This window comes from Oryctolagus cuniculus, chromosome 4 (genome assembly GCF_964237555.1).
Source record: "Oryctolagus cuniculus chromosome 4, mOryCun1.1, whole genome shotgun sequence".
Classification (NCBI taxonomy): Eukaryota; Metazoa; Chordata; class Mammalia; order Lagomorpha; family Leporidae; genus Oryctolagus; species Oryctolagus cuniculus.
Genome location: NC_091435.1, coordinates 74401122 through 74473210, shown reverse-complemented (window position 1 = coordinate 74473210; position 72089 = coordinate 74401122).

Sequence of the window (72089 nt, the reverse complement as noted above, 5' to 3'; positions counted from 1 at the left end):
AGGGTTAGGGTTAGGGTTAGGGTTAGGGTTAGGGTTAGGGTTAGGTTATTTGTGCATTTGTAATCAGTTTCCTGGAGCAGAAAGACTAAGTTGGTATTACTATCTTACCATTTGTTTTGGAAATGTAAAACTTCAAAATGAAAAGGAGTAAGTGATAGTCTATATTCTGCTCTAGTCATTGTACTTTTGTACATACAAATGGAAGGTGCCATATCAATAGTGAATCTTAATGTAAAATATGTATTTTTGGTATAATGATGAGCCACTATAGATTTATCAATTATAATAAATGCACCACTCCTGTGGAAAATGCTGCTGATGGGTGAGGTATGCATTTGTGGGCTAGGGGAGTATAATGAGTATCTCTGGACATCCCACTCACTTTTGCTATAAACATGAAACTGCTCTAAATACAGTCTTCCAAAAAGTTTTTTAAAAATTTCAAATTCAATTTTTCCTGATGAAATGAAGTTAAACTGGATAGGACAGACCAAAGAAGAAAGAAAGGGACACAGTAGTTAAGGAAGGCTAGTGGAAGCCTGCCTCTGACCTTCTAGATGCAACAGGAGCCAGATGGACCTGGAAAGGGAACTGAGGAAAGTTGAAGGAGGCTATGCTTTGAGGTAGGGAAAGAGCTGTGTGGAAATATCCGCTAGTAAGATATAAGATGTTACATGTTCTGTTTTGAAATCTAATCTGGAAATGTAAGAAGGCATTTGGTAATGAATCTGATTGTAGAAGGTAACTCTTATTGTAGGACCCCAAAAGCGGTGTCCTTTTGTGACGACCCCAGAAACACAGACTCCAGACCAGACGATGCAAAAGGCAGGAGGCAATTTTATTTCATTTGCGCAAATGGGCCCTCTACTTGCTGCCGCAAGCAGCGGAGGCAGAGAGGAGCCCCGAACAATCATTTTACACAGTTTTTAAAGGGCAAAACCACAAAATTAACATACTATAGGGTGGCGTAAGTTTATTGGGCAACTACAAGGGGAGGAGGTCGTCGAGGAGGAGGAGAAACAGGGGGCTACGTGCCCTACGTGTCTAAGCTTGGATATGGGGAGGGGGTCCTTGAAGAGCAGAAAGGGGTGGCTACGTGCCCTACGTGCCTCGCGGTTTCTTTGTTAAGCTTGAACAAGCACAGGGGAGGGGGCTTAGGTGTGTACCAGGATGTTATGTCACCCTTATCTCTGATTAGTAGCCCTTATCTCTGGGTAGTAGCTATCTGCCTTCTCTGTGAACTTAGTTTACTCCCCATTTCCCAGGACTGTTTTATTAAGGCCATTCTTATGGCGGCTCTTGGCTCTCGGCCGTTCCTTTCATTATGAAAAATTCCCAAGGCCAGAATTGGGAAATATCCTCTCTAATGTGAGTCCCTACTCAGTCCATCCCCACACCAATGGAGCTTCATCCCCAAATGCTGCACAACAATAATGCACTTTAGCTACCCATAGCATGGGGACCCCACTTTCCAAAAACGGAACAGTAGGAGATGGCCTGGGTATTAAAGCATTGCCCCATACTTGCCAGGCTAAAATCATGTTAACCCAGGCAATAGACATAATAGGCATGTATTAGATTAAATCATAAAAATTAAAAATATTTGACTCTATTTCTAACAAAAGAAATTTCATGTGGTTCACTCAGTGCTACCAATTATAATCTGAAAGATCATAAAAGAAACCCAGATAAGAAAATGTTCCTAAATTTTATTATAGCTTCCTTCACTTAAAGGTATTTTAAATAAAAAATTATTTTCAATGTGTGTGTGTCTATGTGTGTGTGTGTGTCTATGTGTGTGTGTGTGTGTGTGTGTGTTTATTTTAGGCATTCTATTGGTTTGAATGAATAGCATTCTAGTTTGTACAGAGTAAACCTATTCAATTATCTAATTAGTGAAAAAATCTAATAAATTCAATCAAATATATGTATTGAGTATTTTCTCTGTACTGGGCACAATAGTAAGAAGATAGAGATAGAAGAAATAAGTAAATCAAAATTCTTAAAGAGTCTTAACTAAATTATGGAATGAGACAAAATAAATAAATGATTAAAATGAATTCCAGATAAAATATAAAAGTATAAAGTGCACTTCCCTGAATTAGAGTAATGGTGATTTTCCATGTATGATAAAAGCTGATCTGGATTTTGAAGGCTGTGTATGAGTTAGCCAGGTAAAGAAGGGAAATAAAGGGCTTTCTAGTCAGACGAGTAATTGCACAAAAGCTGGAGGCACAGGGTTGGGGTAAGTGTAGTGATATGATGGTGAGTCTACTAGAGACAGAAAATTTAGAAAGGTTTCACCTATAAGTCATGTTAACTAATTGTGTTCTGATAAAAATTTAATTATCATTGATTTTTTGAAGAGGTTACATCAATTCTTCAATATTTCTTCATTTTTTTCATTTAATTTCTTTGTGTTTTAGATTTAAGAAGGTAGATGGTAAACTTATTTTTTTAAAGTTATGTCTTGAATGAGTTACCTAACCTTATTTGCATAGCTATGTACATTTTAAAATAGAGCACAATATCAAAACAAGCAATAATATCCCTGCCATGTTATGCAGAGGTATGATCACACACTTTAAACCCCAGTTTTATTGTGCATATATGAACACTGGTTTTTGATTGCTCAGGTTTTTTTTCCTCCAAACACATAACAATTTCATTCTTCATCTTAAAGTTCTAGCATTCAACTATATTTGAATTATCCATAAAATATCACAAGTTTTCTCTTTATGAAATTTTCCTGGTACTTCATAACTTGAAAATGACTAAAGCAATTTGTATGCTAAAAGGGAAGGAGGAACCTTTTTTGTTCTCAGACAAGGGTGAGGTACTTTGAGAATCAAAGCATAATTTCTTGAAAGACATGGGTGACCAGGTCAAAACAGAAGGTGATACTGAATGTTGTCTTGAAATGCCAGTAATAGCATCGCTTCCTACGTGCCTTTCTGATGACACGGTCTGAAGGCTGTGAAGGGCGAGCACCCCAGGGTCTCTCTGCAGACCCTCTTTAAAAACCATAAAGATCCCGTGTTTTCTGTCTACTTTTTTCTACTTTAGAGTAAGAGAAACACACAAGACTGAAAAGAAGGTTAAAACCTAAGGCAGACAACAAGGAGGTGGCTGAAAGGGCTGTTCTCCTGCAGTGTAATGAAAGCTTGTTGGTTCTGAGGTGGAAGTTATACTTTGTTGGAGACTTCTGGACCCTGAGAAGTTTGCAATCAAAGGAATGTCAGAGTCTGATGTGAGGGAGAGCAAGTGCAGTGTCTCTGTTTCATTGCTTGGATGTGATTCAGAGACTGCATACAGCATATGTATTGAAATGGGAATCCCTGGGAAGTCCCCCAAAAGGAGACGTCCAGTTGTGTTCTGCCAAAGCAGAACAAATCCAAAGGGACCCAGAGTCCCTACTACAAAGGCAGTGTGACTGAGCCTCATGGCCTTTTCCTGCCACTTCTATTTTCCCTACCCACAGGATCCTTTTTTAGCACACTGGCAAGCTATGTCAGTGTACACAGTTTGTTTTACTGCATTGTTAGGAAACTTCAAAGTCTAAACTATTCACGAAGTACGTTTGGTTAAAGATATATTGCCTGCCCACTGATACTACATGAATCAGACTCTTCTAGAAAAGGAGCATGGATTTTAATAGGGGTTTCCTCAGATATAAATATTGGTATATATTTTGAAGAGCAAATACACACTAGTTTGCCATGTAAAGTAATGTGGTGCCGGCGCCGCAGCTCACTAAGCTAATCCTCCACCTTGCAGCGCCGGCACACCAGGTTCTAGTCCCGGTCGGGGCGCCGGATTCTGTCCTGGTTGCCCCTCTTCCAGGCCAGCTCTCTGCTGTGGCCAGGGAGTGCAGTGGAGGATGGCCCAAGTACTTGGGCCCTGCACCCCATGGGAGACCAGAAGAAGCACCTGGCTCCTGCCATCGGATCAGCGCGGTGCACCAGCCACAGCGCACCGGCCGCGGCGGCCATTGGAGGGTGAACCAACGGCAAAGGAAGACCTTTCTCTCTGTCTCTCTCTCTCACTGTCCACTCTGCCTGTCAAAAATAAAAAAATAAAAATAAAAATAAAAATAAATGTGGTAAGAAGGGACTGATCTCAACATCATATACTTTACACCAAAATGCTGATGGACTTGAAGTTAAGAAGATAATATGCATAATACGGTGAAAGCTAAAAATGAAGACAGAGGACAACGTGGAAAGGAAGAATCAGGATTTACACAATCATTGGGTCAAGGCATGGCATAGCTAACTTGGAAAATTACTGCAGATTCAGCACAAATACAAAACCTAGGGAAATGGAACAGTTCCTGAGTGAGATGGCTTATATCTTGTAAGCTTGATGATTTACTGCTAGTAAGCCCATTGCAGTGTAATCCAGTAGTTCCTGAGAGTCTAGTAAGAGCAATTATTCAGTAAATGATAGTCCCATGCCATTCTTGAGGGTTGAGGAAAATCTTAGGACTGATGGGGGGATGCAGGAATGTTATATTAATTAAACAGACTAACAAAAAGGCAAGGGAATGCTTATGGAGTGGCTTTTTTTTGAGGGTGGAACTCCTCTATCCAGTCAGTTTTTGCTTACTCTTTGAATTGAGAAACCTGAGGAAGAAACCTGATATTTATCAGAGATGAGGCAACGGTGCCAAGCAGAACTGATGTGTGACTCCTTGTCCATCAGGACCCTCTGTGCAAGGATAAGAATCTTCAAGGATACCAAAGGGACATCTCAGAACACACCTTCACCTGGATTCTCCTATCAGTAACATTTTGCAGTACTTCCTTTGTAAAGATATTTTGAGTAGAAGAAAATTGAGATGTTCTTGGATGTTTGAATGTATTTTGAAATGGTTCCTGAAAATCTAAAAGAGCTCTTCTCCTTCCCATTTCTTAATTTCCATACTTTAACCCCAGGCCCAAATAAGGGAAGTCTTATTTTTCTTTGCTGGACTGGTGTAGCTCTTTCCTTTCTGGTTGTCCAGAAGAAACTACACTCTACAGAATTCCCAGGATTCCAACTTATCCAAGGTAGGTGCCTGAGCTTACATCTCCCTCTTCAGGCCATGGCCGTTTGTTAATCGTTACTGACATTTCTGCTCCTTGAGTCCTGCTTCCATACCTTCTACCTCATTAAAGCCTATCTCTTTCCCTAACAGCTCCATATGTTTGCTCAGTTTCCACTCTCAGCCCCCACATCCGCTCTCAACAGGCAGCCCCTCCCATCTGGAAGCAAACCTCCCCTAGTTACACTAGTATTAAAAAATATTCTCATTCAATCCATACTTCTGACCTGGTACAGTGTCACTCTCTCTCCCATTGGAAGCTGAAAATTTGCATTTTATCACATCCACCCCAGCCCATATGGGGTCACCCTTCAATCTTCCTGTATTTTTAGAGAAAGGGAGGACTTTTGCTGGAAGCACTAGTATGATATTTGTGGCTTCACAGCTGAAAGTTTGGCTTTCTAGTGACAGGCTGCAGCAGGCTGAGTGGGACACAGTTATCATGAAGGAAAGAAAGTAGTGCTCATGATTCTGGAAGCCTATAGCCTCTTCTTTACTCCTGTGTGTTGAAATGTCAGGTCAAGAGTGACGTACTGATGAGAGCAGAGAATGCATGGAGAAAAGAGGGGTCCAGACGCAGTTTGGGAAAGAACCATCTAAACTCCATTGGCATCATCACCAATTAAAATTCAAGGGAGATTAACAGTGGTCTCAGAATACTAATAACTTCCTTTGCCAGGGCATACTTATGAGGTTTCTTTTCACATTTCATTGTAGATATTTAAATGATGGGCTGAGAATATGAAATAATATGATATGCTTCCTTGCATTATTGTCTACTCTTCTACTCTTGAATTACTGTTTACATTTACATGCTGCTCTAGTGATCAGTTTACTTTAGTCTGTAAGATGGAGAAATTGGATTCGATTATATCAAGTTCTAATTCATTCTGTTTCTGTGTCTGCATGAGTATTGTGAAATGATTGGTGGATAGAATTAAGAGCACATTCATGGGTAGAAGAAACTGTCAATATAGGTCTAGAAGAGTTTCTTATTTCTGCCTGGAATTATTCAAGTCTAATAATGGGAAAAAATTAGTACTTAACACCCAAAAGGATCATCAATGTTTACGTCTTCCAAGGGAAATTGGATGACATTTATCTTTATACACTATTCCTTTCTTTTCATGGAGATTGAGTGGATACAAAAGCAGGAAGTCCCCAAAGCTTCTGTAGTGTGTTCTCCATGGAGGGGCCTGGAAGGGCCGATTGCTTGGCATAGTCTCCTAATAAATTTTCAGTTGTGGGAGAGCGGGCTCTGAGTGGGGCAGGATGGATAGCCTAATTATTCTGCACAGTAAAACAAAGATGAGCATCCTGGTAGAGAGGCTCGGGAAAGACACCTTGGGAAATAGTGAATTAAGGATATTTTAGAGGACAGAGCAGTGAATTGATGCAAGAACCTATCATCTTCAGGAAAGTATCTTCCATGCAAATGCCTTAAGGAGGTTTAAGTAGAAAGAAAAGATCAGCCAGAGAAGGTGAGATCAGAGGTCATTGGAAGATAGAGTTTAACTCAAAAAGACTACTTGCAAAAGTGTTAACATAAGCCCTGGAAATTTAGGATAGTGAAATAAAGACACTCAAATAACTTGTTTACCTAATTGTCTGTAGCTTCTAAGGAAAATTATCACCCATGGGACATACTTTTCACATACCTTCTGTTCATGTTCCTGAAAGTTGTAGGAAATCCCACATATGTGAACATATTTTCTCTTTAAATGTAGCAAAAATCAACCCTAAGTGCTTTACATACCAATTTATAAACTATGAAAACTAATTAGATATACCCCATATAATATAGTACACTACACAGGAGGCCATTTAAGTGTCATAAGTTTTATCTATAACATAGACTTAATCCCATTTTGCCTCAGTACTTTTTTTTACAGCTATTGATGTTGGCATCATTATAAATGTTCTAATCTGTCAGTGCACCTCAATTGTTTTTCAATCCCTTGGAAGCCTGGGAGCTGTTTAGGGCACTTATCAACATGAAATGAGAACATTGACCTACCAGATTTTATAGCTTTTGAAAAAAAGTTACTTTTATTGAAAACACATACCCAGTTTACTACAATGCCTGATACACAGTAATTGTGCAATACATGTTGGTTATTGCTAATCAGTCATGTGTTGCATAATTACATTTATGTCAATAGTGGGGCACATATACAATGGGGGAGGGTTCCCTAAGGGTATTGCACAGTGACATTGTAATTGTTACAATATCCTAGTACAACACATTACTCCTGTGTTTGTATTGGTGCTGGTTTAAACAAACCTACTGCATGATATAAAAGCAACACATACACTTATGTCCTATACATAATACTTGATTATGATAGTAAGTGACCATTAGTGGTTTATGCTTTCACTATACTACACATTCTATCATGTGTTAGAGTTTTTTCCTACTGCTTAGTAAAAACAATTTACTGTAGAGCAGTCTGCCAGCTGCAACCCCATAGATCTATGTTTACTGCATGTCTTGATTGCATCAAGAGCTATGTCAAATAGTGAACTTTTACCATCTAGGTTTGCATAAGTACACTTTATGTTATATTCACAATGATCAAATTACCTAACAATACAGTTTTCAGAATGCATCCCCATTAAGTGATACATGGCTGCATTATTATTTTTGCATTTAATGAAGATTGAATATGATCCTTTTTACAACTATCTCATTAAAACCCAACAGAAGTACTTTATGGTGAATAATACGATCTATGTCTCAAGAAAATAAATCTGAGGTGCAAATAAAATATTTCTTATTTACCTTTATTTTAATAAATGGCAAATATCAAAATCACTACTCAAACACATATTACATGTTCTTTATATGATATCTATTTTTCTAAATTCAGTCTCTTCAACAACAGGGGTGAGATAATTATAGATGGAATAAAAAGACAAACACTTCAGATATTTAGTAGACACATTATTTTTAATTCTCATAGGAAAAATGATCATGGCCATAGTAAAACATATCAGGTTTTTATCAGTTATTTTAAACTATCTTGATATATTGCAAAGTAAGAGTATACCTTAATTTTCTAAAATATGTTGTCTAATAACAATATATCCCTAGGAAAAAACACAAAGGAAATATCTATGTGGTTGAAATTTAGAAAACAAAACAATGAGTCACATTTATGGGACCTCCCAAAGTTCTCTCTTCAGGAGCACACTGATGGCCTAACCACATGAGAAATCCATTCACACACTCACACAGAATATCTTACATTAGAGTATCACTGAAAATGTTGTCTACAAAATTCTTATTGTGAAAGAAATATTTTCAAAGCATGTAAAATTGCCTATGTGATTTTGCATTAATCTTTCTCCTCACCAGCTACTTCTCACCAGATCATTCCCAGTTCACTATTTCCCTTTTTAAAAGGCTGTCTGGGGACCACTGTGGAGTAATGGGTTAAGCTGTCTACTGCAGTGCCGGCATTCCATATGCTGATTTGAGAGCCAGCTGCTCTACTTCAATTCCAGCTCCCTCCAGATGCATTTGGGAAAGCAGAGGAAAATGGTCAGAGTCTTTGGGCCCCTGTACTCATGTGGGAAGCCCAGAAGAAGCTCCTGGCTCCTAACTTTCGTCTGGCCCAACCTTGGCTATTGCAGCCATTTGGGGAGTGAACCAGTGGATGGAGGACCTCTCCCTCTGTAACTCTGCCTTTCAAATGAATAAAATAAATCTTTAAAAACAGAAAAGGAGGCTGCCTGAATCTATGATGTACCCTTCCTTCATTGCAGCAAAAGCTCTCCACTAAGGGTCTGCTTAGCCCTTGCCTCACTAATAACTCCAGGCACCAGCACATGCCTATTGTCTACATACCTGATGGCTTAATCTCTTCCAAATGCTGAATTGCATTTAGGCCATCTCTCTCCAACACAGATTCAGCATGCCCCAGCAGTGTGAGTAGATAACTCACACCCCACCTCATCCCCCCCTTACTTACTTTCCTGTCTGCTGTAGGTGAACTTCTAAAACAGTTTCCAGAGGTTCACACAGCCTGGTTTTCTGGCCTCTTTTTCAAGCTGGGCTGGACCCAACTTAATTCTAATGGACAGAATCTGATTAAGGAGATAGTATGTCAGGTCACATGAGATTGTGCCTTCCATCTTGCTCAACTTTCTGGCCTTCGACTCCTCCACTTGCATGCTCTGATAAAGCAAGCTGCCACTTGACAAGTGGCTGGGAACAGTCTTCTGCCAAAGTCTCACAAGGAACCAAGGTCTTCACACCAATACCCAGAGTGAATGGAAACCTGGCCAATAACGGTACAAATGATCTTGGAGTGGATTTCTCCCAGGTGTGACATGGATATTAGAAGCTCAGCCTATGGTTTGATGGAGGCCCTGGCCTACAACAAGACTCACCTGAGCTCAGCTGAGCCACAATTCCATATCTACAGAAGCTGCGAGAGGATGAATGATTTGTGTCAAGCTATTAAGTATGGGGCATAATATTTTGCGGCAATATATTACTAATACATTGTCTTATTCAATTAGATTTCAAAAAGATTCCACAGTCTGGACATTCTCTGTACACATGGCTATGTTTTTACTAATATGAAATAAATTTGCCATCAAGTATGTATCATTGAATGTTAACTTTTCACAAGTTATTCCCCACTTCTTTTTCCAACCCATGCGGTTATTTCTAGCATAACTCCTGAGAGCTTTTCTTCCTCCATTGATTTATGAATAAGTTCTTCCATCTACAGTGAAGTTTTTGACCCTTATTTTCTCTTCTGTTCATACCTCCCCTTCTGTTCAGCTGTCTGCTACTGAGCCCTGTGTTGCATATGAACCTGGACAAGAAATTCTCTACTCTGACTTCGGTAAGACGTAATTTTAACTGCACCACTCTGGGAACTGCTGCTCTCTCTAGAAACTGACAAAGAAATTCTGTAGTTCTCAAGGTGTTAATGACACATAGGAAAGTTTTTGTAGGCTGAAACAACTCGGACTCTTGGGCTAGAGGAAAAAGAAAGCTTGTTTCCTTAGTTCTTTAAACTTTTTTTTTTTATTATATGAGCATGTAAAGTGGTAAATGTTCTTCTAAGTGCTTCTTTAGTTGCAATTTATGATAAATTTATTACACAATTCTTTTTTTCGATTTTTATTTATTTATTTGAGAAAGAGAGAGAGAGAGGGAGAGGCAAAGAGGTCTTCCAACTGCTGGTTCACTCCCCAAATGACTGTAACAGCCAGAGCTGAGCCTATCTGAAGCCAGGATTTTCTTCTGAGTATCCCCTGTGGGTGCAGGGGCCCAAGCACTTAGGTCATCTTCTACTGCTTTCCCAGGCCATAGCAGAGAGCTGGATTGGAAGAGGAGCAGCTGATACTCAAACCAGCGCCCACATGGGATGCCTGCACTACAGGCAGATGCTCAGCCCCTGTGCCACTATGCTGACTCCAATTTATTATGCATTTCACTGTCTTTCACGAATATTTTCTAATATTCGTTATGAGTTCTCATTGACCCTTGACCTATTTAGAAGTGTGTTGTTTAATTTGATTTTAGGGAAACACATTTTTGTTAGTGGATTTTGATTTAATAGTATTTTTTGTTTCAGAAAATGACTGTATGATTTCTATTCCGTTAAGCATATTGAGTATTCAAACCATACTATGAAGTAATAGTAATTAAAACAGTATGGCTGGCACCACGGCTCAATAGGCTAATCCTCCACCTGCAGGGCCGGCACACCGGGTTCTAGTCCCAGTTGGGGCGCCAGATGCTGTCCCAGTTGCTCCTCTTCCAGGCCAGCTCTCTGCTGTGGCCTGGGAGTGCAGTGGAGGATGGCCCAAGTCCTTGGGCCCTGCACTTGCATGGGAGACCAGGGGAAGCATCTGGCTCCTGGCTTCGGATCAGCATGGTGCACTGGCTGCAGCACACCGGCCGCAGTGGCCATTAGGGTGTGAACCAATGGAAAAGGAAGACCTTTCTTTCTGTCTCTCTCTCACTGTCCACTCTGCCTGTCAAAAAAAAAAAAAAAAAAAAAAAAAAAAACCACTATACTAGTGTCATAAAATAGACATATTGATAAATGGAATAGAGAACCCAGAAATAAACCAACATATGTACAGTAAATTTATTGTCAAAAAATTTACCAAAAATACACAATGGAAAAGGACAGTATCTTCAATAAGGGGTGTTGCAAAGACTGGATACCTATATGCACAAAAAATGGAACTGAAACCAGATCAGTCACTTCATATACAAAAGTCAACTCAAAGTAGACCAAAATATTTAAGTATAAGCCCCCAAATTATAAAATTACTTAAAGAAAACATAAGGAGAAAACTGCAAAATATTGATCTCAGCAGTTATTTTTTTATTGACACAAATGTGCAGTCAATGAAAGTAAAAATTCAGATTACAGCAAATAAAAGTGCTTCTACATAATAAAGAAATTAATGAACAGAATGAAGAGAAAACCTTCAGGCTTGTAGAAAATATTTGTAACTCACACATCAGGCAAGGGATTAGTGTCCAAAATATATAAGAAACTTAGATAGTACTTCATGAAGAAAACAAAACAAAAAACTTGATTAAAAAATGAGCAAGGGGCCTGAGTGTGTAGTTCTCAAAATATGACATAAGAAAGGCCAACATATAAAGGATACAATTGCTCAGTATCACTAATCAGGAGTGAGAGTGATTAGCACAAAAATCAAAATCACAGTGAGATATCAGCTCATACCTGTCAGAATGGCTATTATAAACAATAAAATTTGGTGAGCATGTGACTTTGCATACTGTTGGTGGGAGTGTAAATGAGTATGGCAATTATAGAAAACTATATAGAGGATCCCAAGAAAACTAAAGTGTAACTACTGTATGATCCAGCAATCCTACTTCTGGGTATTTGCCCAAAGGATTTTTTTGAAGAAAACTTTATTTACTTGTTTTTTGAAAGACAAAGATAGATAGATGATTGATAGAAAGACAGACAGACAGGTAGATAGGAAGAGATTTCATGTGCCTATTCACACCATGCAAGCACATGGTTGTAGATCCTTGGCAAGGTTGAATTCAGGAGTCTAGAATTCCATTAAGTCTCCCAGATGGAGTGGGGAACCAACAATTTGAACCATCACCTGCTGCTTCTGAGAGTGCACATTAATTGGAAGGCAGAGTTCAAAGTAAATCAAAGAGGAGCACAAGAATTCTGGTAGGGGATGCAGGTGTCTCCAAGTGTCACCTTAACCACTATGCCGAACATCGACCCCTGCCCATAAGATTTGAAATCAGAAAGTTGAAGAAATATCTAAACTTCCCCATTCATTGCAATACTATTCACATTAGCCAAGTTATGTAACCAACCCAAATATTCATCAATAGATTAATGCAAAAAGAATAGCATGGTAATATATGCACAGTGGAATACTATTCAGCCTTTGAAAATGAAGAAATCCATTCTCTTGCAACATAGATGGACTTGGAGAACATTAGGTTAAGTGAAATAATTCAGGCACAAAAGATCAATACCACATATTCTCACCTACATGTGGAACGCAAAACAATCAAACTTACAGAAATAGAGAGTAATATGATGGCTACCAAAGGCTGGGAATGGGTGAAATGAGAAGATAAAAGTCTAAGGGTACACATGTGGAGTTGTCGTTTTTTGTTGTCTTCTTTTAAAAATGCTGATATTTGTTTTGGTAGGACATTGACATTAATTGAAAGATAGCTTGATTTTTTAAGGCTTGTTTTTAAACTTTGACCTTGTTTATTTGTTTACTTCTAGATATTCTTTATTATATGGCATATTTACCCCTGGTACTAAGCCACAGACACTCTAGGTATCCACCGAATGCCCCATTGAGGACTCTCACATCTGACTGATTGGAACTGAAGCCTGAGTGATCTTACATAATTGTTTAGAATATAACTCTTTAGTACTTTTTAAAAACTTTTTAAAGAAAAAAACTTAATTTGATTCACAATCCCAGGAGTTCAAAGAGCAAACAGCATAACACAAAGGTATCACTTGGCTGTATCATATCATGGCAGGACCATATCTGTATCCCCACATTTTTAAGATATTATTTTAGTTTTTATTAAAATAAAGAGAATATATTTCATAGGTAAAATTCTAGGAAGCTAACCATACATCTCTATCTCTCAGTCATCTCCCACAATCTCCCTCCTTCCTTCCTTTCTTTTCTTGCCTTTTTTTTTTTAATTTATCCATTTATTCAAAAGGTAGAGTTACAGAAAAAGGAAGATCTTCCATCGCTGGTTCACTCCCTCAAATGTCCACAATAGCCGTGACTGTGGCCAGCCAAAGCCAAGAGCCAGGAGCCTCCTCCAGGTCTCCCACATGAATGGCAGGAGCCCAAACACTTGGGCTGTCTTCCACTGCTTTCCAAAGTGATCAGTAGAGGGCTAGATGGGTGGTGGAGTGGTCAGGACTTGAACGGGCTAACATGGGATGTGGGCATCATAGGCAGCAGCTTAAACCACTATGCCACACCAGCCCCTCTTTATTTTCTTCAATTTTTGCATAATTTAAATCCACTCTATAATTGCAGGCTTAATGTGTAATACTGAACAAGAAAAATGTAGAAAGACGAGAGTTCCAAAGGAGTATAAACAAACCTAAAAAAAAAGTCATATCAAAAGATGTCCTTTTCATTCATACAAGTCTTTTGTATTTTTACTTTAAGATTTATTTATTTATTTGAAAGTCAAAGTTACACAGAGAGAGGAGAGGCAGAGAGAGAGAGAGAGAGAGAGGTCTTTCATCCGATGGTTCACTCCACAATTGGCCGCAACGACCAGAGCTGTGCCAATCCAAAGCCAGGAGCCAGGAAGTTCTTCCAGGTCTCCCACATGGGTACAGGGGCCCAAGGACTTGGTTCATCTTCTACTGCTTTCCCAGGCCATAGCAGAGCTGGATGGGAAGTGGAGCAGCTGGATCTCAAACTGGTGCCCATATGGGATGCCGGCGCTCCAGGCCAGGCCATTAACCCACCGTGCTATGGCGCCGGTCCCAAGTCTTTTGTATTCTGTATTAACCACCACATCTCAGAGAAAACATGATATTTATCTTTTTGAGATTGGTTTTAGTTCACTAAGCTTAATGATTTCCAGTTGCATCCATTTTGTGCAAAAAGCAGGATTTCCTTCCTTTTTATGGATAAGTAGTATTACATAGTGTCTATATGCCACATTTTCCTTATCAAGTCATCAGTTGATGGACATCTTGATTGATTCCATATCTTATACATGTTGAATTCACCTGCAATAAACGTGGGGGTACAAATAACTCTTTCATATACTGTTTTCATTTCATTGGGTAAATTCCCCCATGTGGGATGGCTGGGTCACAAGAGAAATATTTTCATGTCTCTGAGGAACCTCCACACTGCCTTCCATAATTGTTTTACTGCTTTACATTCCCACAAACAATGGATTAAGGTACATTTTCCCCACCTCATCACCAGCATTTATTTATTTATTTATTTATTTATTTATTTATTTGAAAGGCAGAGTGGACAGTGAGAGAGAGAGAGACAGAGAGACAGGTCTTCCTTTGCCGTTGGTTCACCCTCCAATGGCCGCCGCTGCCGGTGCACTGCGCTGATCCGATGGCAGGAGCCAGATGCTTCTCCTGGTCTCCCATGGGGTGCAGGGCCCAAGCACTTGGGCCATCCTCCACTGCACTCCCTGGCCACAGCAGAGAGCTGGCCTGGAAGAGGGGCAACCGAGACAGAATCCGGCGCCCCGACCGGGACTAGAACCCGGTGTGCCAGTGTCGAAAGATGGAGGATTAGCCTAGTGAGCCACGGCGCCGGCCCTTTTTTTTTTTTTTTTTAATTTTGGGATGATAGCCATTCTGAGTGTGGTGAGGTAAAACTTTTTTGTGATTTTTATTTGCATTTCTTTGATAGCTAATAATCTTAAACTTTTTTCATGTGTTTGTTGGCTATTGTATTTCATCTTTTGAAAACTGCCTGTTCATGTCCTTTGTCTTTGTCCTTTCTTAGCTAGGTTATTTGTTTTGTCGTGGCTGAGTTTCTTGAGCTCTTCATAGATCCTGGATACTAATCCTTTACTAGTTGCATAGTTTGCAAATATTTTCTCCCATTCCATTGGTCGTCTCTTCACTTAAATGAGTGTTTCCTTTGCAGTATGGAAGCTACTTAGCTTAAAGTAATCCCATTTATTAAAGTTTGCTTTTATTGCCTGTGCTTCCTTGTTCTTATTGAAAGAGACTTTGCCTATGCCAATGCCAATATCTTACAGATTTTCCTGATGTTTTCCTCTAGCAATTTGATGGTATCAGGTCATACACTTTGATCCTTTATCCATTGTGAGTTGATTTTTTTATAACGTGAAAGGTATGGGTCTTTAACATTTCTGCATGCATAGATCCAATTTTTCCCAACACCATTTCTTGAAAAGGCTGTCCTTTCTACAGGGATTGATTTTAGCTAATTTATCAATGAGTAGTCAGTTATAGCTATGGGATTAATTTCTGGGATTTGTATTTTGTTCCACTGGCCTACATGTCTATTTTTGTGCCAGTAACAGGTTTTTTTAATTATAAGTGCACTGTAGGTATCTTGAAGTCTCTGGTATTGTGATGCCTCTGGATTTTTGTTCTTTCAGATTGCTTTAGCTGTTCAGGGTCTCTTGTGTTTCCATATGAATTTTAACATTTTTTTCTATATCTGAGAAGAATGTCATTGGTATTTTTACAGGGATCACATTGAATCTGTAAATTACATTGAGTAGTATGGACATTTTAATGATATTAATTCTTCCAATACATGAACTGGGAAGATTTTTCCTTTTGTGTGTGTGTTTTCTTCTATTTCTTTGTTTATGTTTTATAATTTTCATCATAGAAATATTTAACATCCTTGTTTAAATTTATTCCAAATTATTTAAAATTTTTATAGCTATTGTGAATACTACTGAACTTGCAAGTTCTTTCTCAGTCATAGCATTGTCTATGTCTGCAAAGGCTATTTATTTTTGTGTGTTTTTATATCCTGCTTCTTTACCAAATTCTCTTATAAGTTCCAAGAGTCTCTTTGTGGAGTCTTTAAGGTATTCATATGATCTGCAAATGAGATGAATGATATATTCATATCATCTGCAAATGGGAATAATTTAACTATTTCCTTTCTATTTTATATCCATTTGAATTCTTTTTCTTGCCTAGTGTTTCTGGCTAAAACATCTAGAACCATATTAAATAGCAATGGTAAAAGCAGGCATCCTTGTTTGGTTCCAGATCTTAATGGAAATGCTTTCTCCATTAAATATGATGCTGACTATGGGTTTGTCATATGTTACCTTGATTTTGTTAAGGAATATTCCTTCTACATCCAATTTACTTAAGGTTTTTATCGTGAAAGAATGTTGTATTTTATCAAATGCTTTCTCTGCATCTATTCAGATAACCATATGGTTTTTGTTCTTTAGTTTGTTAATGGGATGTATCACATTTATTGATTCACAAAATGTTGATCCATCCCTGCACACCAATGATGAATCCCACTTGGTCTGGGTGAATGATCTTTCTCATGATATGTTGGATTTGATTACCAAGTATTTTGTTGAGGATTATGCATATTTATTCATGAAAGTTCTATAGTTCTCTTCCTTTGTTGTATCTTTTTCTGATTTGGAATTGAGATGATGCTGGAATCACAGAATGATTTGATGAGGATTCACTCACTTTCAACTATTTTGAATAGTTGGAGAAGTATTGAAATTAGTTCTTTTTTAAATATCTGGTAGAATCCAGTAGTAAAGCCATCTGGTCCTGTGCTTTTCTTTGTTAGGAAAATCGTTATTTCTGATTCTATCTCTGTATTGGTTATTGGTCTGTTTAGGTTTTCTATGTCCTCATGGCTCAATTTAGGTAGATTGTATGTGTTCAGAAATCTATCCACTTCTTCTAGATTTTCCAAGCATATATCTGTAGTTTGTGATTATTCTTTTCATTTCTGAGTTATCTGTTTTTGCATCTCATTTTTAATCTCTGATTTTATTGACTTGAATGTTCTCCTTTTTTTTTGTTAGTTGGGCCAATGGTTTATCAATTTTGTTGTTGTTGTTTTTCAAAAAAAAGCTCTTGATTTCCTTGATCTTTTGTATTGTTTTTTGTTTGTTTCAATTTTGTTTATTTTTTCTCTAGTTTTAATTTTCTCTAATTTTGGATTTGTTTTCTTCTTGTTTCTCTAGGTCCTTTAGATGCATTGTTAGATCATTTTTTGATGCCTTTCCTATTTCTTGTTATAAACTTTCCTTTTAAGCCAACTTTAGCTGTATCTCATGTTTTATATGTTGTATTGTCATCCTCATTCATTTCCAGGGATTTTTCTATTTCTCCTCTAATATCCTCTATGGCCCAATGTTCATTCAGTAGCATATTGTTTGGTTTCCATGTGTTTGAATATTTTCTAGAGTTTCTTAAGTTGCTAATTTCCAGTTTAATTCCATTGTGGTCAAAAAAGACTATGTGGTATGATTTCAAATTTTTTTAATTTATTGAAATTTGCTATATGGCCTACTATATGGTCTAACTGAGAGAAAGTGCCATGCATTGATAAAAAGAATGTATTCTGCAGCTGTGGAATGAAATATTCTGTGGAAATCAATCAGGTTCATTTGGTCCACAGTGTAGATTAACTCTGTTCTTTCTTTGTTGATTTTTTTGGTCTGGTTGGTCTGTCCACTGATGAAATTGGGGTTTTGAAGTCCTCCATTTTTATTGTATTAGAGCTTTAGATTCTTTTAGAACTATTTACATTTGCTTTAAATAGTCAGGCACCCTGGCATTTTGTGCACATATATTTATCATAGTCATAACTTCCTATTGACTTGTTTCCCTATTCTTCTTTGTGTCTTTTAACAGTTTTTATGTTAAAGTATGTTTTGTCTGAAATTAGAATAACTACTCCTGCTCTTTTTTGTTTCCCATTCCATTTTAATCTGTGTGTATCTTTGTTGGTGAGATGTGTTTCTTTTAGGGGGCAAAAAGATGGGATTTTTTTTAATTCCATTCAGCCAAACCATACCTTTGATTGGAGAATTTTTATCATTTACATTCAAGGTTATTACTGATAAGTAGCAAAGTAGTTCTCCCATTTTCCCAAAAATATCCCAATTGCATGTTCTGGATTTCCTTTTACTAGGATATTTCCTTTTACTAGGATATTTTCTTTTACTGGGATATTTTCTGCCTTCACATTTTCCATGATGTTGACTATCTTTCTCTGTTTTTGTATCATTTGTATGTCTGGAAAAGTGATGACACATTCATTCAATCTCTGTTTTTTAGATAATTTTTATTTCACCTTCATTTATAAATGAGAGCTCTACTGGGTACAGTATTCTGGATTGACAAGGATTTTTTTTTAACATGTGTTTCCATTCTCCCCTAGTCTGGAGGTGTCTGATGAGAAATCAGCTGCCAGTCTCATTGGAGATCCTTTGGAGGTAATCTAGCAGTTCTCTCATGCAAATTTTAGGATCTTTTCTTTATGTTTTAATGCTCAAAGTTTGACTATATTGTGTTGTGGTTAAGTTCATTTCTGATCATGTCAATTAGGAGTTATATGTGTTTCTTGTACTTGGATGTCCCTTTCTGTCTAGAAATAAGGGAAAGAGGGGCTAGCATTGTGGCATAGTGGATAAGGCCACCACATATGGTGCCAGCATACTATACGGTCACCAAATATTCCACTTCTGATCCAGCTCCCTGCTAATGTGCCTGGGAAAGTAGCAGAAGATGGCCCAATTTTTGGGTTCCAGCCACCTATGTGGAAGATGCATAAGAAGCTCCTGGCTGCTGACTTTGGACTGGCCCAGCTTTGGCTGCTGTGACCATTTAGAGAGTGAACCAGCATATGGAAGATGTCTTGTTCTCACTCTTGCTCTCTTTCTCTATGTCGCACTGACTTTCAAATAAATAAAGAAATCTTTTTTAAAAAAAATAGGGAAATATTCTGCTATTATTTCATTGAATAGGTCTTCTAATCCATTTCCTCTTTCCAAATATTCAAGAACTCCTATGACATGTATGTTTGGTCATTTGATAGTATCCTATAAATCTTGAACACTATCCCCCTCCCCCTTTTTTTTGGCCAACTGATATATTTCCAAAGATCTTCTTATATTTCAGATATCCTTTCTTCTGCCTCACCATGTCTGTTAAAGCTTTCTACTGTATGTTTATTTGACATATTGAATTCTTCATTTCTAATATTTCAGTTGGATTTCCTAACAGAATTGTTCATCCATGTTGTGTATGGATTTCTTGAACTCATATATTTGCTTCTCTGTGCTTTTGAGTTATATCATGATCATTCTTTTGAATTCCTTTTCTGGCATTTCATCAATCTTTTAGTCTTTACATTCTAATATTGAAGTGGTGCTGTGTTCCTTTGGGGGAGTCATACAGTCTTCCTTGTTCATTTTTCTTTATTTTTATGTTTCTTGGGTTTTTGTGGAAACACTTGTTGATTTCCTCCTCTGAAGGCTTTTGTCTTTGAAATATGCCTCTATGGCTTAGTGGAGTGCCTGCTCCATCAGTCAATAACCAGAGGCATACATTTGGTGGAGTCAAGGATCTTTGGCCTCTGCTCAAAGGCAGGGCAAGAATCCAGGGTGACAAACAAGTTGGGTATGGTTTATCTTGTCTATTGTCAGCAGTGGGGAGGGAATGACCATGTTGGCTGGCATGATCACAGTATCAGCCTCTCTCTGCCAAGGTGAACCAACTACCCAGGGTGAGCCCAGAGTGCCCAGGTACCAAAACCTTGTAGGCACGTGAACTACACAAAGGACCTGTGTGTTCCTAAGTGTGAGCATGGAGCGCTGATACTCTGAAGCCAGATGTAGTGATTGCCCGAAGACCCAGACATACCCTATCTTACAGTCATAGAATTCCCATAGTCACATGGTGCAGGTCTCCCACAATCACTGGGAATAGAGAATCCACTCTCAGCTCTCCAATCCTCCCCCATCAGAAACAACCAGGGTCATCCCAGAACCAGCTGCCTAAACAATAGAGATTTATTGGTACTCTGCCTTGGCAAGTCAATACTGAGCACCTTGATAGAATAAGGAGAGGAGAGCACTCCATGGGCTTAAGTAGATACCCTTCCCCCTCCATCCCTTCAGGCCAGTCTCAAAGTTAGTAGGGACCACAGATTCATCCCTCTGATAAAATCTCCAGTCACATGTGAGCCAAAGTAGCCTCTACTTGCCTTATTCAGATAGAGTTTCCTCCCTGCTAGTTGCTGGGTACCTTGCTCCAAAAAGATGCCATCCCTTCTAGCCACTGGCTGCAGGAGGCACTGGTGGTATCTTGCTCACTTCTCTGTGATTGCATTGTTACCACTGCTCCATGGCATCACTCTTCTTGTAGAATTTTCACTGCAAAGTTCTCTGCCACTGTCCCCTGGGAACGCAGTTTCTCCCCTTTTCTTCCGTTGTTTACCTATAGTCAGAATCAGCATGTCTCCCTATTCAGCCATTTTAGCCATTTTGGATCTTGTCTCTCTAACTAATGCTTATTCTTTTTTTTCAGGAATTGTGCTATGCTCAGTCTTAGGAAGATCCACCTAAGACATGACCAAAATATATGATGTTATACAATGCTATATAAAGAAAATAAAAAAAAACCTGACTAAAATACATGGGCATGGGTCCTGAATATACACAGTAAGACATACAATGGCTAATAACTATATCCAGCTAAAACCTGAAGTAACTTTTGTGTAGCATCTGAATTTCTTTCTCTGCATAACTCCTTTTTTTTTTTTCTTGGTGTTCTACTCTACAATGTTCAGGCAGCCCCAGCCTCTCTTAACTCTGATTTCTGTTACCTCAATAAAGCACAATCAGTGTGTACTTCTTGGGTGTCCCTTTCCTGATCTGCAGTCTGAAAAGTGTCTCTAGACATAAATTTGGGCTATTTTATGTCATTCTTCAGAGAAAAAGTTTACTGCGTTTCAGAGGTTGAAATTTGGTTTTTCTTATTTCTCAAGTCCTGAAAATAGTTGTTTCATATTTTGTGAAGTTTCATAGTTCCTTACAGCAGTATGACAACTTTCCTTCTATCACTTTCATTTCCAAACAGTTTTCTTGTGTCCTATAGAACATAAATTGCTTGTTCAGTTTTCACTTTTCCCTATAATAAGACATGAATGCGTTGAGATTTAGCTGGAATACAACTCCAGGTTACCTATATTGTAGTCAGAATCACTTTTCCCAGGGAAACAATTATTTTATTATTAGTCCAATCATTCCTTCTGGTCTTTTCTTCCTTAAGAATAATTCTATCAAGAGACTTCTTGAATCCTCATGCAAATTCAATCCAGTGCCACTGGACTTCCTGACAATCCCAAACATGACTGTATATTAGCTCTTAGAGGTTCTAACCTTGCCCGCAATGTTTTATGAACTTGTGAGATTCCCTTACTCTTGATTGTACTGCATGCATAATAAAACTGACTCATTCTTCTTCCCTTTGCATTATATGGTTGTTGGCACTTCCCATTACACGTGAGTAAACATGACAAATGATGTAGAGGCTCAATTGCCAAAAATTAGCTGACAGAATACTTGGTTAAAACAGGTACATTCCTCATTTGGCTCGTTTTTGTGTACATCTGATTTTAGTTGATTTTATCAGGGGATATTGGTCATGAAGCATGGTCTACATTCTTGGTGTTAGCTTCCCTATGGAATAGCATTTTTCCTGGTGTACTATAGTCACTCAGAGCTTTCAAATGTCTGTCATTTTATCCTTCTACTTAAGTTCATCACATGTTGATTATTCTCAACCAATCATGCAAACATTCACATATTATGCCTAGTATCTCCTGATTGAGCACTAATAGTAGCCCTGCATGCAGCCTTTGTAAAATGAAATGGCCCCTGTATGGCTGCAGTGACCCAAACTCAACTGCACACATGATAATGGAGATACCAAGGTGAAACCTTGACCAAAAGGAGAGAATTGTTACAGATTTTAGGAGGCCATTGTTTTAGACTGAGCTTCTCTCCCAGACCAAACCAAAATCCATGCTAAAATTCCTGTCATCAATTGAAAACAAACTGTTTAATTAAACTTTAAGAAACCAGGAGAAATAGCCAAGCCCTCCAACAGGTCAGTTTTAGATGACATGATAAGAAGTTCCTTCTGCTATAACTTCACAATGAAAATAATTTTGAAATGATCAATCTGATTTTTATTCCTGTTTCTACTTTCTGTAGCCATTCCCACCCAGAAAGCTAACTCACTCTGCTGTGTTCATCAGAGGACCTATTCTATTTTGCAGAATGAGAATTGCTAATAAAAAAGCCAGTTAGATCTTTAAACTAAATTTGTTGAAACTTTATGTTTTGACAGCAGCTAGAAAAGCACTTTTTGTTTTCTCTTGAAATTTTCCCACAAGGATTTGCCTACAGTGTTCATGTTTACTTCTAGTCTGTATTTTATGGAAAATGTTCTGCCTAAAGCAATGATTTCTAAACATTAGCAGGCTGAAGAATCACATGGGCAGTCATTAAAGATTCATATGCAGGTAGTCTTTATTTTCCTAATATCAAATAAAATCTAGCACCAAATCCCTCTATTTCCAAAAGCTAATAAGGAATTCATTTCTGTTACTAATTCAGAGAGTCTTCCTTTTTCTAAGTATAATATGGTTCTAGGGATTTTACTCAAAGCACATTTGAGGGCATAAAAAGCTGTCTACATGTTTTTATTCTGTGTTTTTGCACATTCCCTAAAAGGAGGTAACCTTTTTGCTTTTTACCAGACTTGTGTGGAGGAGAGTGCTCTTTGTCCCACATGAAGCTTTGGTCCATGGTGCACTCTGTGGGGATGCACCACACATTCATTCTTCTCCTAATATTTTCCATTCCTTAAGCTCTGTCAAGGGGTAGGACAAGCACTCGGGGAATTTTTAAAGATACTTTCCTCTCCTGATTAGGGAACTCTCTTCTGCTTCTGTTCTCTCCTCTTTTATTTCCCCCCAAGCACTGGTCTCCTTTTCAAGCACATATGTTATTTCTCAGTTTTCTCAGAAATAAGTGTTGAGGTGGCAAACCCAATCTCTCTGCTCTTGCACCATCGCTGAGCTACAAGGACGTGGCCATCTGCCTACCTGATCGTAACAGATAAGAGGACATGACAAGAAGAGACTTAGTCACACCCATGCACAAGTGAATATTTCAACCATTCACCCTGTCAGATTGAATTTTTTCTTTTTGCATCTGAATGGTCTTGCATGTGGTTGCTGTGCTGTTTTCTAAATACATTTTAGCAATGTAGAAGAGCTAATGTGTATTATTTTGAAATCTATATTATGTTAACTTTTACCAGACAGACATTTACAGCTTCCTGCACTTCTTGGAGAAACTGAATTCCATTTGCTCAATGGGGATAGAGCCTGCAGGAGAAAGAGACGAGGTAATTTTGTAGGAAATTGAAATGTATCCCTCTGATGATTTGGGGAGAAAAATGAAAAGAGCTCCTAATGTAGCAAGATTTTTTGATTTCAGCAAATATGAATTGAGTATCTACTCGGTGCAGTCATAGCACACTGTTTTAAGTATTGTAGATGGATTCAAAGATGGTCTCTACTCTTCAGAAGCTTGCCTTCTGACAGACTTGGTGCCACATTATGTGAGCCTCCTACTCTCCAACTTTTCACTTTCCTCTCTCCCTCCTTCCCTCCCTCCCTCTCTCCCTCTTCCTCCTTCCTTCCCACACACACACACAAGCACACCACCCCTTTCTTTCTTCATGTACCCTTCCTGGCATTTCTCCTTCATTTTTCCTGTCTGCTTAATTTTCACTCTGCTGTGAGTTTTTCTCATCTTAATGAGAAACTTCTTTTCCTCAAATTGTAACTTGGCTCATAGCTAGTCTGGTGACCAGCTAGTCCTTCTCCTGCTACCTTTCACTTAAATTCTAATTCTTAAATGCTCCCATCATTTGTCATGTATAACTCCCACTGAAGTGCATAAGTTCATATGTTTTTTACAGTGGTGCCCTGTAGCAGGTGGGTAGCCATTATTATTTATGTGTTATGGTTACATTCATTAAGGTACAAAAAAGACACTATGGATGGCCTTAGTTTAGTAGGGAAAAGTGAAGATGACAACCTGCAAGCCCTCAATGAACAATTCCTTTGCAGTCACTATATTGCCTTTCAAGTCTCTTTCCGTGCTTGTAGTGAAGCCCTTCACCATATACAAGGTCGTGTGCTTCAGGAACACCTAGATTATTTTAGTGACTCATCATCTTGGGCCACGATCTATGTTTTACTCATCTCTCTTCTGTCAGGGTGGCACATTCTGAGGACGTAATAGCTCCTCCATAAACAGCTGATGATAAAATCCAAAAGTAATTTACTCAGAAAATACAGTGCCCTGGGGTTGGGCAGGCAAAGAGAGCAAAGAAGTGCATCTGCAGAATGAAGCAGAAGGTTCTCCTGGCAATCTGGTCAGTTGAGTATGCACAGCTTGTACATTTCTCCCTGATGAAATGATGTGGACATTGCAAATGTCAAGGCACTATTGTATCTCTTCCTTTGCTACATTGATTGCATTTTAGGTTTCGGACTCCATGGAATGAAGATGGAGGAACTTGACCTCTAATACGGAGGTTAACAAACCTGGAGAATCCTCATCAAAGTACTCTGGGAAGATTAGCACTGCTTCTTTCTGCTGCTCCTCCGTTTCTCCATTTTACTTATGTTGCATATAGAGTATGCTACAGAGAAGCTTAACTTAAAGAGGAGGCTGTGGCTCATTATGCAAGCCACATGGCCATAGATTTCATGCCTTTAAAACACTTCTTTGTGTGCCTAGACTACTTTTTTTTTTACTTCAGAGGAATTCATGTATTAAAACCTCCATATGCAGCAGCCTCATGAAAATTAACACCTGCCTTCTCCTTGCTGCAAACAAGACCAGTCGAAGATTACCATTTATAATAAAGAGTGAAATTCTTTGAGTTTCATCGCCACCAATGGAAATGTTATTATGTCACATTTATGTCTGAAACAAGGAGAGTAGATGGATTTCATGATTTGATTAACATTTAACAAATATAAAGTTATCAAAAAAGAAAAATATAGTGCATGGAACTGTCTCTTACCTAAACAGGTGATTTTCATTATTCAAAAATAATTCTTAAAAACTGTTCCTGTTTTGTGTAGAAGGTTTCTGACTGATTGTTTTATTTATGATTAACAAGGCACTTGGAACATCATCTCTCCTCTCTGCCATTCCACATAATATCACTTCCCATATAATCCTATTCCACACTTACCCACTCCGCAAGCCATTGCCATCTCTACTGATTCTGAAGATGGCACCTTGTAGAAGAAAGAACAAGGACTCAAAGTCCCAGTGTGACCACAATTGTGACATACTCTGAGCCCCAGTTTCTACATCAGTAACATAAAGATAATAAAATTGTTGACTTTTATTTGACAGAGTTGTAACCAATGAGATAAGGCAAGGAATGCATTTATAAATCAGAAAAGACTATATGATTCTACTTACCACTTTTATTATCCTTCCTTTGCTCTGTAGAGTCTGCCTGTACTTAATGTAGTACTCTGTTTGTACTCTATTATTGTGTCTACTTGCAAATTGCTTTCTAAGCCTCCCCAAGCCCTTTTCATGACTTATAAACTCTTCAAGGACAGGATTATACCTTCTGTTTCTTTTTCTACCCAGTGCCTCCTGTACACACACAAGTGCACTTAGGAAATGATATTACCTAGAATGTAAAGTGCCCTGAAAAACAAGAGAAGGGAATGATTTTGGATCATCCACAGACTATGCCACCAACAATCTCAATAAATTCCTCCAGTCCTAGCGACAGCAGGAACAGGGCAATGTGTACTATAATGTATACTACAGCAGCCTTGAGATAAAACCACAAATAAAATGACCATTAGTGTTAGCAGTGCACATTCAGGGGTAAAATGCAAAAGAGGTGAAAAGTTGTTTTTCTTTTTCTTTTCTTTTCTCTTTTTTTTTTTTTTTTTTAGTGCTTTCTGGGTAAAAGCACTGCTCCCTTATGAAGTGATCTAGTAAGTGGGGAGCTGCAGCCCCAACAGTGGTCCCCACCTCTCTGCTCTGTGAGGTTTACATATGGGCAATTCACATTGCCATTGGCTCTTTTCTATTGATATTGGCTGCCTCCATTAACACCTTAGGTCCCAGTGCAGATACAATCCCTTTAGTATAGACAGCAAATGTTGAGAGGACAATAAACCAAAAGAAAAACAATAGCAAGACATGTCAAACCAGTACATTTTGTAAAGCGTAGGTTCTTTCTAGTCCATGAGAGCTGTCAACTTGCTGCCAAGCTCGAAGCTTCATCCACTTCTAACAGATAACTTGACTTCTTCCACCGTGAGCTGCTACAGCTTCACAAGCATCTTTCCCTGCTTTCTTACTTCCAGAATGGTTGATTCCATGTGGAGGTAGCCATCTTACACCCTCTTGTTCTATGCTACTTGCTTATGAACGTTGGTATAAAGACTAACCGAGAAACTTGACTAACCTAACTAAACTTCTAACTACCGTCTTCCTCTGGCCTGACTGACAACCTCATTACCTTCTGCCTCTCTATCCCCCTCCCAGGACACTTTCATTAATTTTGTAACTTCATAAGAGAAATCATTTCTGGCCATTGCCATAGCCAGTGCTTGAGATCCCACACATTTTACAAATAAGAAATGCTCCATTGCATAAGGGCATCTCACTTCATAATAAAAATTATATCCACACAGCATGAATTATGCACAGGCAGAAATAAGGGCTCCCATCTTCACACTGTAGGAAACTGATTCTTACCTTTTGAAGATTTCCACATTAATTTTCAGGAAAACCTGCAGATTTAAGGATTTGGGTTTCTAGGTTTTCAATTTCAATCCTTGTAGCCTACAATAAGGTAATTATTAGTTATTACTTCGTTATTGCTGTGGCTGGGACCTGCTTATGCTACTATTGGGAGCATGTTAAAAGAAAAGTCATTTACTTTCCTTCTTGGAGTCTCTAGGCATTTCAATGTATCAAAAATTATTACCTGACTCAAACTGATGTATCCAAAAACTGAAAGAAAACTGAAACAAGGAAGGTTTTTGAAAAAGCTTAGAATAGTTTTCCCCAATGATAACAATTTTCAACATTATCATAATCATAATCCACACATATTCACATCTTGCTTAGATTTCCCTAGTTTTACCTGTGTGTGTGTGTGTGTGTGTGTGTGTGTGTGTGTGTTAGGTATTGTATGGTTATTTTTCTATTAGGGCTTATGTACCTATCTCCACAATGAAGATATTCAATAGATCCTACATCACAAGACCCCTTTGTGTTGCCCCTTTTATACCTGCCACTGCCCCTCACTCTAGCTCCTATCCCTAAGCATTGCCTATCTATCCTTCATTTCTAAAAATTTTCCACTTTAAATGTCATAAAATGGAAGAAATATACACCGTGTGTATAGCCCAAGGTTTCTTTAAACATTCACCTCCCGGAGACTCTCTGGACTGGTTCCAAGTTTTGACTCTAACAAATAAAACTGCTACACACATTTGTTTGTGGTTTTTTTTTTTTTTTTTTTTTTTTTTTTTTTGGAGGGAGTGGTGAAAACAAAGTTTTCATTTTTCTGGGATAGATGCCTAAGATTGCAATTGCTGAATCACATGATGGTTTCATGTTTAGTCTCATGAGAAACTGCTGATTTTATTTTCAGAATGGCTATCCTATTTTAACATCTAATCAGTAATACAGAATGGTCATTTCTCTGAATAATCCAGGCCAGCTTTTGGAGTTGTGACTGCTTTTTTAAAAATATTTATTTATTTATTTATTTGAAAGGCAGAGTTATAGAGAGGCAGAAGTGGAGAGAGAGAGAGAAAAGTCTTCAATCTGCTGGTTCACTCCCCAGTGGCTGCAATAACTGGAGCTGGGCCAGTCTGAAGCCAGGAGCCAGAGTCTTCTGGATCCCCACGCAGGTGCAGGGGCACAAGGACTGGGGCCATCTTCCTCTGCTTTCCCAGGCCCTAGTAGAGAGCTGGATCAGAAGTGGAGCAGCTGGGACTCGAATCGGCACCCATATGGGTTGCCAGCAATGCAGGCGGCAGCTTTACCTACTATGCCACAGCACCAGCTCTGTGACTGCATTTTAATTTAGCCATTGTGTAGGAGTGTAGTAATATCTCACTGGCTTTAATTCATGTTAGTGTGATGGGGAACCCAGCCACTGATCTTGAATACCTTTGCATGTGCTCATGAGCCATGCATCTAGTGTGTATCCTTCACAGTAAAGACATGTTCCATTTTGCAATTGAATTGTTTCTTTTACTATGAGTATTAACAGTTAATTATATATTTGAGATTTTATTATTTGTCAGATGCATAGTTTCTATTTTCTGTTCCAAGAGTAACTGTTTTTTCTTGATTTTAGTTTGCTTTCCATTCTCTTCACATGGACTTTCAAAGAGCAAAGGTATTTTTTATGATGAGGTCTAATTTATAAAGGTTTTCCTTTTATAGACTCTGCTTTGGTGTCAGGCATAACAATCTCTCATTAGTCCAAAAATACAGAATGTTTCTACATTTTTTCCAAAAATGGCTTGTTGTTTTTATGTTTAAAATCTAGTCTCTGATTTATTTGAGTTAGCTCTGTATAAGAAAGCTGTGAGATGTAGGTGGAGATTCACTTTTTACCTTTGGATGTTCCAGTGCCCCAGCATGTTTTGTTGAAAAGGTTATTCTTCCTGATTTTTTTTCACCTTTTCAAAGTATTGTTTGATCCTATCTGTGTGGGTTCACTTCCGGGTTCACTAGGTGCTCACTGGTTCTCACATGTCTTTTCCTCCGCCAGTAGCATACTATCATGATTACCATAGATTATCGTAACCATGTAGCAAGACTTAACATTGGGTAGATTAATTTTCCCTTTACTCTTCTCTGTCAGGCTTGTTTTAGTTATTCTATTATCTGTTACTGAAGTACTTATAAACTTCCTTATGCCTACAAAAACGTCTTGCTGGATTTTCGTAGAGACTGCTTTAAACTTACAAATCAATTAGAGGGGAGTTGGTTGATATTTTCACTATGCTCACTATTCCTGTCCGTGACCTTAATTAGGGATTTTTCACTTCTTTCATCAGCATTTCATAATTTTTAACATATAAACCCTATGCATATTTCATTAACTATGCCAAGGTATTTTATTTTCTTTGGAGCACTTATAGTTTATATTTTTTTTAATTGCAGTTTCTGTGTTTTATAGTCAGTACACAGAAATTTGGCTGATTTTCTGTGTTGAACTTACATCCTATATTATCAATTAATTCACTCACTAATTTTAGAAGTTTTTGTAAACTCTGGAATTTCTAAGGTAGAAAATCTTGGCACATACAAATAGGGATGTGTGTGTACATAGCTTTCCAACCTGCATATCTAGATAGGAATTCCAGTACTATGTTGATTAAGACTGGTGCGAATGGACATTGTTACCCAAGTAATATTTCTTAAAAACATAATGAAAAAAAATGAGACACATTTAAGTGAATAGGATTTGTCTTGCCCAGTTTTTTGGAAGAAACTGGACTGTTTATCGTGGACAAGAATGATAGATATTAAAGATTTTCTTTTAATATTTGAGAGTTCATTTTTGGGCAAAAAAGTATAATAGCTTATGTTGCCCCATGATACTGAGCAAAATTTAGAAAACCTGCCAAAAGGAAGATTTTTGACTTGGAAAAAGAAAGAGCGCTACAGTAAGATCTGTCTCTGGCATTGGGTGAAGGATATGTCACAGAGGGGTGGTTTTCTTTTCTGAAGATTTCAAACAGAAGGAAAATTGCCTTCTATGAAGAGAGACTATGTAGAAAATTCTCCTCTTTGAGTCCTGGGTGGCCTCCCAGGACCTTTTCCATTTTCCATTCTGATATACTAGGAGTCTATGATTGTCTCTCTTTAAGAACACATTTTTCTTTTGTGCGGTTACTGAATCATGTTCTTTGTTGTTGTTGCAAGGATGACTTTAGACACAGAAAAAGTGTTCATCTCAGAAAACTAATATGTAATGGATGGTCACAGTGATGATAATCCAAGAGTGACCAAACCACAGAGAAATGATAACCCTAAATAGGCTTAAGAATAGCAATTAAACCTCAGCCACTTTTTCAATAAATTGTTTTTCCTCTTTTACCTACATACTTATCATTTTTCTCCACTCAGTCTCGATGTTTTCTACTCAAAACAGTGCAAGTGATCTTTCAAGCTGTTCATAAAGAATACATGCTTCTTTGCGATTGTTTTTCATGCTTATAATTACCTGCTTTGTATGATTAGAGTATACAATTAACAAAACTGAAATAAAAAGAAGAGAAACAGAGATGGAATGTGAAGCTAGAATGAAGATGACCAGCAGTGAAGGTGTCCAATATGCAAACAGAAGGAATTCACTCTCAAATCCATGCAAACACCAGGTTGACACCTGAGAGTATGCATTTCTTTAAATTGTGTGTCCTGGGCACCGAGATCATATCACCCTAGTCCAGAACCCAGGCTCCTGACTCATCCTTAAGTAACACAGGCATAAAGATATCATCTGAACAAGGGACACTCCATCAGTAGTTGATAGTAACTTGTATTTTTAGTATTATAAGTCTTCAGTGCAATGAACAGAAAGTATTAATTTTTTAATATTATGTTTGCAAAGCTGTATTGCTAACAGCAATTCTTTATACAATGTGGTGTCTTCTTTTGTGGCTTTAAACTTATTACCCTAAATTATGTCATAGCTCTTGCATGTTAAAAAATTACATTATTTCTTGAAATTGGTTCAACTGGTTACTCTATGGTATAGTGAAAGAAGCATGACTAGGTGCCTTATCTGTCTAAATTCTAGGTATGTCATTTAGGAACTTTGGTTGCTGAAAAATTCCTTATCTCTTTGGTTTCCTGAGAGTTGAAATGAATTCAGTTTTCTTCTCATATTGTTTTGATTATTAAATGAAAAAATCTTACTGTCACTAGTGTTAATAGTTATCACCTGCTATACCTGATTATGAATAAACAACAGTAGAAGTCCAAAGTATGTATGGCTGTGCAAGTAATAGGGCATACATTTGGTGAGCACACTAGATAAGAGATTTCCAAACCTTCCCTAGTATCAGATTCTGACACAGTTTAATCTGGGGAGGAATTTGATTAACTGTATTTTCAGTGATCTCCATAGGTAACTGAAGCGTGCTGTGACATTTGAGAGATTTCCCTAGAGAGCAATAAAAGTCTCTTCTGACTTTGCCTCTTACAATTACTTAATAGGTTCTCTTTTGAGAATATTTATTCTTTTGCTAATAAACACTAGAGATTCCTTGTGTGCAAATGCAAACCATTTCTTCCAGCATCATCTTGGGAACCTGCCAGTTTTGCTGTGTATTTTGAGAACTATTTTTAATTTTAAAAAAGTCAAATAAAACTACTTAGTTTTCTTTAAAAGGCATCATTGTCAGTTTCTGTGATATCTTTCCCACTCCCTCCCTCTTCCTCTCGTTAAGACATTTGAGTTCAACAACATCCTCTGTGTCAAATTCAGGATAAAAAAGATGTTTGTTGGGTGGCTGCTATTATCCATGACTGCCACGGTGAAACAATCCATGCCACTAGTCCAGCCTGCTGGGCTGTTGCTGATAAGACCCCTTATGCTTGGTTTGACATCTTGTTCAGATTCTATAGCAAAAGCTCTTTTACTCTCTGGGGAACAACATGAGTGTCATCTTGGTGGCTCGTGGCCAGCATTCTGCCAGTGGAAAGGGGTCTTCAGGCACAATCCAGAATGTACCTACTACTGAGATGCCTAAGCAGTCTTACTCTCTGTGGAGTTAAGACCTGTACTTTGGCCCTTCATTATGACAGCTTCGTTTATGCTAGGGCATGCATCCTTCTGAGTTCAATCTAGCTCATTCTAGAAGATGTTTTCAAGGATGCTGTTGATATTTTAGGACTAAATATTAAGGATGAAATGCAGGTTCCACATGGTTTATAGTGAACATACACCTTTCAAATTAACTGAGATTGTTACTTTATTCCTATAATGTCATCACTCAAGTGATGGACTCTCAGCTGTAGGGAAGTGGGAGACTCAAAGGTCATTAACTCTCACATCCACTCCATTTAAAATCTTTTATAAAACTATCTGATAAATTGTCAGCAGTACCTCTGATTAAAGCCTTGGATTGACAAGAGACTCACTGTATTATAAGAAAACTCATTTAGTTCTGAAGCTCCTTAATTTTTACAAGGTATTTCTAAATATTAATCAGCCTCTCTAATATCCAACCATTTATCTTATTTATATGCTGGAAAAGCCACGTAGAATAAACTTAATTTCTCTTCTGTATGTAAGCTCTTCAAATATTTGGCAATTTTTTTCTTTTCATGCCTTCCCTTCAATTAAAGTAATTCTGCTTGTCTGGTCATCATATGCCATAGTATTAAATGTCCATATAAGTTTCATCATCTTCTTTATAACTTACCTGCAGTCACTTACATACTCAAATGTCCTGCCCAGGGAAGGTTAACGTAGGATTATATTATTCATACCAGATAGCATATTTTCAAAATGCACGTTTTTATCACATTAGTATGTTTGAAGGACCTATCATCTTACTGAAACCTAGTAAACTTGAGGTCAACGAAAACTCTATATGGTTTTCCATATGAACTGACAATAAAATCCAGAATTAATAAGGTATGAAAAAAAAAAAGAAATTCAACTTGATTATATTGGGATTAATGTATAATCTCTGATCTATACTTTCATCTGAGTTTTTTCTATTTTTTAATGTTAGTCAAGTATTAGTTCTTTGTTTCTTCAACTTTAAAAATGGAAAACATATTATTATTTCTATGGTCTGTATCAACTATAATATTCTGTTATCCCAGGCAAACCACATTTTCTCCTATAGACAATTTTTTTAACCAAATTTTGGGAGTTTCCATTTATCATAACAAGGTTATTTGTTGTTGTAGTGTTTGTGTTTTATTTCTGTTGATAGTCATGTTAACAACTGGGAATCCACAGGTATACAGATAGAGAATTCAGTTATTCCATGAAAAGCTCCTAAGTGTAGAATGTAATTAAACATCTTTGATTCCAACATAGAATTGAGAGAAAATACTTGTAGTAGTTAGGGTTCAATCTGTAAAGGATACCACTACTATGAATGATATGAAATAAGGGATTAGATTGGACATGCTTGTAGATATTATTGAAGATATTCATTGAAGGCAATTGTGTGTACATTTAATGGTGAGCCTATTGCTTCTGATTCACTAGGGCAAGCAGTTGGGAAAATATTGAGCAACAAGTAGAGAACAGTGAGGACAGACTAGACCTTGTAAGGATACACTGGAAACCAAGTGGACAAGCTGAAACCTACATCTATGTCTACCTAAATCTTGATCATATAGGTTACCTACAGAAGGAATGAGGTCCTTCTCTAAGGAAATTTATATGTATCTAGCACAGCATTTGGAGAATTTGAAGCAGGAGATAATATGAGAGATAGAGAAGCTGAGGCCCATTTGCTATACCACACCAAGAGAAACCAGTATATGAGCAACACATGGGAATAGATTCTGATGGTCATAGAATGCTACACTAACCTTCACTTCTGTCTTCCAAATCTTAAGCAATTTTCTTTATTATCAATATTAAGTTGGAATGACAGAGGAAAATAAATTCTGAGAGATATACTTCAAGACAAACCCAGTCCACACAGTGTAACATCACTAAAATAATAGCATTTTCTCACCAACTTGGCATTTCAAGATCTAGAAAAAGATCATAGGGCTGGCGCCGCGGCTCACTAGGCTAATCCTCAGCCTTGCAGCGCCAGCACACCGGGTTCTAGTCCTGGTCGGGGCGCCAGATTCTGTCCCAGTTGCCCCTCTTCCAGGCCAGCTCTCTGCTGTGGCCAGGGAAGTGCAGTGGAGGATGGCCCAAGTGCTTGGGCCCTGCACCCCATGGGAGACCAGGATAAGTACCTGACTCCTGCCATCGGATCAGCGTAGTACGCTGGCCGCAATATGCTGGCCGCGGCGGCCATTGGAGGGTGAACCAACGGCAAAGAAAGACATTTCTCTCTGTCTCTCTCTCTCACTGTCCACTCTGCCTGTCAAAAAAAAAAAAAAAATCACAGAAGAAACCCATAAAACAAATGGGAAAACAGAAAGTACTGGTATCAGTTGCTTTTATTTATTTATTTATTTCATAATGAAATATAATGGCATAACAACTGAAAAGTCTAAAATAGTGTGTTCACATATAGAAACTTCAAACTGTCCATCATAATAAAATGCACCAAGAAACAAAACCTAGTCTGTTTTAGAGCAGGTATGGATTTGAAATCATATAGTGTTACCCATCCACTTGATACATGTGTGTTTTTATGTGCATGTTCATGAACATGTGAGGGTTGGTAAGTATAGGGATGTGGCTGTGGGGACAGCAAAGATCATAGCAATCTTCTTTCTTATGGTGTTTCTTCTTGATGCCTTGCCTTTTTCTCTGAGTGACTCCCTCATCCCACTTCCAGTTATTACCACTTCTCCACAAGCATTCATGGACCTAAATTATTAGTTCAAGATTATGCTGTAGATGCCATTATTTTATTTTGTATTCAATACAATTTTATTACCATGCAAGCAACATTTGGTCAATTGTATTCTGCATTGTGATTTCAAACAAAGAGGCACACGTTTGTAAGGCATCTTTATTCTGAACATTGTAATGACATGTAGTGCTTTGAAAACTCAAAATGCGTTCCACGGCCCATAAGTAAATAGATCTAGGATGCTGAGTATGTCTCTAAAGACACAACAGCTTCAAGGCATTCTGTTCTCAGTTGTACTTTCCTACTTGTCAGGGTTTTCCAGGGAAACAGAACCAATGAGAGAGAGAGAGAGAGAGGGAGAGAGAGAAACTTTGTGTAAGAAATTGTCTCATTGATTATGAAGGGAGGCTGTCAAGTCTAAGCTCTGCAGGGTCAGAAAGAGCCAAAAGTGTGTGGAAGGTATAGTTTCAGTCCAAAGGACCACAGATCCAAGACCCATGGATAGCTGATGTTTTAGGTCAAATCTGAAGGTCGTCCATCTGGGACGCTCAGTCTACTTGTTCTATTCAGGCCTTCAACTAATGGGGTGAGGGAAGGGAGATCACAGATTGAAATGTTAATCTAATATAAAACATCTCCACAGGCCGGCACCGCGGCTCACTAGGCTAATCCTCCACCTTGCGGCGCCAGCACACCGGGTTCTAGTCCCAGTCGGGCACCGGATTCTATCCCGGTTGCCCCTCTCCCAGGCCAGCTCTCTGCTGTGGCCAGGGAGTGCAGTGGAGGATGGCCCAAGCACTTGGGCCCTACACCCCATGGGAGACCAGGATAAGTACCTGGCTCCTGCCATCGGATCAGCGTGGTGCGCCGGCCGCGGCGGCCATTGGAGGGTGAACCAACAGCAAAGGAAGACTTCTCTCTCTCTCTCTCTCTCTCTCTCTCTCTCACTGTCCACTCTGCCTGTCAAAAATTAAAAAAAAAAAAAATCTCCACAGAGAAAATCAGAATAATGTTTATCTGATGATCTGGGCATTATGCTCCAGACATAAAATTAACTATCATAATGTTAAACATCAAAGAGGGACTTAAAAGGTTTACACTAAATTTGATGAGTTTTTCAGTTTTACTTATTTTCTACTACATCCCTTCAAATAAACTCATCATCCACACAAAATAATGTTCTTGAGCTTTACAAAATGATTTCTGGCTAAAGTGGCAGAAAGAATGATTAACAACTTCCCCCTCCTCCTCCTATTTCTTCTTCTCCTTCTTTTACCTCTTTCTTTTTGATCTACTGGAGGTAAAGCACATCTTTCACTCTTAAGAAATTGAATTCTGGCCGGTGCCATGCCTCACTAGGCTAATCCTCCGCCTGCGGCACTGGCACCCCAGGTTCTAGTCCCGGTCGGGGTGCTGAGTTCTAGTCCTCCTTGCTCCTCTTCCACTCCAGCTCTCTGCTGTGGCCCTGGAGTGCAGTGGGGGATGGCCCAAGTGCTTGGGCCCTGCACTGTGGGGAGACTGAATCCAGAGAGGCCTAGAGGAAATTTCCTGCGCCTGCCTTGAATTTGAAAACCTGTCTTTAAGTTTCAACTCCCTGGTGGCAAACACCCCAGCCCCAGGGCGCTTTTGCCTAATGATCATTAAGGTGGTATAATAGGAGTGGCTAAGACCTTTTTGCATCACAACACCCCACCCCTTGTCCGCATCTGCTCTGTACCTGCTCAGCTATATAAACACCTCCCTTTTACAATAAACCAAGATCCTGCTTCAACTGGGCTCCCCACCTTGTATGATTGTCCCCTGGGGTTCCGGGAAGGCTGAGTGGCTGGTGGCACACTTCCCCTCCTCTGCCAAGGCAAGCTGCGGGCAGCCTGCCTAATTCTCCGGTGGTGATGAGGAAGAGTCACCGCACTGCGCCCGCATGGGAGACCAGGAGGAAGCACCTGGCTCCTGGCTTTGGATAGGCGAAGAGCACCGGCTGCAGCACGCTGGCCGTAGCGGCCATTGGGGGGTGAATCAACAGCAAAGGAAGACCTTTCTCTCTTTTTCTCTCTCTCTCACCAACTCTGCCTGTCAAACAAACAAACAAAAAACAACAAAAAAAACCTGACTTCTATGACTGGTCTATACTCCAAAATCTTCCCTTTCTCCTTAACTATCTCCATCACACTGCTGAGTCTTTCCCAGACTAGCTATAACTATATGTCATTCTTGAAATACCAGACTATTCCAGACACTATACATATTTCTGTTTCTTAATGGAGTAAGATGCCAAATAAAAGATAAGGACAGTTGAATGAGAATTAGATTCAGGGAGTTATTAAGAGCAACTTGGCACAAGAGGATGATGGTAGATGAGATTTAGATGCTGATGATCTATTTATTTTTTTTTAAACCTGTCAAAATTGTTCCTTTTATTTCTTTTTTTTTTATGAATATAAATTTCCAAAGTGTACGACTCATGGGTTACAATGGCTTCCCCCCCCATACCGTCCCTCCCACCCACAACCCTCCCCTTTCCCACTCCCTCTCCCCTTCCATTCACATCAAGATTCATTTTTGATTATCTTAATATACAGAAGATGATGATCTATTTAAAGTCAGGAATTCTCAGAAAATGTTGGTATTGATGTTTTCATTGGCTACTTAGAATAGCAGGTTTGTGCTTTTATGGATTAGAGCCACAACAACAATAAAACTGAGCAGCTTTTGATAGCCATATGGGTTACATAACATTCTATTTTTATTGAACCTCTGGATTCTGAATAAACTTTTCAAAGAATAGAAGTTCTCCTCTAGCCAACTAAGAACATTTCAATTTCTCCTATTAATTAAACATTAAGTTTTCCCTATGGTTTAGTTAATTAATCTTTGAAATATAAAAATCACCATGAGGAAGACAATTTATTGTAAAGTGATCTTTATAAATCTAAACTTATGTCATGATGATAAAAATAGAAGATATATGAAAAGCAAACACCCAAGGGGGAAGAAACAGAATGTGTATTTTCTTTTCTCCTTTGCACAAAATAACTGATTTTATTTTTTCTCATATTATTAAAATACTTAATTTATATGCATCAAATTGGCAATTTAAATTTCAAATTTTATAATTCTGTTGGAGTAATGTACTAAAGTCTCCTTTGAGTAAGTTGCATTTATAATGAAGTCAAACATTACTGCTTTGCACATTTCTTGACACTTCATAAAGATTACTTATGCCTTCAGTATGTTTTTAATTTCTGTAACGTTCTCATCATTTTCAAATAACAAGAGAATTCAGTAAGGAATTAGTCAAAGCCTCCTTGTGGCAAGGATCTTCATGAGTGCTTACGCTCATTACTTGAAATAAATACTGAAGCAGGTTAATTACCATAGCACTATATATCTGAAATCATTTAGGAGAGAGGAATTGTGCCTAGTGCCTTTTGCTACCTTACAAACTGGTGTTATATAAGGTCTAGACAGCCTAACACAAACATGATGGATATTTTTCAAGGGATAAATATTTTCCAAGTAATATAGTAGAAGATGTACGAAGCACCAGCTGTGCCTCTGTGATGGTGCCATCACAGGCCAGATGAACACTTCTCCTTGTTTCCTGGAAAGCACAGGGTTGTGAAAGCTAGCAATGACTGGTCTGACCTAAACAACTGAGTGATGATTCCTGGCTATTGTGATTTCTGCTTCTGTAGCCTAGGAAATGGTAGCATTGTTTTTCGTGGTGCATGTGATTTATCATCAGCAATCTGATTGCATATTTGAGGCATAGATGTGGAAGAATGTTAAACTGCAATCTATTAGATTAGAGCTAGAAGCCAAATTGTGGAGAACAACATTGATAAGGTTAGCGAAGAAAGCAACATCAATTATTTGTAACCCTTGGGTCTTTCACAGTCAGTAAGAGTATCACTTATGTATTCTACTAAAGATTGGGTGAATTAAGCAAAATATCATAAACACTTACGAAAGATGTCAGAAAAGAGAACAGGCATATGCCTGAAGATGTTCCGCGAATGTTTAGCCATGGTTAGGTGTTTGGAGCATTTTGAGATGTTCTATGCCTGCCAGCTTGCGGAGCAGACCAGAATTAGAATGAGTCCTATTGTTTATATATAATTGGTACACGGGAAATCTGAGAAGTGTGGACCTGTTTGCCTTTAATATATGCACTGGAAAAATGCTGAAGCTATCAGTTCCCTGTTCCAAAGTGTACTCATAATAACAGGGCAGAAGGGATCAAGTAGGCAAGTGAAAGGAGCAATTGTGAAGGCAGAGAAAAAATGGTCGCTGGGCTCAGAGAATGTGGGCTAAGAAGTCCTAACATCTGTGACAAAAGCAAAGGATGTAAGGCAAGTGCAGAAGTAAAAGGAGTGGCATCCGGTAATCACTTGAGAAGACATTAAGTATATTTTGTCCTTTGTTCTGGAACAGTGAGGGCAGAAAGTGATAGAACAAAAGTAGATAGAATAATTGAGAAAGTGAGGAGCTCTAAAGGGCCTCACAGGGGCTTGAAGAGGTGAATGTAGGATAACAAGCGTGCTGTTTGTTACGTGTATACTAACCTAAGGACTTTTTTTTTTGTTACTGTCTCATGTTTAGAGAGCCTCCGGAAAAGCACAGAAACAACATTAATTAATAGATTCTCAAAATGCTATCCTTGCTACTAATGTTACCTTACATTTGCATAATGCTCAATAGATTTCAAAGTGCTTCTGTATAAATTAGCATATATGACTTTCACAACCCCTTTGAGTTATGTAGGACAGGTTCCATATTACTGACCTTATAGGCAATGGAATTGAAATGAGATTTAGAAGTGCTTTTCAACCATCAACACAACTTGCAAAGAGGTGGACTGATGCTCAGACTCCAGTTTTTTTAAATTAGGAATCCAGATATCTAAGTGGTAATCATATTAATTATGTATCTCATATATAGGCATAGATAGGAAACATTTTTGCAAGTTAAATGCTTAGTGTTTTATTTTGATTCTCAACATGAACAAGGAACAAAAGCTCTGTGCTACGTTTGACAATTATTCTCCCAGGGATAGAATCTTAGTTTAGAAAAAAATCTCGGTGCTGTATTTATGGTTCCTAGTTTTCTCACAAAGAAGTGGAAATGAGAAATAAAAGATAAAATAGATCAGACTGTGAAAGTAAAGAAAGATTGAGGCCAAGTAAGCAGAAGGATGATTTACCTCTTGCCTTGGTATTTTGAATTATTAGGAGCCACTTCATGGTGTGGGATGGCTTTCTGGTCCTTTAAAAACTCTGAACAGAAATCTCATACTTGAATCAGCTTTATTTCATGAGATAGAGCAGTAAGGTATCTGCTGAACTTCTGAACACACTTCTGAACTCCAACTTTGTGGCATTTTCCAACCATGACCAGGGGCAATGAAGGCTACCAGGCAAACAGTCAGCCAGCACTCAAGTCCCAGCTTTGCTCTTTGCTGCTTGTCACCTACTCTTGTTAATGCTCAAGTTCACATGTCCACATGAGACTACTGATGACATCTACTCCATAGTTTGTGTGGAACACAACATGATTCAGAGTGAGTAAAATGACTTTGTCAGCATCAGTTGTTATTATCACCCCTATCGAGAAGATTCCACCTTGAAGCAGTCCTCTTTGCAGACTTCTAAGATCATATCTGGAATTTCCAGAACTGTATCACATTGAGTCAAGGACAGAAACTTCAGAAAAGTTTGTGTTTTCTGGGCTGGACGTGATGACAGCCAGTAGCGAGGAGAGGGAGGTAGACGCAGCAGCTGCTCTTGCAGCTGCACAAAGTTGCTGACACAGATTCAGTTGGGAAAGCACTGAATGAGTGCAGTAATTTGGTGGAGAAAGGCAGAGAGAAAGCAGAGCAGACCGCAGTGAAGAATGACTCAGAGTTTTCCCTACCCAGAACTTTGTTCTGATGGAGTTCTCTTCAGCATTTTTGTCATTATAAATTGGAGGCTTGGAATCAGCAGGAGACAGAAAAGAGTCTCTGATGAACCCCCAGATGGAGGTACTTTGTTTCTTAAAAATAGAGAATGAGAGGTATCCTTGCATACAGAAGAGAGGCACAGAAAATGTATGGACATCTGGAGACAAAGGCGGCTGTTAGGTGACTGCAGAGGGAGCAGCTCTACTGGGCAGCCCTACAGGATGATCTTAAGAAATGGTTTCATTTTCTCTTGTTCTTTTTGAAGAAGAGGAGAGAATTTAGGCTTAACACTACTAAGTAAAAGAAAGCTAATATTTTCAACATCTAAGTTTATTTCCAGCCCAGTGCCATAAAGCCAACTTACATACAGTACATTTACTGGGATCCTCATTTTGTGTTAACAATTAGAGCAGGTAAATAGACCATGTTTTGAGAATTTAGTGCTAAAAGTAATCATATTTTTTCTAAACCATGATTTTATGACTTTATCAAATGTGTACAGTCATATAAGCACCACCACAATTGGTAGATAGAACATTTCCGTTGTAATGAAATCATTCCCCTATAAAGCTATGCTGACAGCACCTCTTCCTACACTTGACCTTGGATCACAGTGATCTGTTTCTAATACAATAGTTGTCCCCTTTCTAGAATTTCATAGAAATGGTACCATACAGTATATAGTCTTCGATTTTGAGATTTTCCCATTCTGTTTCCTGTATCAGTTTCTTTTATTGCAGAATAATATCCTCTTGTATGGATAGAGTACAATGTGTTTATACCTTCACCATGTGCTGAATTTTTGTGCTGCTTCGATTTTTGCCTGTTACGAATAAATTTCCTATAGACACTCAATAGATAAGTTTGACTTTGATTATGCGCTTTTATTTATTTTAGATCAGTATCTAGAAAAGGAAGTCACAGTGAAGTGTGTGTCTATAAGAAATTATCAAATGGTTTCCAAAGAGAATTTGTATCCCCACAAGCAATGTGTGGCAGATCAAGTTGTTTGATTTCTTGCCAGTACTTGGAATTATTTGTCTTTTTAATCTGAGCTATGATACTGGGTGTGCAGTAGAATCGTGTGACTTTACACTATCACATTTGGTTAAGGGTTTGAAGATTTTGTCCACTTTTTATTTGATTTTATCTTTTATGATTTAGTTGTAAGACATTATATATTCTCTGGGCATGTTTAATGAAATCGAGGTTTTGCAAATGTTTTCATCAGTGTTACATGTCTTAGTTTTTACTTTATGGTTCAACTTTTTTTCTGTTCCATCTAGGAAACAAATTACTTCTACATTTTCTTCTATTAGTTTTATACTTTTTGACTCTCACATTTGGGTTTTGATCCGTTTAAATTACTTTCTCTATATGGTGTGAGGTTAGAGCCATAGTTTGTTTATTAATTTATTTTATATACAAATATCAAATTGTCCAACATCATTTTTTGAAAGGACAAGACTTTTCTGAATAAAACAGCTAGGTGCCTTTATTGAAAATTATTTGATCACATTTATTGTGTGTCTATCTTTGGACTCAGTTTTTTCTGCCATCTACCTACATACTATAATTATGAAAATATGACACTACCTTGACTACTGCAATTCATACTAATCTTTTTATTTATTTGACATGTAGAGTTAGACAGTGAGAGAGAGAAACAGAGAGAAAGATCTTACTTTTCCATTGGTTCGACCCCCAAATGTCCGCTATGGCCGGAACTACACTGATCTGAAGCCAGGAGCCAGGTGCCTCCTCCTGGTCTCCCACGCGGGTGCAGGGACACAAGCACCTGGGCCATCTTCCACTGCCTTACCGGGCCACAGCAGAGAGCTGGACTGGAAGAGGAGCAACCGGGACCAGAACCCGGTGCCCACATGGGATGCCGGAGCCGCAGGCGGAGGATTAACCAAGTGAGCCACTGCAACAGCCCCCATACTAATCTTGAAATCAGATATATGTGATTCCAATTATGTTCTCTTTAAAATTGTTTTGACTACTTCATATGCTATGTATTTTCACATAAGGTTTCTTCAGATGACCTACCAGACTTATTTCAGATTATTTTTAATCTATAAATGTATTTGGAGAAACCTGACATTATAGTGTTCTTGTATTCATCTATTTGTTCTTTCAAACTCTATTTTAGCAATTCTTTGTAGTTTTAAGCATACAGATCTTGCACATATTTTGCTAAATTTATCACCAAATAAATCATGTTTTTGATGCTGATATATTAGTGCTGGTATAAAATATTAATTTGCAGTTTTGTTATTAGTAAATGGAAATTTAATTGATTTTAGTATATTTAATTCACATCTGAAAATATGATACTGTATTAGTTGTAATAAGTGGAGCAGCCGGGTCTTGAACCAGCACCCATATAGGATGCTGGTGCTTCAGGCTTAACCCGCTGTGCCACAACGCTGCCCTCCATTATTATTTTTTAATAAGATCTATTTTCAATTAACTTTATACACATAAGATTAACCCTACACTAAGTACAGAGTACAACAAATAGTAAAGCCCATCTTAACAGTCAAGACAAAGGCTGTTCAAAGTCATCACATCTCAAAGTGTCAGTTTTACTTCTATAGATTACCTTTTAGGTACTCTATTAGTTACCACGGATCAGGGAGAACATACGGTATTTGTCTTTTTGGAACTGGCTTACTTCATTAAGTATAATGTTTTCTAGTTGTATCCATTTTGTTGCAAATGACAGGATTTCATTTCATATTTTTTTTTTTAAAGATTCATTTGTTTATTTAAAAGAGATACACAGAGAGAAGAGAGGGAGAGAGAGAGACAGAGAGGTCTTGCATCTGATGGTTCACTCATCAATAGGCCCCAACGGCTGGAACTGAGCAGGTCCGAAGCCAGGAGCCAGGAGCTTCTTCCGGAACTCCCAGGGGGGTGCAGGGGCCCAAGGACTTGGGCCATCTTCTACTGCTTTCCTAGGCCATAGCAGAGAGCTGGATTGGAAGTGGAGCAGCCGGGACTCGAATCGGCACCCATATGGGATGCCAGTGCTTCAGGTCAGTTCGTTAACCCACTGCGGCACAGCACTGGCCCCAGGATTTCATTTCTTTACCACTGTATAGTATACGACGGTGTACATATCCCGTAATATTTTTTCTTTTTTTCCTCCACAATTTCCTTATTCAGTGTGGGTTGATTCCATACCATAGCTATTGTGAAGTGTGCTGCAATAAACATGAGTATACAGATAACTCTTTATGCTGATTTCATTTCTTTTAGGTAATTTCACGAGAGTGTGATGGCTGGGTGATATGGTAGGTCTATATTCAGATTTCTGGAAGTAATATACTTTCTATATAATTTTATATGTAGAATTGTTATCATATTTACCTGGTAAGCTTTGGTTAGAATAAAGGATTTTGAATGTTTTCACCACAAAGAAATGGTACCTGCTTGAGGAGAAAGATGTGCTCAGCCATTTTTGAGTATCTCACAGTGCATACATGCACTGAAACCTCTCCTGGCACCCACAATAAGTATGTACAATTTTATGTGTGAATTAAAATGTAAATTTTAAACATGTTTGTAGTGAGGATATGTTGACCTAGAGATTTCTTTGTGGGCAGTTTTTTAACTATAAATTCAGTGTCCTTAAATGTTACAAGATGATGCTTTGGTAGCTTATGTTATTCTCTATTTAATCTAAGTTATGCATTTTGTTGGCATACTGCTTTCAAAATATTTCTTCATTACCTGACCACTTCTGTGGTATAGTGAGGTACTCCTTTTTTTTTTTTTTTAAGATTTACTTATTTGAAAGTCAGAGTTACACACAGAGAGAAAAAGGTAGAGAGAGAGAGAGAAAGAGAGATGTCTTCCATCCGCTGGTTCACTCCCCAAATGGCTGCAATGGCTCGAGTTGGGCTGATCTGAAGCCAGGAGCCAGAAGCTTCTTCTGGGTCTCCCACAAGAGTACAGGGGCCCAAGGTCCTAGGCCATTCTCCACTGCTTTCCCAGGCCATAGCAGAGGGCTAAATCGAAAGTGGATCAGCCAGGACTTGAACCAGCGCCCAAATGGGATGCTGGCACTGTGGGCGATGGCTTTACCCGCTACACCACAGTGCTAGCCCCAAGATGCTCATTTTTTTCTTGGTGTTCATCATTTGAATCAGTTATTTTAATGCGATCAGACTGGCTAGTGATATGTTAATTTCATTGGTCTTTTGGAAGAAATAAATTGGATTCCATGATTTTTTTTCTATTTTTTTGTGTTTGTTCTCCATTTTGTTAATTTCTCCATTATGGATATGATTTCCTTTTTCATGCTTACTTAGTATTAACATTTATTTCTTTTGTCTTGTTTTTAAGATGGAAGCATAAATCATTCATTTGAAATATTTCTTCTTTTGTGAATTGTAAGCCTTTGATGCTATAAATTTCATTCTTAGCTCTGCTTCAGCTGCATCCTCATTTCCAGTTTAGTTCCATTCTATTCCGAAAACAGACTTGGATTAATTGCATTCTTTTAAATAGACTAAAAGTTGTTTTAAGGCTAGAAGACAGTTTGGGGGAGTTTTCCAAGTGCCCTTGTAAAGTAAGCATATTCTGTTACTGTGCATAGAGTATTTGAATGGCTGTTAAGTGGATGATGGTGGTCAAGCATTCTACAGATTTAACATTTTTCATCTGCCTTGTCTGTTAACTCCTAAGACGGTAGTATTGAATTCTCCAATCATATTGTGAATCTGTTTCTTTCTACCTTGAAGTCTATGATTTCTATGTACCTTCGCTTCCGATATTTGAAACTCGATTATTTGGTATTTATGCATTTAGGATTTTATGATGTCTTGATGAATTTGTCCTTTCATTTTAAAAAATATACCTGTCTCAAGCAGTACCCACTTTTAAAATCTAGTTTATATGATATTGATATATCCATTCCAATTTTATTATACTTTAATTCAGGTTTATAGAGGTCTAATTTACATATAATAATGTTCAGCCTTTAATTGCACACTTCAGGAGTTTTAACAAATGAATACATTTGTGCAGCCGCCATCCTAATCAATATAAATAAATTCTGATCCTCAGAAAAAGTTCCTTGAGACTCTTTTGAAGTCAAACCTCTCCTTCCATTTCTATACTTTGTAAATCTTCCGTTTTCTTTCTTTGCTTATGGATTTTCATTTTCCATTTGATTCTGTAGATAGAATCAAAGAGTATATGCCTTTTTTGTAATAATACTATTAGGATTTTACTCCTTTTTATTGCCAAGTAATACTCTACTCTAGTGATTTACTCCCCTTTGTTCGTCTGTTAACCAGGTGATGGAAATTTGGGCTTTTCACTTTAGACCTATGTGAATTGAGCTATGTAAGGATTCACAGAGTTCTTCCTGTATGTGTTTTCATAAAGTTCTAAGCTGTAGGAGGTAAACAGTAGAAGCCTCGGCACAGGAGAGTGAAGATGGTCAGGAATTCGAAAGCACAGTACAAGTAAGTTGAAGACAATTTCAGTGAATCTGATCCTCGAGGAAATTACACCTTTTGTAACTAAAATCCCACAGTGGCTGATTTAACAACAAGAAAAAGAAATAGCTTAATGAAGGGCTGGTGCTGTGGCGCAGCAGGTTAACACTCTGGCCTGAAGCGCCAGCATCCCATATGGGTGCTGGTTCTAGTCCCGGCTGCTCCACTTCCAATCCAGCTCTCTGCTATGGCCTTGGAAAGCAGTAGAAGATGGCCCAAGTCCTTGGGCCCCTGCACCCGTGTGGGAGACCTGGAAGAAGCTCCTGGCTCCTGGCTTCAGATCAGCTCAGTTCCGGCTGTTGAGGCTTATTGATGAGTGAACCATCAGATGGAAGATCTGTGTCTCTACCTCTCTCTGTAACTCTTTCAAATAAATAAAATAAATCTTAAAAAAATAGTTTAATGAAACCATGTTAGAGATGTACCCAGATTTAGGGACAGCTAGAAAAAGTGCCAGACAAACAAGTAGGAATAGCATGGTCCCATATCAACTTAAGAATGAGTTTAATATAAAAGTGATGAGGGTATGTTTGTTGCATCATCAAGATTTTAAGAAATTACTGCCATAATCATACCAATGACGCTTTTATTGCAGGAACTGAATTTTGTCAATGTTGTCAAAATTAAAGCCAAACATTTTTGCCACATTTTTATAAAAATAGATTTTTCCATGGCTAACCTCCTCAAGTTGTGCATTTCTGTTTTAATGAAGGTTAAACCTAATGGGTGAATCCCAGGTCACCTACCTGTACTTCAAATACAAAGGAAGATATGGGGGCAAGTTTTTCTACGGATAAGTACTATTTTGGAGAGGCTGAACTTGTACATTTTAGGAGTTCCTCAAATGCTTTAATAGTTACTAAAATATTCAGACCATCAAGAATATGTAGAAAGCATATTCCATATTCTGATTGATACTTCTATTTGAATAACAAGGTAGAGTCCACACTTATTGTGAAAGGAATAAGGTAGAAAAGGTTGTTTTGTATTAGACTATTTTTTTGTTATTTTAACTAAAATACCTCAGAGCAGTTTCTTGGGAAAGAAAAGGTTTATTTGAGCTTACTATTGGAGGGTACGCTTAATGCTTTGGGGCCCGTAGTCTAATTTCTGTGGAAACTCAGCATGGTAGGTTCAGGGGAATAATCACATGGTTAGCAGGGAAGAGACAAATTTTGAACTCAATCAATACTCTGGCAAAAACCACTTTCCAAGGGCATCCCCGAAATGATCTGAAGACTTCTTGCCAGACATGTCTGAGATCCCATCTCAACCCCTAATCCATGGATTATTAACATAAAGACAAAAGGTTTTAAAAATTAGGGAGAAAAATCCCTGCTTAACCCATATCAGGAGTAGTAACCACAGATCTGATCCTAAACAGATTTAGGTTGAATGGGCAAAAATATGCATGGAATAGAGGAAAACAGAGCATAAGCCCTCTGAAATTAGAAACATTTTTTCAAAATCTTTGTTTTTGTCAGCTTTTATGTTGTCTTGTTTTACAATTATCTTTTTTTAAAAAAGATTTATTTATTTATTTGAAAGTCAGAGTTACACAGAGTGAGGAGAGACAGAAAGAGAGGTTTTCCATTCGCTGGTTCGCTCCCCAAATGGCTGCAGCGGCCGGAGCTGCGCCGATCCGAAGCCAGGAGCCAGGGCTTCTTTCAGGTCTCCCTCGTGGGTGCAGGGACCCAAGGACTTGGGCCATCTTCTACTGCTATCTCAGGCCACAGCAGAGAGCTGGATCAGAAGTGGAGCAGCCGGGAGTCTAACTGGCACCCATATGTTATGCCAGCACTGAGAGCGGCAGCTTTACCTGCTGCACCACAGTGCCGGCCCCAACGATTATCTTTTTACTTAAATAAACTAAGTATCAGGTACGTAATATGTATTCAATTAAAGTTTTTTCAAGATGAATATTCTATATTGGTACATGGAAAAGAAAATACTACTAATTTCAATTTCTGATTGCCTAAAGAAAAGTGTGATGAAAAAATTTTTATTTGATAAAGAGTTCTTACTTGATAAACTTACTTTTATATGTTATATTTAAATACAAGTTTTCTCAGTTGAGAGATATTTAAAATGTCTAATTTAATGCTGTTATTTGCACATAGCACTTTCAGACATGCAGTTATTGCTTATATAAGTCAGTATATACTTGACCATTTTAATACCACTACTTAGGAGTGTTACATTTGATTTCACCATATGAAAGTCAAAAAATTAATAATCATAAGACCCTTGAAAGAGGACGATTTACTGATAGAAAAGTAGAATGGAGCTAAAGAGTATAAAGGAAAATTAAAGATTATTGAGATGGTAATGATAAAGTAGTATGTATTTACATTTCTGTGATTAGACTATCTGGGAATTTTTTCTGAGATACTGTTTGTAACCATGATGGCCCCTGCTCCAATGTCCCTTCAAGTGGACTTCTTGTGGGTTGCATAGCTGATAACTCCGTCTAGCTGCTGAACCTTCAGATTTACCATGGATCGTGGAAACTTCCCTGGGGTGCATCCAGCCACTGAAGAGGCATGGCTAAGAAAGAGGAGCCAGGCTGTTCACGCCCCATGTGGAATTCCTTTAAGAAGCAGCTTCGGCTTCAAGATCCCCTATCACCTTGGAATCGAGACCTAAAGAACTTTCTTCACAATTCTTCCTTTCCTTTCTTTTGTTCACAAGTGTCAGAGCTGTTTCACTGAACACTCTCTCCTAACCTAATCTTTCTCCCCTTTCCATTTATCTTTGAATGGCATCCTGTTTCTTACAGTAATCTTACTACTTAGTCATATTTTCTGCCCATTTTCTGTATCTTACAGCTCCTCAAATGGCACAGTTATACCAATCAAACTAATTTTTAACTAAAAACAATACAATTAAAACATCATCATTGGAAGGTTTATCATATTGGTGATGTAGACTCAATTAACCACCCCTAAAGAAAGTGTAGTTTTTTTTTCTTTTTTTTATTAAAATTTTGATTAACATGTAACACATGTACATTTTTATAGGATACCATGAAGTATTCCAACAAATATACAGCATAAGCTATTAAATTAGGCAATTAGTATTTATATTTTCTTACTTATTCTTTATGCTATCAACCCTTCTCTTTCAGTTATTTATACAGAATGCAACATATGACTGTAAGCTAGTTGCCCCATTGTGTTGAGGTACACTATAGCATATTATTTCTAACTGTGTTTGGTGCCCCTTATCTATCTTCCTGCTATCTCCCTCAGCTTCTATAAATCCAAACTCCTAGAAATCACTATTATAGTTCATAATGACTTTTAAAAAACTTCTACATATGTGAGAGAATATACTGTATTTGTATTTTTCTATGTGGTTTATTCACTTAACACAAATGATCTCAGGTTCCATCCATTTTGCTACAAATGTCAATATTTCATTTTTCATGTCAGAAGAATATTCAATTGTGTATACATATTTTCTTTATCCATTCTAGTAATGGTAACTAGTGGTTACCAGGATTGATTCCACTTCTTGGCTATTGGGAATTGTGCTGTGATGAATATAGGAGTACAGGAATATCTTTAATAGGCTGAACTCATTTTCTTACATGGTTTGCAGGTATTTTCTCCCATTCTGTTAGTTGCCTCTTCACTTTGTTGAGTGTTTGCAGTGTGGAAGCTGTTTAGCTTGATGTAATCCTATTTGTCTATTTTTGCTTTAATTGCCAGTGCTTCTGGGATCTTGTCAAAGAAGTCTTGTTTGATACCAATGTCTTGCATTGTTTAGCTGATGTTTTCCTCTAAAAATCTGATGGCTTCAGGTCATAGATTTAGGCCCTGAATCAATTGTGAGCTTATTTTTGTATACAGTGTTAGGCAGGTATCTTGTTTCATATTTCTGCATGTGTAGATCCAATTTTTCAAACATCATTTGTTGAAGACCCTGTCTTTCTCCATGGATTGATTTTAGTTCCTTTGTCAAAGATTAATTTGTTGTAGCTGTGTGGGTCAATATCTGTGATTTCCATTCTGTTCAGTTTGTCTACACGTCTATTTTAGTTCCAGTGCCAGGCTACTTTGTTTATAACTGCCCTGTTCTGTGTCTTCAAAGTCTGCAATTATGGTGACTCTGGCTTAGTTTTTTGTTATTTAAGATTACTTCAGTTGCTTGGGGTCTCTTGTTTCCCTCTGAATTTTAAAATCATTTTTTCTAGATTTGAGAAGAATGTTGGTATTTTGATCGAGATCACATTAATCTGTAAATTGCTTTTGGTAGTATGGACATTTTGATGAAATTAATTCTTTAGATCCATGAACATGGAGGACTTTTCCATTTTTGTATCTTCTATTTCTTTCTTTAACGGTTTATCGTTTTCATTATAGAGGTCTTTCACATCTTTGTTTAAATTTATTCCAAGGAATTTATCTTTTTTGTACCTATTGTGAATGGTATTGATCTTACAAGTTCTTTCTCAGCCATGACATTCTCATTGTATACAATGGTATTGATTTTGGGGTGTTAATTTTATATATTGCAACTTTACTAAACTCATGAATTGCAAAAGTCTGTCAGTGGAGTCTTTTGGTTCCTCTGTATATAGGGTTAAGTCATCTGCAAACAGAGATAATTTGACTTCCTTCTTTCAAATTGATATTAATTTGATTTACTTTTCTTGCCTAATGGTTCTGGCTAAAACTTCCAGAACTATATTGAGTAGCAATGTTGAAAGTGGGCCATCTTGTCTGGTTTGAGATCTTAGTGAAAAGCTTTCCAACTTTTTTCTATTCATTAAGATACTCATTGTGGGTTTGTTATAGATAGCCTGGATTCTGTTGAGGAATGTTCCTTTGTGTGTTTTTTTTTTTTAACTTTTATTTAATGAATATAAATTTCCAAAGTACCGCTTATGGATTACAGTGGCTTCCCCCCCCCATAAATTCCCTCCCACCAGCAACCCTCCCCTTTCCCACTCCCTCTCCCCTTCCATTAACATTAGATTCATTTTCAATTCTCTTTGTATACAGAAGATCACTTTAGCATATATTAAGTAAAGGTTTCAACAGTTTGCACCCACATAGAAACACAAAGTGAAAAATACTGTTTGAGTACTAGTTATAGCATTAAATCACAATGTACAGCACATTAAGGACAGAGATCCTACATGAGGAGTAAGTGCACAGTGACTCCTGTTGTTGACTTAACAAATTGACACTCTTGTTAATGGCATCAGTAATCACCTTAGGCTCTTATCATGAGTTGCCAAGGCTATGGAAGCCTTTTGAGTTCACCAACTCTGATCATATTTAGACAAGGTCGTAGTCAAAGTGGAAGTTCTCTCCTCCCTTCAGAGAAAAGTACCTCCTTCTTTGATGACCTATTCTTTCCCCTGGGATCTCACTCGTGGAGATCTTTCATTTAGGTCATTTTTTATTTATTTATTTTTTGCCAGAGTGTCTTGGCTTTCCATGCTTGAAATACTCTCATGGGCTTTTCAGCCGGATTCGAATGCCTTCAGGGCTGATTCTGAGGCCAGAGTGCTGTTTAGGACATCTGCCATTCTATGAGTCTGCTGTGTATCCCATTTCCCATGTTGGATTGTCCTCTCCCTTTTTTATTATATCAGTTAGTATTTGCAGACACTAGTCTTGTTTAATATGATCCCTTTGACTCTTAGTCCTATCATTATTATCAATTGTGAACAGAAATTGATCACTTGGACTACTGAGATGGCATTGGTACATGCCGTCTTGATGGGATTGAATTGGAATCCCCTGGTATGTTTCTAACTCTACCGTTTGGGGCAAGTCAGCTTGAGCATGTCCCAAATTATACATCCCTTTCCTCTCTTATTTCCACTCTTAAATGTAACAGCGATCATTTTTCAATTAAGTTTCAACACTTAAGAATAACTGTGTATTGATTACAGAGTTCAATCAAAAGTATTAAGTAGAACATACAAAAAAAAAATACTAAGAGGGATAACATATTAAGTTGTTCATCAACAGTCAGGGAAAGGGCTGATCAAGTCACCGTTTCCCATAGTGTTCATTTCACTTTAAAGGTTTCTTTTTTGGTGCTCGGTTAGTTGTCACCAATCAGGGAGAACATATGATATTTGTCCCTTTGGGACTGGCTTATTTCACTCAGCATAATCTTTTCCAGATTCCTAACAGGGATCACTTTTCAGTTAAAATTTAAACACCTAAGAATAATTGTGTGTTACAGAGTTCAACCAATAGTACTAGAACAAAAAAAAATACTAAAATGGATAAAGTATTACATTGTACATCAACAGTCAGGACAAGGGCTGATCAAGTCACTGTTTCTCATAGTGTCCATTTCACTTCAACAGGTTTCCCCTTTGGTGTTCAGAGTTAGTTGTCGCCGATCAGGAAGAACATATGATATCTGTCCCTTTGGGACTGGCTTAATTCACACAGCATGATGTTTTCCAGATTCCTCCATCTTGTTGCAAATGACCGGGTTTCATTGTTTTTGACTGCTGTATAGTATTCTATAGAGTACATGTCCTGTAACTTCTTTATCCAGTCAACTGTTGATGGGCATTTAGGTTGGTTCCTGGTCTTAGCTATTGTGAATTGAGCTGCAATAAACATTAAGGTGCAGACAGCTTTTTTGTTTGCCAATTTCATTTCCTTTGGGTAAATTCCAAGGAGTGGGGTGGCTGGGTTGAATGGTAGGGTTATATTGAGGTTTCTGAGGAATCTCCAGACTGACTTCCATAGTGGCTTAACCAGTTTGCATTCCCATCAACAGTGGGTTAGTGTCCCTTTTTCCCCACATCCTCTCCAGCATCTGTTATTGGTAGATTTCTGAATGTGAGCCATTCTAACTGGGGTGAGGTGAAACCTCATTGTGGTTTTGATTTGCATTTCCCTGATTGCTAGTGATCTTGAACATTTTTTCATGTGCCTGTTGGCCCTTTGGATTTCCTCTTTTGAAAAATGTCTATTGAGGTCCTTGGCCCATCCCTGAAGTGGGTTGTATGTTTTGATGTGGAGTTTCTTGATTTCTGTGTAGATTCTGGTTATTAACCCTTTATCTGTTGCATAGTTTGCAAATATTTTTTCCCATTCTGTCGGTTGTCTCTTCACTCTCCTGTTTCTTTTGCAGTACAGAAACTTCTCAATTTGATGCAATCCCAAATGTTAATTTTGGCTTTGACTGCCTGTGCTTCTCGGGTCTTTTCCAAGAAGTCTTTGCCAGTACCTATATCTTGCAGGGTTTCTCCAATGCTCTCTAATAATTTGATGGTGTTGGGTCATAGATTTAAGTCTTTAATCCATGTTGAGTGAATTTTTGTGTAAGGTGAAAGATAGGGGTCTTGCTTCATGCTTCTGCACTTGGAAATCCAATTTTCCCAGCACCATTTATTGAATAGACTGTCCTTACTCCAGGGATTGTTTTTGGATCCTTGATCAGATATAAATTGGCTGTAGATGTTTGGATTGATTTCTGGTGTTTCTATTCTGTTTCATTGGTCTATCCATCTGTTTCTGTACCAGTACCATGCTGCTTTGATTACAACTGCCCTGTAGTATGTCCTGAAATCTGGTATTGTGATGCCTCTGGCTTTGTTTTTGTTGTACAAGATTGCTTTATCTATACGAGGTCTCCTGTGTCTCTATGTGAATTTCAGCATCATTTTTTCCAGATATGAGAAGAAGGTCTTCGGTATTGTGATACAGCAAAAGCAGTGTTAAGAGGAAAGTTTATATCAATAGGTACCTACATCAAGAAATTGGAAAGGCACCAAATAGATGAGCTTTCAATGCATCTCCTGGATCTAGAAAACCTGCAGCAAACCAGACCCAAATCTAGTAGGAGAAGAGAAATAATTAAAATCAGAGGAGAAATCAACAGGATTGAATCAAAAGAACATTACAAAAAATCAGGCAAACGAGGAGCTGGTTTTTTGAAAAAATAAACAAAATTGACACCCCATTGGCCCAACTAACTAAAAAAAGAAGAGAAAAGACCCAAATCAATAAAATCAGAGATGAAAAAGGAAACATAACAACAGACACCACAGAAATTGAAAAGAATCATCAGAAATTACTACAAGGACTTGTATGCCAGCAAACAAGAAAATCTATCAGAAATGGATAGATTCCTGGACACATGCAACCTACCTAAATTGAACCAGGAAGACATAGAAAACCTAAACAGACCCATAACTGAGACAGAAATTGAAACAGTAATAAAGGCCCTCCCAACAAAGAAAAGCCCAGGACCAGATGGATTCACTGCTGAATTCTACCAGACATTTAAAGAACTAACTCCATCTCTTCTCAAACTATTCAGAACAATCGAAAAAGAGGGAATCCTCCCATATTCTTTCTATGAAGCCAGCATCACCTTAATCGCTAAGCCAGAAAAAGATGCAGCATTGAAAGAGAATTACAGACCAATATCCCTGATGAACATAGATGCAAAAATACTCAATCAAATTCTCACCAATAGAATGCAACAACATATCAGAAAGATCATCCACCCAGACCAAGTGGGATTTATCCCTGGTATGCAGGGATGGTTCAATGTGCGCAAATCAATCATTGTGATACACCACATTAACAAACTGTAGAAGAAAAAGCATATGATTATCTCAATAGATGCAGAGAAAGCATTTGATAAAATACAACACCCTTTCATGATGAAAACTCTAAGCAAACTGGGTATGGAAGGAACATTCCTCAATACAATCAAAGCAATTTATGAAACACCCACAGCCAACATCCTATTGAATGGGGAAAAGTTGGAAGCAATTCCACTGAGATCTGGTACCAGACAGGGATGCCCACTCTCACCACTGCTATTCAATATAGTTCTGGAAGTTCTAGCCTGAGCCATCAGGCAAGAAAAAGAAATTAAAGGGATACAAATTGGGAAGGAAGAACTCAAACTATCCCTCTCTGCAGATGATATGATTCTTTGTTTAGGGGACCCAAAGAACTCTACTAAGAGACTATTGGAACTCATAGAAGAGTTTGGCAAAGTAGCAAGGTATAAAATCAATGCACAAAAATCAACAGCCTTTGTATACACAGGCAATGCCATGGCTGAGGAAGAACTTCTAAGATCAATCCCATTCACAATAGCTACAAAAACAATCAAATACCTTGGAATAAACTTAACCAACGATGTTAAAGATCTCTATGATGAAAATTACAAAACCTTAAAGAAAGAAATAGAAGAGGATACCAAAAAATGTAAAAATCTTCCATGCTCATTGATTGGAAGAATCAGTATCATCAAAATGTCCATTCTCCCACAAGCAATTTATACATTCAATGCAATACCAATGAAGATACCGAGGAATGTTCCTTTGATACCCAATTTGCTTATGATTTATCATGAAAGGATGTGGTATCATCAAATGCTTCTGTGTATCTATTGATACAATCATGTTTTTTTTCTTCAGTTTGTTAACATGATGTATCACATTATTGATTTGCATATGGTGAAACATCCCTGCATACCCGGGGAAAATCTCTCTGGATCCAGGTGAATTATCTTTCTGATGTGTTGTTGGATTCAATTAGTTAGCATTTTGTTGAGGATTTTGATGTCCTCAAGTTTTTTGCATATTACCCTATTAGCATATATATTTTACAAATATTTTATCCTTATCCATATATTGCCTCAACAGTCTATCAGTTCTTTCCTTTCCTGTAAATATGCTTAGAAATAGAATCAATCCAGAAGGTGAATGATCTGCGTACTGAAACTTTGATAAAATAAATCTAAGCACAATTTATTGGAAAGATACCCTGTGTTCTTACAGTGGATAAATTATAATAAAATATTTGTATTACTCAAATTACATAGTCAATGCAGTTCCTATCAGAAGTCCCATGGCATTTTTCACAGAAGTAGAAAAAAAACAATCCTAGGTATCAATTTTTTGGGGTAAAAAACAGAAAACAAGTATGGAAACATCACACTAGCAGATTTTAAAATATGCTACAAAGCAATTTTGTAGTAGTAGTGGGTACATTCCAAGACCCTAGTGGCTGCATGTAATACCAAAGCCTCCATATACTATGCTTAAATTTTTAAATTTTATTTGTTAATTTTATTTTTTACAAATACTGAGAGACAGCGAAGCAGATAGTAATCTCTCACCCACAGGTTCACTCCCGAATGCCTGTAAAACCTGAGGCTGGGTAAGCCAAAGCCAAGAGGCAGGCAATCAATCCCATATTGGTCTTCCACATTGGTCTCCCAATCCAGTTTGCAGAGACCCACATACTTGAGCCATCACCTGCTGCTTCCTGGGATGAACATTAGCAGAAAGCTGGAACTGGGAACAGATCCAGGCTCAAAAACTAGGCACTCTGATATAAGATGTGGTGACCTGAACAGTGTCTTAACTGCTATTCCGAATACCTGCAGATCTTAGTAGCTTTGGCATACAATTATTTTCCTAATTAAGTCAAGAACTAAACATTTTCACTTAAAGCAAGCACTTTATGACTTTTCATTACTGTCAGGGCCCATTATTAAATAAAATAATGATTCCTTTAACCCGATCACTGTGATATCACTGTGGTCACTGATAGATGCCTAGTATGTCCTGACAGATAGGTAGTATATACAGCATGGATACACTGAACAAATGGATGAATAGCATCCCAGGTTGAATGCAGCATAACAGCATGAAATTTCATCACACTACTAAGGATGGTATGCAACAGAACCTTATGAGTGGCCTATTTTAGAATTTTTAATTTAATATTTTCAGACCATGTTGATTGTGGATAGTTAAAACTTCAGAACATGAGAACAGTAGATGAGGTACTGCTATAATTAGTAAAGCATGGTACTGACACAAGAACTGACCTATAGACAAATGGAGAGGATCAGAGAACCCAGAAACAAAACTTCATCTTACGGTCCATTGATCTCTGACAAAGTTGCTAAGAGCACACAGTGGGGAAAGTATAGACTCTTCAATAAATGGTGTTGGGAAAACTGAATATCCACATTCAAATATGAATATGGGCAGGTTTTGTGAGATGCTTTTGTGAACTGGATTTAGTTTAAGACAGCAGAGGAAGCAATAGTCATGATGGCCTAAATCTGGTTTGGCAAACTGGAAGTTGAACCAGCAGACATGAGAGGTATGTAAAGAGTCTCTGTACTTTCTTGTCAGGTTTTCTATAGGACTAACACTACTTGAAAATACGTTCTATTGATTGAAAAGAAAAAGGATCAGTATTATAAAATTTCTTAGAAATAGCCAGCCCGATGAGAATCTTATCTCAGGTGCCTTAAATGAACTTCTTCTGCTGTTACTACCTGACTCTAAATATATTATAATGTTTCTTTTTGGTCTCTAGTAAGTAAAGCACATTGATTCTAGCAGATTTTGGAGAAAGACACGTTTTTCAACCCTGAGAGTATGTTGAGTACGAAATTGGGGAGTCCATGAAAACTAGAAAGTGCAGGAAATATTTTTTTTTCTGCTAACAGTGTTAAGTCAAGTATTTTTAGCTAGAGAATGATATTTAAAGGCCAAACAACAAAGAATAACATGTTACTAGAATCAGATGCAAAGTTTTGAAGCAATTTTTTAAATGGCTTTTACATTTGTTGGGAAGATTAATAAGACAAAAAGTTATTCAATATAATCATCGAAAAGAAGATAAGTGAGTTTGGCTTGTCAGTCTCAAGCTGTCTGGAGTAGTTCACGTGTTCCCACTACTGAAAAACCAAACTTCTAAAGAGAAATATGTGAGAGCTACTCCTCACAAAGATGTCACATTTCAGCCCTGTGATCAGACTTCTAGCTGCAGGTGTTAGAAAGGGTCATTCGACCTCTGCATTGCTGACTGTTCCGTAAGTGCACCTGTGGGAGAGGCAGGATATCTCCTACACACACATCCATCCTCTTGGCCCCACCCTTGCAAACTGATATTGAATTCCGCAGTGACAACTGGAACTCCAAGGACAGCAATAGGTACTGTAGCTCTCCGTGCTCATTCTTGCTCTTTTCCTTTAAAGGTAGCTAAATGTAAGGAGGTGCGTTACATCCACCATGGAAAATGAAGACAAGAAAGCACAAAAGCTGTGGAAAAGGGGCAAATAAGAGTTCCTCTCAAAGTTGAATTTTTTATAAGGATCAGATTTAGGGGTAAAATCAGTAAAAAGCCCACAAGGGGAATACATAAGAAGAACATTGATAATAAACTCATTAGGAATGTCTCCAAAGAATATCTTAGTAGCAATTCAAATTCTGAGAATGTCTAGGTATGATATTAGCTCAGATGGGGGTGATATGTAGGGCATTTGGGGTGTTACTAGGGGGAATTAGAAGGCAACTATTGGAAAGAAACCACTTTTGGTAAACCAAGGAATGAAAGATGCATGTGCAGCCTTGAGATTGAAAATCAGCAATGCAGTCTCTGTAAAATAGTTTCCTTTATCTCAATATCTAAATCAAGATTTTTCTTTAATCTAGGAGATGAATAACTGTGCCAGTTACAAGTATTTGGAGACTATTTCCAGATTTCATGCATCCACACTAATGTTTATTTTTATTGATGAGAGACAGTTAATTGCAAAGAGGAGTACAAAGCTGGAGGGGAAAGTGTGTTAATGAACACCCAGACACATTTATCATTTTTCTTGTTTCTTTGGACATTTTTAATGGAAAGGCTCTAAAATAGAGGAAAAATAATTCTTCATCTCTAGAGGAAAATTTCAAACTTTTCAGTTTTGTAATTTCTCTGAAGTCTCTACCTAGGTTAACATTATGTTTACCTAACTTTCTTTTCATATCATTCTTTTTTTAGATTTTTTCCCCTCGATGTTAAAACCTAGTTAATTGTTGCTTTGAGTTTCTACACCACACAGTCTCCAAGCAATCTTTTCTTTCTGCCTATATTCTTTTTCTCACTGCAACTTCTCTTCCAAACAGGGCATGTTTGTTTTATTTGAAAATATCAATAAAAACACTCAAAAAAAAAAAAAAGGAGTAGCAGAAATGTACTTCCAGGGCCATGTATTTTCCCACATTAATTGGCTTCACTTAGTACTTGTCTGTTTTCACCAGGCTCTTAGTTGCACCTGCTCTAAAATATGGCAACTATCCCCATAACATTTCCTTTAAGCCAAACTCCTCAGGGCAACTTGCCAGAAACATACCTGAACATGTTTGGATCAAGAACACAAAATTTTTGTGTTAATAATCCTAAGTATGTTTATTTCATATCATCTCTCTACTGAGCCAAGCACTTTCAGTGTTTCATACACATTCTCATTTTTTTAGGACTATGGTAGATAGAACCCTAATAGGTGCCTTCATTATTCTAGTCCCTTGCTGCTTCAAACAAATGTTAATCTAGGCACTACTGGGAAGGGGTTTTAGAGATGGAATTCAGGTTACTAATTAGCTGACCATAAAATAGAAGATTGTTCTGGATTGTTCTGCTGGGTCCAACACAATCACCTAGGCCTGAAAGGCAGATTAATCAGAGTGATTTGGCAGAATAGAAGAGATGAGGCAGAAGAAGAAGTCAGCGAAAGTGAAAGCAAGGGAAGGATTCTACTCCCTGAGGCTGGCTGTAAAGAGGAGGCGGAAGATCAGGAGCTAAGGAATGCAGGTGGCTTCCAGAAACTAAGAACAATCCCTGACCACAGGAAAAGACATGGCAACTGCTATCCTACAACCATGTGGGGCTTAATTCTGCAAAATAAAACAAACAAAAATGGAACAAGGTTGTAAGGGGAGTCATCCCCAAAGTCCCTGGAAAAGAACACCTTGATTGTGGCCTTATGAAATCTGCAGCAAGGAGCCAGCTTTGACACACTGTGTCTCCTGACCTACAGAAAGGGCAAATAACAAAGCCATGGTGTTTTCACTAAGTTTGTGGCCATTTGATATAGCATGAGCTGAGAAGAGTTAGACACACAGAATGTTTTTATTGAACACCTATTATACACAAATCTCTGTGCCAGCATCTAGATGGGACAGAACAATGACAAAGACAAGTTTTGCCCTTTCTATGATTTTTATTCTAGTAGAGGAGATTTATGTATACATATGCAAATATATATATTTTATATAAATATATTTATATATAAATTTTATATATATATATAATTTGTGTGGGTAAAGCCACCACCTGTGTCCCATATGGATGCTGGTTTGAGTCCTGGCTGCTCCACTTCCAATCTAGCTCTCTGCTATGGCCTGAGAAAGCAGTAGAGGATGGCCCAAGTCTTTGGGCCCCTGCACCCATGTGGGAAACCTGGATGAAACTCCTGGCTCCTGGCTTCAGATCGGTGCAGCTCTGGCCATTGTGGCCAATTGGAAAGTGAACCAGTGGATGGAACACCTCTCTCTTTTGCTCTCTGTGTAGCTTTTTCAAATAAATAGATAAATCTTTTTTTAAAAAAAGCTCATGGCAAAATTTTGCTTATAACTACCCGCTACACCACAGTGCCAATCCATATATATGAGCTTTTTTTGAAAGAGAAAATCTCTGGTTTTCACCAGCTTCAATGATGAGCCTCTACATTGAAAAGTGATAAAGTCTTATGTAAAGCCTCTTTGTCTAACTCTTCCTATTTGAAGCAATAAACCTTTTTCCAGCTGTATTTTTCTCCTAAAAGTAGTCCTTGACCGTGAGTTCTTTCATTTTAGATCTTGTCTCCACTGCTGACTTCACAAGTAATGAGGAATTCACCTCGTTGTTACAACACCCTTGGTGAGGCGTAGCACTCTGGGAAGGAAGGGCAGGTGATTTTAAACCCATAACAACTAACTAACATAAAACATAGGTCTGGGGCATGGAGCTAAAGATGCCACTTGGAATGCACCTATCCCATATCAGTGTGCCTACGTCCCTGCACCTGATTGCAGCTTCCTGCCAATGCACACCCTGGAATGCAGCAGGTAATGTGCAAGTAGTGGAGAGCCTGTCATGCATGTGGAAAACTCAAGTACTCAGAACGAGTTCCCAAGTCCTGGCTTCAGGCTGGCCCAGACCTGGCTGTTTCTGGTACTTGGGGAATGAAGCAGATGAAGTAAGATATCTCTTTGTCTTTGTTTGTGTGTTCATCTCTCTGTTTGTTCACCACTCCCCTCACTGTGCCTTGCAAATAAGTCAAATCAAATAAATAAATAAAATATTTTGAAAACTTCATAAATCCCTCAGTCAACCATAAGATTTCAAAATTTTAACCATTATTATTATTGTGTATAAGTGATTGGGGTAAAGTTAATGACAGTACTAATCAAAATGTAGCTATCTCACAATTTGATTCCTCATAAACACCTTTTATGTTATTTAAAACAGGTACTTTTTTAAAAAAAATTGTGTATAATTACTTAAACTGTAAAAATTTAAACAGAGAGCTTAACCATTACCTTTATATACACCCATGTAACCACCACTGATAAAGTTTCAGAATTGGGCTGATGTGGTGTGGTGGGTTAAGCCACTACTTGCAATGTGGGAATCCCATATGGATACTTGTTTCTGTCTCAGCTGCTCCACTTCTGATCCAGCTCCCCGCTAATGTGCCTAAGAAAGTGGTGGAGGATGGCCCAAATGCTTGGGCCCCTACACCATTGTGGGAGACCCAGAAGAAGTTCCTGGCTCCTGTCGTGGGCCTGGCCCAGCCCTGGCCATTGAGGTCATTTGGGGAATGAACTAGTAGATGGAAGACCTCTTTCTCTGTCTCTCTCTCTGTAACTCTTCCATTCAAATAAATAATAAATAAATAAATCTTTGATATCCAGACCATTTCCAACATCATAGGAAGCTCGCTCTTGTCCCTCTCTGAGTCATTACTCTCTCTTTGAAGCTATTCAGTCTGGTTTCAATAATTAAAACTGGTACTTGCTTCAGAACATTTATGTTTAAGCTTAAATTGAGAGGAGGAGTTAAGAGAAACAAAGAGGACAGGATTGGGAGGGGTTTCTGAGTACTTAGATACGAATCTCAGAAAGAGAAAGAAAGAAAGAAAAAAAGACAATCATTGCCTTCTTCCTCCACAACCCCAGAGTGTTATGACTCAATTAACAGAGGTGGGAACATTTTGCAAAGATCACATAGTTTGCTGCTGAACATTAACATAAGGTACCTCCAACCTGCAAACAAATTGGATCCCCAAAGCTCATTTATAAATTCATCACTCGAAATTTAGAGCCTGCTTCTGCACAGAAACATTGTCATAAATATCATAACTGATGGTTGGGATCCCAGGTTACTCATAGAAGCCTATATTAAGCATAATGTGTCTGAAATATTACACATTTAAAATGAAAAATAGGTTCAAATCCACCACACACATAATTAAGCAAAACAGCAAAAATGAATAATTGTACTTATCTTGAAGTTGGCACTTTAGAAAAGCTAGGTTTAATTAGAGTACATATGTGACATTAATTTATTTAGGCTTTGAAAGAATTTTGGGGCCATTTTCAAATACTTTAGGTGAGGTTTTCCTTGATTTCCTTTTTGAATTTTTAACTTGGAGCTATCGTGTCTTCTCCTTACTCTGTCGCTGTGGTCAGTCAGTAACCCAGCCCTGTCTGCGTTCAGCTGCTATTTGTGATCAAGTGGCTCCGACAGTGAGTTTAATAAGAAGAGAAATGATATCTACATTTTCTTCCTTTGCATTCAAAATCAGTGGCCAAGGGCTGCTCTGTTGTGCTCAGAAATGTGCCAGTGACTTTGTGTTGAGACCGTGGTCGCTGTGGGGTGCTGCAGGCCAACGACTGTTCTGCCGAGACCCTCTAGTTCTGGAAGACAATGGGCAGATCTGCCCTGACTGCTGATTTTGGCCAGTGGTCCCCCTCCTGGCATTTCTGAAGCTGCTGTCAGGTGCAGAGCAGATGAGGAGCTGCCAGCCAACATTCCATCCCATCTCCTTCACTCGGACTCCTGTGGCAGTTGAATGCTTTCTTGACCCTCCTCAGTTTCTGTCCCTTGTTCTCCCAAGCTGTTTCTTCTAATAAAGTCTTTGTATGCCTCATCCCATCTTAGTGTCTGCTTCTTGGAAGACCAAGGCTGAAACTGAAATGGTCTTTATTTAGAAGCTGCACTAAATCTGAGAGTATTAAGTGAAAGTAAGTTGGGGCTAGAGTTATGGAACAGACATATATATTCTACAGGGCTCTAAGAAGAAACTGGTGTAAGAAATTATTTTTGTCACAATTTATTTTTATTAATAGAAAATAAACACTTATTCCAGTTTCAAAGTTGTTATACTTGAAGTTGTTAATAAAAATGAATGCAATATAATCACTTAATAATCCTGCATTGACTAAGACAATGAAACCGTGGCTTAAAAGAAAGTATTTGGTACCATCTGCTCATAAGTCTTTCAGAATTTGTTCTTAAGAAGCTTCTGGAACATTCTTGCTTGTCAAGTACAGGAATTGCTGAGCTACATGAGAAAGCCACTCTGAGACAGCCAATGGGAAGTTAAGCAATTATCATAAAGGGACTCAATGCATATGCATATTTCACACAGTAACTTGGACTATACAACAATCCCTCCCCTCCACTTCAGCTCAAGAGGGACATGCTTCTAAGCACTGAGGTATGAGGAGGGGAACTGTTATTTGCTGTTAGAATTGGTCTTCCCAGATAATAACAGTGTATCCCTGGGACAGATCTTGGTCCTTAATGTCTTGTGATTGTAGAAAATTCTGTCAATAGTGTGGATATTCAAATACTGAAAATGTTTAATAAGGTACATTACTCTGGCAGAGTAAGGGTCTGCTGCTTAGTATCTTTTTAAAAAATTTATGGAACATGGATAAGTAAATCAATCTTAAAGCATACTTAGAATACTGTATTATTTAATTATTTTTTTAAAGATCTTATTTATTTATTTGAGAGGTAGAGTTACAGACACTGAGAGGGAGAGACAGAGAGGAAGGTCTTCCTTCTGTTGGTTCACTTCCCAAATGGTCACAATGGCCGGAGCTGTGACATTCCAAGCCTGGAGCCAGGGGCCAGAAGCCTCCTCCAGGTCTCCCACGCGGATGCAGGGGGCCAAGGACTTGAGCCATCTTCTGCTGCTTTCCCAGGCCATAGCAGAGAGCTGGATTGGAAGAGGAGCAGCCAGGACTAGAACCAGTGCCAGTATAGGATGCCGGCGCTGCAGGCAGAGGATTAACCTATTGCACCATGGCAAAGGCTCCAATACTGTATTATTTAAACCAATACTGATTTTAACAAAGTGTCTATAATTCAAAAGTAGCCGATGAAATTAAATATAATGTTACAGGAAGGGAGGCTGTCACTTGAAACTGTTGCTTAGAGAACTAAAAAAGCAGTGCCCTTAAAGGCATTCTAGAAGACGCAAGCAGGCCCCCTCCCCATTCTTCCCTATAGGATTCACACTGAGACTGGGCTAGCGAAGAGCACTTCTGAATAGTTCAGGAAAGTCCACAAAGTGTCTAAAAGTCTTTTACACAAAAGAGGTCTATCTTCTTGCATCAGTAAGTGGTGCTCATCAGAAGTTCCTAATAACACACAGACGGCAGCAGACCCTGCACGGATCAGATGCCAGGAATAGGAAGAGGACTACTATGTCAACTTAGAGCCCCTGCTGGCCTTTTCCAATACACTGTTCATCATTATGAGCGATGTTTGGCCAGGACCTCTTTTGGGCATTTTTTCCTAAGTGGAATACACGACAGATAAGGGCGTAGGGGAGGTAATACGGGGAAGCTGCTCTTTCCAGCTCAGAAGGAGTTGATGAAGCCCATATATGAATTCACAGAATCCTGTAGCTGTGGATATTGGCTAATGTAGCCATCCAGAATCAACACTGTAGACCTGGGTAGAATTTTCCTGTACCATTCCAAAAACTCTGGATAGGGATTTATAGGCTCCAATGGCCCATAGATAAAATGAATGGGAATAGTTACAAAGGCAAGCACCTCTGTATAATTCAGCACAAACTTCAAAAAGTTCATGGAAAATGGAATTAAAGGATGTTTATTTTAGTGAAAGAAGTTTAGAAATTATTACATAGCATAGATTCTTCATGCATACAATGTACATTTTCATGAGGTTTCCGAATGTCCCTGCATTAACATTGAGATTGAAATCTTGCTATTCACACTTACTAGTTCCAGGAAATTTTTTGGTTGTTGTCAGTTCTTTCAGATTTTCTAGTTAGAGAACTGTGTCATCTGCAAACAAAAACAGTTCATTTCTTCTCCTCTCCATCATTATACTTTTGACTTTCTTTTCCTGTCTGTTGCATTAGCTGGCAGATGTGGACAAGGAGGGCGAGAGAAGACATTCTTCCCTTTCCTGATGTTAGTGGGTGAGCTTCTGGTGTCTTGCCATGAAGTACATGCTACTTGTAGAGGATTTCACCTTTTTGGTAGATATTCTTTATCAAATTTAGAAAGTTCTCCTTTACTCCTAGCTTATGGAGAATTTTTATCATAAATCAAGTATTGAATTTTGTTAAATGCTGCTTTTGCAACTATTAATATAATAATGTGGATTATTTTCATTAGCCTCTCAATGTGATGACTACCTTAATCGATTTTTGACTGTTGAACCAGCCTTACATCTTTTAGTAATTCCCCCTAATTTATGATATATAATTTTATATATGTTGAATTAGTTTGATAATATTTTGTTCAGGATTTTTCCTTCATAAAAGGTATTAGTCTGTAATTTTATTTTTTTATAATATCTCTCTGGTTAGGCATTCAGGTAATGCTACCCTCAGAAAGAGTTAAGTAATATTCCCTGCATTTCTATCTTTTGAAACAGGTTGTGGATAATTTGTATAATGCATTCATTAAATGTTGGCAGAATTCACCCAGTGAAATTATCTCAGACTTGTGTTTCTGTTTTGCAGTGTTTCTTTCTGAGGGTAGCATAACCCGAAATACCGTTAACTGTCTATTCAATTACTTTACTTTATAGACCTATTCAGGTTGTCTATTTCTTCTTGTATGAGTCTTGACTATGCCTTTCATAGAATTGGTCCATTTCACATCTGTAGGTTATCATATTTGTGGTCCTAGCATTGATCATATTTTCCTGTATATACTTTTTAATTCCATGGGATGTATAATGATGTTCCCTCTTTAATTTCTTTTTTAAAAAAAGATTTACTTATTTATTTGAAAGGCAGAGTTACAGAGGTAGGAACAGAGAGAGGGAAAGAGATTTTCCATCCTGTTTCATTTCACAAATGGCTTCAAATGCTGGAGATGGGCCTATCCAAAGCCAGGAGCCAGGAGCTTCTTCCCAGTCTCCCAGGTTGGTGCAAGGGCCCAAGGACTTGGCCCATTTTTTACTGCTTTCTCAGGCCATAGCAGAGAGCTGGATCAGAAGAGAAGAAGCAAAGACCCGAGCTGGCACACTTATGAGATGCTGGCACTGCAGGTGGCAGCTTTACCTACTTCACCACAGTGCTGGCCCTACCTGTTTTATTTCTATTCGTTATTTGTGTATTCCATTTTTCTTTTTCTTGGTCTGGCTAGATGTTCAATAATTGTATTGATCTTTTAAAGAAGCAGGTTTCAAGGGTGGGCATTTGGTGAAATAGTTGTGATGATGTTTGGTATGCCTACATCCTTTACAGTAGTGCCTATTTAGAATCCTGGATCTGCTTCCAATCCAGTTTCCTGCTAATGTGCACCCTAGATGGCAGCAACTCATGGCTCAAGTGCCTGCATCCTGTGACCCTTGTGAGAGTCCTGAATTGCATTTAAGGCTCTTGGCTTCAGCCTAGCACAGATCTGGTTGTTGTGGGCACTTGGAGAGTGAACAAACAGAAGGAATATATCTGGCTATATTTGTCTCTTGCCCATCAAGTAAAATAAAAATAAATAAATAAATATTTTTTTAAAAAAGCTGCTTTAAGTTTTATAGATTTTTCTTTATTGATTTCTTTTTTAAATTTCTTTGATGTCTGCTCTAATTTTTAACTCTTTGATTATGCTTACTTAAGATTTGCTCCTCTTTTTCTAGTTTCCTGAGGTGGGAATTTAGATAACTTATTTTAAAGCTATTTTCCTTTTCTAATATATGCATTCATTATTATGGAGTTCTCAGTAGTAACTACTTTTGCTGCATTGCACGAATTTTGGTGTGTTGTCAATTTCATTTCAAAATAATTCCTATTTTTTCTTGAGCTTTCTTATTTTATCCATGTGTTGTTCAGAAGTGTGTTGCTTAGTCTCCATGTATTTGACTGTAAGTGCTTGGATTTATTTCTGGACTCTGTATTCTGTTCTGTTGGTCAGTGTATCTGGTTTTATGCCATCATCATGCTGTTTGATTACCAGAGCTTTCTGGTATACTTTGAACTCATACAGTGTAATGCTTCCAGCTTTGTTCTTTTTATTCAGAATTATTTGGGCTATTTGTGGTCCTTGGTGGCTTCATATATGTTTCAAGACTCTTTTTCTGTTTCTGTGAAAAACTTACTGGAATTTTTATGAAGAGTGCATTGAATCTGTACATGGCGTCAAGTAGTATGCACATTTTAACAATAATAATTCTTCCAATTTGTAAACATGAGAAATTTTACTATTAAGTTGTATCTTATTCAATTTCTTTTATCATTGTTTCACAGTTTTCAGTATATAGGACTTTTATTTGCTTGCTTAAAATAATTTCTATGTACCTTTTCCTTAATTATAAATGAGATCATATCTTCTATTTCCTTTTTAGATATCTCCTTGTTAGTGTATGAAAAACTTGCTGATTTTTTTAAAAGATTTACTGAAAGGGTGACAGAGAGAGAGAGAGAGAGAGAGAGAGATCTTCCATCCTTTGGTTCACTCCTCATATGATGGCAACATCTAGGGCTTTGCCATGTTAAATCCAGGAGGCAGGCTGACCTCCACATGGATGGCAGGGCCCCAAATCTCTCGCCATCTTCTACTGCCTTCCCAGGAATATTAACAGAGAGTTGGATTGGAAGTGGAGCACTCCCGTATGGAATGCCAATGTCGCAAGTGGCAGCTTAACCTGATGTGCCACAACCCTGGCCCCTGATTGCTATTATGTTGATTTTTATCCTACAAATTCACTAAATTCATTTATGGTTTTTAATAGTATTTTTGGTGTGGTCTCTAGGCTATTCTATACATAAGTTCATGCTATCTGTAAAGACAACATCATTTTTTTTTTTTATTTAGATTCCATTTTCTTGGCTGCTTGCTCTGGCTAGGATTTCCAGTTGCATTCTGAATAGAAGTGGCAAGACTGTAATCCTTGCCTTGTTCCAGCTCTCAGAAGGCAAGTTTTCAGTTTTTCACCCTTGTGATATCATCATATACAAGGGGTCTTCAAACAGTTCATGGAAAATGTGTTATGAAAAAACATGGCTTAGATTTTAATTTTTGATGCACATTAGCTACTTTCCATGAAATACATTTGGCCTTTGATTGAGCTACAATTCTACTATACATCATTTTAAAAATTTGATTATGAAAAGATGTTGAATTTTGCCAAATGCTTTTTCTGTATATATTGAAATGGTCTTATGATTTTACTCTTTACTCTGTTTATATGGTATGTCATATTCATTGATTTGTGAATGTTGAACATTCTTTGCACCTCAGGAACAAATCCCAATTGATCGATATGATTGATCTTTTTAATATGCTGATGAATTCAACTTGCTCCTTGAGAATTTTTGCAACTCTCTTCATCAAAAATATTGGCCTGTAATTTTATTTCCCAGTGGCATTTTTGTTTGGTTTTGCTATCAAGATGTTTATAGGCCGGCACCGTGGCTCACTAGGCTAATCCTCCGCCTAGCGGCGTCGGCACACCGGGTTCTAGTCCCGGTCAGGGCGCCAGATTCTGTCCCGGTTGCCCCTCTCCCAGGCCAGCTCTCTGCTGTGGCCAGGGAGTGCAGTGGAGGATGGCCCAAGTCCTTGGGCCCTGCACCCCATGGGAGACCAGGATAAGTACCTGGCTCCTGCCATTGGATCAGCGCGGTGCACTGGCTACAGTGCGCTGGCTGCAGCGGCTATTGGAGGGTGAACCAATGGCAAAGGAAGACCTTTCTCTCTGTCTCTCTCACTGTCCACTCTGCCTGTCAAAAATTAAAAATTAAAAAAGATGTTTATATCACATAACAGTATTTAGCTTTATTCTCTCATCTTCCATGTTTTTGGAAGAGGTTATAAGGGACTGGTATTCATTTTTCTTTTATATTAGTTAAAATTAATTTGTGCAAGCATCTGATCCTGAGCTTTTGTTTGTGGAAAGGTATTTAACTACTGGTTTTATCTTCTTATTTGTTATTAGTGTCTTTAGGCTTTCTCTTTCTCTTGATTAAGCATTGGTAGGTTTTAGTTGCTAATAATTTATACCTTTCTTCTATGTTGTTCAATTAGTTGGCATACAATTATTCACAATACTTACTTGTGATATTTTTATTTCTGTGGCATTGATGTTGTCTCTTTCATTTCTGGTTTTGAATTCGCTATTTCTCTCTCTCTCTCTCTCTCTCTCTCCCTCTCCCTCTCCCTCTCCCTCTCCCTCTCCCTCTCTCTTTTTCTCTCCCCTCTGTTTCTGTTTCTCTAAAAAAAGGGTGCATAATTTTGTTTGTTTTTTGAAAAAAAAAAACATTATTTACTTATAGTGATATGTTATATTGTTTTCATGTTCTCTAAGTTATTTCAGCTCAGTTATTTTCTTTTTGTGTTCCTACTGCTGACTTAGGTCTTTTTTCTTGTTTAAGACACAAAGTTAGACTTCTTATTTGAGATCTTTCTTTTTTCTTAATGTAAATGCTTATTGCTACAGATGGGTCTCTTAGAACTATTTTTCTGTATTGTGTAGTTACTGTATTGTGCTGTTCCCACATTAATTTGTATCAAGTATTTTATTTCTATTTTGACTTCTTCTTTAAACCATTATTTGTTTAAGAGCATGCCTTTAATTTCTACATACATGTAAATTTTATAAATGTTTTTGTATTAATGATTTCTAGTTCCATACTATTGAGCCAGAAAAGATACTGATGCAATGTCTTCTTTCTTAATTTGTTAAGACATGTTTTGTGGCATGACATGTTCTCTGTCTTGGGGAATGTTACATGTGTGCTTGAAAAACATACATATTCTGCAAGTCCTTGATGGAAAGCTCTAAAGGCTTTTATTTCTGTCAGATCCTTTCATGTATATTGTTGTTCAATTCTACTGTATCCTTATTGATCTTCTGTCTAAATGATCTATCCATTGCAGAAAATGGGGTATTTTGGAATAGTATTATTGTGTTGTATTGCTGTCATTGTTGTATTTCCCTTTACTTTTGTTAATATTTGCATTATATACATTGGAGTCCTGGAGTTTGATGTATATATATTTATAAATATTAAACCTTCTTGCAGAACTGACCTTCATTCTCTCTTGTGACAGTTTTGATGCAAATTATATTTTGTCTGATATGAAAATAGCTATGAAATGCTTTTTTTAAAATCCCTTAACTTTCAGTCCAGGTATATTATTAAAGCTAAATTGAGTTTCTTTTGGCAGCATACAATTGTATTTTTCAAAATTTATTTGGCCACTCTGTGTTTTTTTGATGGGATAATTTAATTAAGTTATATTTAATGAAATTATATCTAGGTAAAGGTTTAAGTACTGCCATTTTACTGACTTTTTTCTTTCTGTTAGTATAGTTCCTTTGCTCATTCCTCCTTTCTTGCAGTCTTCATGGTTGATTGCTTGACATTTTTATAGTGGTATATTCTGATCAATTTATCTTTCTGGTGTTTACTATAGATTCTTTGTGTTTAGCACTAGTATCATGCAACAATTGCAACAATCCTTTCTAATATAACAACAACATAATGCAAAAAATCTGGGCTTTAACTTTTCTTTCTCTCACATTTTATGTTATTGATATGTGAACTTGTCTTTCTTAAATATAATGAACCCATTAACAAGTGATTGTAATTGTAGTTATTTTTAATACTTTTGTGTTTTAAATTTCATTCTAGAGTTTAAAGTGATTTCCATTCCACTATTAAAGTATTAGAGTAATATGAATTTGCTGTATGTTACTTTTATGGCAAGTTTTATACTTATACATGTTTTTATGTTGTTGGTGTCTTTGTGCCTCACCTTGAAGAATTCACTTTAGTATTTCTTGTAAGGCAGATCAGTTATGATGAAAGTACTCAAATATTTCTTGTAAGGCAGTTGTAGTTGTAGTTGTATGTTCAAGAGTTCTTCAAATAGTTCATGAAACATGCAGATGGCAGAAAAACTGAATTACAAACATTTTTGCAGCAAAATAAGCTTACATATTTTTAAAAGATTCATTCATTCTTTCAACAGGCATAGTTTCAGAGAGAAAGATCTTTCTTCTGATAAGTCACAACTGGCCACAACTGTGGGGAGCAATCAAGACTAGACTAAATTACTGGAACTGCTAAGACTAATTCTATGCATCTGATCTCCCATCATATGGCGCTGAGAGAGAGTAAACAACTTCCACACAGCTGCCTCACCAATTCGACTAAAAAGCTGCAGGAGCTGATCCTTCTCCTGATTGGAGGAGAGCAGCGTGCTCAGTGTGTGGGCAGCAGAGCATGGATTGGTGGAAGAGGACTATAAAGGAGGAGAGAGACAACATGCACCAGGAACATCTGAGGAACATCTGAGCAACCCCTGAGAGAGCTGGCCGGCGGTGTGCCACTCCTCTGTGGAAGTGGGGAAAGCGGCAGGGGTGCCGACCCTCCGCGGAGGCGGGGGGGCCGGCAGCAAACCCGAGAAGGGCCGGGCAAAGAGAACAGTGCAGGGTCCGGTGTCATTCCTCCGCGAGTGGGGGAGCGACACACAACAGCCAGGGCCCCATGGGCCAGGCTGAAGCCAGGAGCTTCATCCAGATCTCCC